We start from the raw sequence: 68,562 nt of genomic DNA, 5'->3' as shown, positions 1-68,562 counted from the left end.
GGGCTGAGGTGGAGGGGTTCAGAGTATGGGAGGGGGCTCCGGTCTGAGCCTGGGGCAGGGGGTTAGGGTGCAGGAGGGGGGACGGGCTGCAAGCTCTGGGAGGGAGTTTGGGTGCTGGAGGGGGCTCAGGGCTGGGGCAGGGAGTTGGGGTGCGGGAGGCGGGGAGAGGTACGGGCTCCGGCCAGATTGTACTTACCTCGGGCGGCTCCCGGTAAGCAGAGCAGCAGGGCTAAGGCTGGCTCCCTGCCTGCCCTGCCCCTGCGCCACTCCCAGAAGTGACCAGTACATCCCTGCAGCCCCTGGGAGGGGGGCCAGGGGTCTCCGTGCACTGCCCCTGCCTGCCGGTGCTGCCTGCGCAGCTCCCATTGGCCGCAGTTTCTGGCCAATTGGACCTGTGGAGTAGGCCCTTGGGGCAGGGACAGTGCGCAGAGTCCCCTGCCTCCTCCCCAAGAGCCGAGGGGACATGCTGGCCCAACCTATTCCCCCCACACTTCCCATCCTGCTCCTCACCACCCAAGACCTCCTCCAGAACCCACCTCACCCCCCAGCCCCACTTCTCCTCTCAAGACCCCTCCTCCTCACCCATGACCATTTCCAACACCCCCTTCCCACTCCCTCTCCTACTCAGCCCTCCCAACATCCCATGGGCACTGGCTGCATCCCTGGTGGGCACCCCGGATCATTCCCACCCCTCCTCCGGCCCGGGAGCCCTGGCAGGCACTACCTTGAGAGCTGAGGGGTTCAGGCCTGGGAAGAGTGGCACCTTCAACCCCTTGGCCGCCAGCGAGGGCCGTGTCCACCGGCTCTGGGGCTCCTCTGCCGCCTCCTCATCTGAGGACACCCAGCGCATTGCTCTGGGCTCTGAGGGGAGACACAGGGTCAGTGTCAGGCCACTCAGGGCCACACGTCAGCACCGCCACTGCGTGGGGACACACGCCAATGCCACTGCCATGGCAGCACATGTGTATTGGTGCCGGTGCCATGTGGGCTCACACGCCAACACACACGCTCCACCCGGGAGTGGGGCACCAACACCATGCCCTATAACACCCCCAATACACCCCCCACCCACAATGATGTGCCACCCAGAAACACACGTAACCATCATGCCACATGGCAACATCCACCACGGCCATACCAACACCCCTCCGACACAGGACCACACGCTAACAGCACGCCAAGAGCATGCAAGACAAACACCATGCCAACATCACGGCACACCACTGAACAGAAAGCCAGATCAACACCAGGCTGGCCAGCGAGCCACAGCATGCCCCACCCCATGTCCCACCTGTAGAGTCCTGGAACATCCAGTCGGCCACCTCCACCTCAGACAGTGCCAGGGTGCCTGCAGTGCGCGTGGCCGGCGCCCGGTGACCTCGCTTGCGGCCCAGGTTGGCTCTGCTCCGGTAGATGGTGCTGTCAAGAACTTCCATGCCCTGTACATGTCCCATACATGCCCCGGGGGGGGGAAGATACTGATCAGTGCCCAGATGCGAGGGGAGAGCCCACAGGAGCACCACGCTGCCCACCAACCCCGCAGCTGCTATGGCTACTGATCCAGGAGAGCCGCGGACCCATGCCGAGCCATAAGGGGAAAGCCCATGGGGGTGCCAGGCTGCCCCATCTGCCTTGGGACTCCAGCAGGGGCAATCCCAGTCAACCCCTCAGAGGGACCCAATCCCAGAGGCAACCCACAAGGAAGTGGGTATGGATGGGTGTACTCCCTCGGGGGCCCTGGTACATGATCAAGAGCCTATGTGACTAACTAAAGCCAATGAAGGGTTAGTCATCCAGCCCTGGACATTTCCAGTCAGGCTCCCCCGCAGCATGGCAGTGGGGGATTCTCAACCCAGACATGGGGTCCCCCAGCTGGAGGGTCACCAGGGAGGGCATGGGGAGAGTTCCCTTCTGAAGGCAGCCCACGATGCCCCCATGCCAGTCACCACCTGGTGTCCCCATCGGGCAGGGAAAAGTGGGGGCTCGAGGTCACCTGCCCCCTACAGCCCCGGCTCCCAGTGTGGACATGAGTGGTGGGGGAAGGAGGCCCATGTACCCAACCACAACCAGCACCAGGCCCAGGAGGGAGCAGAGGCTGCTGGGAAATCCCCCAGGGTCACCTCCAGGAAGGCGAAGTCCTCGCCTGGCGGGGAGGGCTGGCTCCCACAGCGCCCTGGCTGGCTCAGCTTCCTCGCTTCTATTGGCAGCCAGTCCCTGTCCGTGGCATCCGACGGGCTGGGTGCGCCATCCCCTTCGGGCCGGGGCCCGCCATCCTCCTCTTGTGGTAAGGGGGAGGGGTGGGCGTCAGGGCTAGGAGGCAGCCCCCTCTCCTCTCTGGGGCTCTTGCGCTGGGCGACTGCCTTGGCCAACATCTCTTCCAGAAGGGGGCTCGGGCCAGAGAGCTGGGGGCTGCCGGGGCCACTGCTGGGGGAGAGAACAGTGAGACCCTGCTGTCCCTGGAGCCCCCCATGCCCCAGTCCTCTGCTCCAGACCCTTCCCCCACTCCCCTCCCAGCCTCCTCTGCTTCCCCTCCCCCATACTCCCCTCCCAGCTTCCTCTGCTCCCCCCTCGCTGCGCGCGAAGCCCACATCTACAGTCCCCTCACCTGGCCTTATGGGGCATACAACAGATTGGGCTCCTCGCAGCTTGGCCTGGGCACCTGCCCAGGAAATGAGCGCAGCTCACCCCAATGTAGCACTAACTCTAGGGCCCAAACACTCCCTCCAAGAAGATCAAAATCATTATCCCCATGAGGGAACTGAGGCAAGGGACAGGGAGGCGACTTGCCCGGGTGTTCAATAGCAGAGCTGGGGATAGACCCAGACACATTCTGATTCCTTTAACCTAATTCACTGGGTAGGGCGGGAAGGTGTCCTGCCTGGGAGCAGCTGGCAGAGGCCTTCAGAGAGCCACAGGAGGGACAACAGAGCCAGGCCCCAGCACCCAGAAGATCCCTGGCGTCAGGGAAGGAACATGCCAGCCAGAGAGGAGAAGCCCAGTGCTGCCACTCTCAGTCAGCAGGGTCTGGGGCTTGGGAAGAAGAGAATGGGAACCTGACAGGCTATCAGAGGCCGGTCAGCGGATGCAGATTCTGGGGCTGATCAGCCCACTCCAGAGGTTAGGCAGAGGCAGTTTTTAAACACTGGATACTCCCAGCATCTGGCTCCGAATGCTGGGAAGCTCAACTGGGGCTTTGAGGGTAGTGGCTCTCTTTGTGTTTTGGAAGATCTTCCTCCAGGTCCTCTCCCTGTTCCAAGGAGGACAAATGGAGCATGTTAGTAGAGCGCGTGGACAGCACACTGATGGGCAGCCTGAGAGGAGGGCCGGCAGAGTGACGGATGCACAGACACAGGATAAAGGACACACGTGGTGCATCTCCAGCCTCAGCTACCCCAAAAGTGGGGGGCAGAAACACACTGCTCTTGGTGGTGCCTAGATGCCATGGCTCGGCTGTTAGCTCTGCAGGGCCCTGATCCTGGGCAGCGCCCCGCTACAACCCTGGAAGCGGTGCAAACCCAGCTTAGCCAGCAGCCAGGACATTGAGTTCCAAGCCCCATGCAACAACTGACTGCTGGCTGGTTCCCATGATCTCCGACAACTGGACAGCTACTCCAGAACCAATTACATCATCCACCACCAACTGCAGCCTGAGTTCTTATGTGCCAGAGCCTTCCTGCAGAGCATGCAGACCAGAGCGCTGCTGTGAGTTCGGGGGGAAGGGTCCCCTTCTGTGGATGCCTCTCCCCCAGAAGCTAATGGGGAACCAGGACTGCTCCAGGGACTCCAGAGGGGGAAGCCATGTGCCAGAAGCCCATAGGCTCCCAGGCTGTGAAGGGGGTACTTAGCTGTTGTGGGACGTCAGCACATTTCCATCCAGCATGGACAGCCACCTGGAAACCCCAACCAGTGTTCCCTCTAATTTTTCCCATCCGTGTGCAGAATGTATTTTGTTATCTGCACTGATATGGAGGTGATATGTGACACATCACCTTCATATTGGTGCACGTAACAAAATTCATGTGGTGGGGGTGGGGCTGAGGGGTTCAGAGTTTGGGAGGAGGCTCAGGGCTGGGGCAGAGGGTTGGGGTACAGGGGTGTGAGGACTCCGGCTGGGGATGTGGGCTCTGGGGTGGGACCGGGAATGAACGGCTTGGGGCTGGGCGGGGGGGGGGAGTAGGCTCCGGGTGGGGATGAGGGATTAGGGGTGCAGGAGGGTGCTCCAGGGCTATGGCGGGGAGACAGGACTTGCCCCAGCTCTCTCTCTCTCCCTGCAGCAGCACCTGGGCTGGGGGAGAGAGGCATCTCCCCCCGCCATGGCAGCTCCAGGGCTGGGACACAGGATAGGCACCTCTCCACAGGTCCGGGCCGGGGTTGGGTTCAGGGAGGGGCACCCCGGCTATGACAGGTCCAGGTCAGGTTGGGGGCTGGACTAGGTTGGGGCCAGGGTAGGGCTGCCTCTCCCCCAGACTGCAGAAGGTCCCTGAGCAGGTCCCTTGAGCGCCTGCGTGGTGCTAAATTGGCCGTTGTGCAGCTGTGCAGCATACAGGGAATGTGGATCCCAACCCCGGGATACTCCATATGGGCCAAGTGAAGCTGTCGGACCCCGTGGAGGAACATGAAAGGGACACATTGCCTGAGAGCTGGGAAGGAATCTGAAGAACTAAGCCAGTGAACTAAAGGAGGCCGGTTGGGAACAGCTACTACACGGGAGGGAAGGGGGTGCTGATGATGCTTTAAGGGGAGCGCCACGGCACACGAGATGTCTCCAAAGCAGCACAGCTCCCATACAGTGAGAGCTCCCCACTCTGCTCCAACGCCTTGGCAAAGCTCTCCTCCCTCTACCTGCTGGTGTTCTCCTCTGGGACTAGAGGCTGCTGCTGGCGATCAGCCCTCAGACAGCACCCAGTGGGGAAAAGCACAAAGTACACACAACAGCTGTCGGGGGAAGGGTTCTTGGCAAGGGACCCCCCCCCCACAATTCTGGAACTTTCCCCTTCCATAGGTGTTAAGGCCAGAAGAGACCAATTGATCATCTAGCCCGACCTTCTGCATAACACAGCCAGTTACCCCCATCCTGAGCTCAGTAATTTGTGTTTGGTTCAATGTGTCTTCCAGGAGGGCAGCCAGGCTTCATCTGAAGACACCAAGGGATGGAAAAATCCACTACCTCCCTTGGCCATCTGTTCAAAGTGTGGCCTTCCCTCCTAATCTGAATGTGTCATTTGATGAGGCTCAGGTGACTAGGATCCGGGAGATGACACAGGCCAGAGAACTGCCCCAACCACAGTGGCTTCCAATTTCCACAGTGGTTAATGATTTTTGGGGGGGGTTCCTTTTTTGGGGGGGGTAGCAATCTGAGACAGCTGAAAGGGGCTCAAGTTCTCAGAAAGCACAGAGCACCTCGGAAGAAGGTCCATTGAAGGCACTTCCAGTTGGGCTAATGAGTTTGCTCAGTGGCTCTAATGGCTTAGACAAAAGACCCTGCACTGGAGGCTACTGAGAGTACGGGAGCCGAGGCAGGAGGGGAAGCGCTATCTCTGATTCGAAAACAGGAAGCGCTGCAAGAATGGACGGCCTGTTCTCCTAGCACAACGAAGCTAGTGGCAGAAAGTCCCGTGGGCCTGATGCACCATAGACTACACGCTGGACAAGGGAGGAGAAAATAGATGGATAGCAACATTCACCAATGAGACAAAGCTACTGGACGGCCAAGGCCACCCACCGAGGCCAGGAAACCCAGGGAGGGATGGAATTCAACAGACACAATCTAAGGTGTGTTGTAAGGAACAGCCTGCCCGCCTGGGCCAGGGGGCCTGCGTCTGGCCACCCCTGGTCGACTCTCAGGAAGAGCTAGAAAGGGGTTTTCTAGACTGGGCTGGGGGAGCTCAGAGGGAAGGAAGCTGGGCTTTGATTCAGGGGGCTGAACAGAGGTGGGCATCCTCCTTTCAGCACACAGAGATGGGAGGGAAACGTCTGGGCGCTGGAGCCCAGGGCAGGCAGAGGAGTGGTTCTCTGGGCGGACATCCTGCCTACGCTGAAGCATAAAACTGCCCTGAGACATAAGGATGGGCTAGCGCCTTCTGCCTGGGCAGCTGCCTCCAGGTCTGAATTAAACAGGCTGTGGGTGAACAACAGAACTCCTGGCAGGGCCACGGGCAGCTCAAAGCCAAGGCCAGCTGAGCCAGCGAGAACGGGGACGAAGATGCAAACGGGAATGTTCAAGTGGTCACGGCAGCTCTTTGACTCAAAGCCAAGGCGCCGAAGCAAGGAGGGTTACAGGAGAGGAAGGAGGAGGTCCACAGGTGGTGGGCGGAAAGCAACTCAGCTGCCCGGATCAAGCCAGCACGAGGAAGCACATGACCATGCTGGGTGGCAGTCCACGGGAGGCGTCCCCAAGGAGAGGAGGTGTTAAGCAGTGGAACTCACTGCTGCAGAATGTTTGAGAGCAATGAGCTCAGCAGCAGGCATCTGCCATTTAGGCAAGCGCAGCAGTGCTGATCTCCACAATGGGAGTACTCTGTCTGAACAGCCCCACACTGGGATTGGGACGAGATCTCCCCCCTTCCCCTCTGAAAACAGTTGCTTTTTGAGACCAGAACCCAGCCTAGGTGGGGCACCACCTGCTCTGATGAGCAGTGAAGGCTGGGATGGATCACCCTACACTTCTGCCCAACCTTCATGCACTCAGTGCAGCCCTCACCTGTCTCCATGCAGCTCCAAGCCAGTCATGGCTGTGGCATTGGTTTGTTTCCCACGTCCAATCCTGACCTCGCTGGCCCAGTCCATCTGCCCTGCTCCAGCCTCCCTGGTCTCAGCGGACCCCTCGTCCCCACAGCCGAACTCATGGCTCCAGTCAGTCTGTCTCGCACTGGCCTCTGCTGGGCCCACGCTCTCGAAGCCACGGGCTGTGGCCGGGCCTCCCGTACCGAGGTCGCTGGCCCCGTCTGGCTGCCCCACGCCAGGCTCTCTGGGTGTATCGAAGCCCTCCATCCCCAGACTGCTAGACGGATCCATGCTGCTCACGCTCAGTTCATTTGTCCAGTCCATCCATCCCCTGCTGGGCTCCTCAGGACTGATTGCCCCCAGGCCAACAGAGGGACCTATGCCATGGAGTCCTAGATCTTGGGCCCAGTCAGAGTGTCCCACACCAGCCTCTCTGGGCTCATCCAGGTCCACAGTCCTGGTATGGCCAGCCCGGTCAGTCTGGCTCTCTCCAAGCTCTGCTGGGCCCAGGGTCCCGATGGCACCAGATGGATCCAAAGCACTCAAGCCAAAGCCACCTGCCCGCTCAGTCCCAATGACACCATACTGGCTTTCGTGCTCAGCTCCTCCGATCCTGAAATCACTGACACAATCCCTCCTAGCAAAGAGAAACTTGCTCTCCTGCCAGTTGGTGCCGCTCCACCCTGGCTTCCTGGCACCAGGCTCTTCGGCTGAGCTGTCGGGGTCTCCAACACCAGAACCAAAGGCACTCTCCTGATCTGTATGGTGAATGTCATATTCACCAAGCCAAGCTGGCTTGTCAGGGCTGAACGCTCTGTCCTGCTGGGCATCATCACTGAACTTGCGGGTCCAATCTGGCTTGTCCTCCTGGGCAGTATTGCCAACTTCATATTCACGGGTCCACTCTGTACCCTGCCCACTGGTCTTGACACTGCACTCATGGGTCCAGTCTGGCTTCCCAGCACCAAACTCCTTATCCTGGTGGTCCGTATCACTGAGACCGTGCTCATGGGTCCAGTCTGGCTTGCTGGTGCCAAACCCTCTATCCTGCTGGTCTGTATCACCGACACCGTGCTCACGGGTCCAGTCTGGCTTGCGAATACCAAACTCTCTATCCTGTTGGTCAATATCACCGACACCAGGCTCATGGGTAGAGTCTGGCCTGCTGGTACCAAACTCTCTATCCTGCCGGGCTGAATCACCCACACTGTACTCAGGAGTCCAGTCTGGTTTGCTGGTACTGAACCTCTTGTCCTGCTGGGTGTTGTCCCCAATTACGTAGGTGCTGGTCCAGTCCAGTTTCCTGGTACTGAACTCCCCATCCGAGCTGTCGGCACCACCAATGTCGTATTGGCTGCTCCAGTCTGGCTTGCCGGGGCTGAACTCCCCTTCCTGCCGGCAGCTGTCCCCGATGCCGTAGGCGTCAGGCCAGTTTCCGTGTCCCACGTTGGAATCACCCAGCAGCTCTGTCTCTTTGTACACGCCACTCCAGTCCCGTGTGCCGGTGCCAAACTCCCCATCCTGCTCTGTCTCACCAGCTCTGTAACTGCCGGGCCATTCTGTCTTCCCCATGCCAGTCTCGCCAGCCCAGCCAAACTCACCGGCCCGGTGGGCCCCTCTGATGCCAAACTCGCTGCACAGATCCTTCCGCGACCAACCAAGGAGATCCTGAGGGGTGGGGGGGGGGGAAGGAGAATAGGGTTAAAAGAGGAAAGAGTTTGTGGGGAAGGGGATATGAGAGGATCAGCTTCTCCCTCCCAAACTGGCCAGGTTGTATGAGAGGCAGGCAAGATTCCAGGGGAATCTGTCTCTTGGGGGCACTTCCCCCATAGCTGCAGCATTGGGGTCCTGGGTTACCCTCCACCCAGCAAGACAGGCAGGAGATTCATTCACCCTTCCTGAGGTCTCCGGTTCACTAGCCCCTCTGATCCTGCCCCAATGCCCTTTGCTTTCAGGGACAGCCCTTCTGCCACAGCACTTGGGAGGAGCAAGATCTCATTGGGCAGCCCCAGCCAATCTTAACTCCCCACCCAACCCAGCCCAGCGGAGCAGCCACAGGAACAAGGTCTCCTGGGTCCCCCCACCCAGATGCTGCCAGAAGCACCATCTGTACTCACAGCCAGACAGGGAGTGCTCCATTCACTCCCTTGCTGAGCACGCCCAGCCTCATCCCGCAGCTCCAAGTTAGCCAAGAGTCGCCCCAGGACAGACATCCTGCCAGCCTCCCTGGCCATGGCTGTGGCAGGCCACCCCATGCACCCCAAGAGGGATAGCCCAGGAGAGGCCAGCTCTATGGCTGCCTTCAACGGCTCTCCCTGTCCCAGCTCGCCCCAGCATGCTTCACTCTGCCTCTGCCCAACCTGTCCGACTGCTCTGCACACTCCGCCAGCGGCCAATGCCCAGCCCTGCAGAACTGAGCCCAGCTTGCTCAGCGTAGAACACCCACCCCTCGCCCCAGCAGGGATGGGCTGAGAAGGGGGCTTTCGCCTCCCCCACATTTACCTGGGGAGAGTGCCCCCTGCTGGGCCTGGGGAGATACCCCCACCCACCCACATACCCTTGGGAGATGCCCCCCCACAGTCCCCAGATCCAGCAGGAGGTGCTCTACCCACAGTGAGACACCCCCCACACTCACCGTGGGGAGATACCCCTCCCCCACACTCACCCTGGGGAGAGCACCTCCAGCTGGGCCTGGGGAGAGAGAGACACACACTGAGGAGACGAAGTCCTCCTCCCACCCCCCATCCCACCCCCCCTGGTGCCAAGAGATCCCCCCTTCCCTCCCGCAGACGGTCACCCCTCCTTTACCTCTGGCCCTGCAGGGTCCCTGGGCTCGGGCGTGCCCTTTCTCTTGGTCTCATCTGCGCTGGGCGGGGGCGATGCCAGCAGCTCATCCAGCCAGCGTGCATTGGGATGTGGCTCAGAACCCGCCCTGCCTGGCCTCAGGCCCTCCTGGCAGCTCCCCACTGACGCCAAGTCGTCCTCCTGGCATTGGTCAGCACCAACTGGCCGGGGAGTGTCAGACAACAGGACTGGGGCGGCTTGCTCCTGGTCTGGCTCTGGCTCGGTCAGCCGCAGGGGGGCGCCTAGCAGTGGCCTGCCTTGCTCCTCCCAGATAGTGCCCACCTCATCCACCACTGCAGGGCCCTTCAGCTCGGCCACGGCTGCCTCCGTTTGTGCGACGGGGCCCCCAGGACATGTGGCCTCCAGGCCCCCCACCTCAGTCGCTCCCTGATCACATGGGGCCCCCATGGCACCATCCAGGCGGGCAGAACTCCCTGCAGCCTCGGCGTCCTGCCAATCCAGGGCAGTGCTGAGTTGCCTTGCCCTCTGCCCCTCAGAGCTGCTGCTTTCCTCAGACCCTTTGGGGCTGGGGGCCAGGCCCTCCCCTTCCGAGTCCCCCTGCTCAGAGAGGCCAGAGTCATCTGCCTCTCTAAGGGGGGACCTGGGGGGCTCCCACTCCACAGCCCGGGATGGGAACGCCCACAAAAATGACTGAGACAGGTTCCAGTTGGACTCACCCTCCAGGGGTGGCCCAGGGTGGGGGGGCCCTCCCCTGGGCAGGGCAGCCAGGGAGCCCCGCAGCACTCCCATTCCTAGCTCCTTGTCTGGCAGCTGCACCACCCCATCTGAGGAGCGCTGTAGCCCCAGCTGTGGGCACTGGAAGTCCTCATCTGCTGGCGCAGGCCCTGTGAATGGCTCCGCATCACTGGAGAGTGAAGGGGAGCCCCGCTCAGGAGATTGGGAGCTGTATGGGGACACTGGGGACTCAGTGCGTCCATCGGGGGACCCCGGAGACCAAGAGACTCTGGTGGGGAGCTTAGGACACAGATTGGGGGTGTCTGGGGATGGAACAGGAGCTTTGGGGGCCCCTGGGGATTGAGTGATTCTGTGGGGCAGCTCAGCAGGGATGCCTGGGGCCAGGGCCCGCCCTGCAGGGGGGCTACGGGGGAGCTCTGCGGGGGCATCTGGAGTGCCTGGTGCCATGCCTGCAGGGAGGCCAGAGGGGGGTTGGGACCCCTCACCAGGAGCCTCCAGAGACCCCAGGGAGCAGGAGATTCTGTGGCAGAGCTCAGCTGGAGCATCAGGGGCCGGGACTAGGCCTATGGGGAACTTAGCCAGAGACTCAGGGGTGCCTGGGAAGCCGGGCCCAACACTGGTGGGGAGTTCAGTGTGGGCAGGGGGCGAGCCCAGGGCAGGGAGCTCGGCAGGCACAGCAGGGGACCCCAGGGCTGAGGCAGGATGCTCGGCAGGGAGGTAGAGGGCCCCTGGGGCCAGGGCAAGGCCAGCAGAGTTGCCAGGGGCCACCCTGAACGGGAGCTCAGCAGGAGCCACAGGGATGGGACAGGTCCGGGCCAAGGAGAACTGTGAGAAGAACGGGAGATCATTATCCATGCACCCCCCCAGATTGATGGGGCTCCCCCCCAAGACGGCTCCCAACTACCACTGCCCAGAGCTTCCATCACCATCCCCCGGTGCATCCCGATCCCCAGCGCCTGGAGCTTCCCCCCTCATCTGCCAGATGGCCCCTGACCCCCAGTGCTTCCCCCCACCCCAGCGCCCGGGGCTCCCACACATCCCCTGGATGGTCCACGACCCCCATCACCAAGAGCTTCCCCCCACCAGTGTCCAGGGCTGTGCCCCATCCCCTAGACAGCTCCCAACCTCCAGCTCCCAGGGCTTCCTCCCCCCCCCCCCCAACCCCCAGCATCTGGGGCTCCCCCTGCCGGATGGCCCCCCAACCCCCAGGACTACACCCCCACACACACATTGCTTTCCCCCCAACCCACACCGCCTGAGGCTTCCCCCCATCCCTCAGACAGCCCCTGACCTCCACCACCCAGGAATCACCCTTGGATGCCCCCTGACTTCCGCTGCCCGGGTCCCCACTAGAGTGTCCCTTCCCCATGTGAAGGGACTGGAGGCATTAAGGCATCACTGGAGGCATTAAGGATGTTTCCCATGTGACTCAGCCCAGCTGGATCCCAATCTCCTTTGGGGGTGCTGCTGCCTAGCCCTGTCCCACCCTTTGGGCTCAGGCGACCCCTCCAGCCTGGCTCCTGTCCCACGCCCAGCTCCCTAGCTTAGCCTCAGCTGCAGCTTCCCATGATCTAGGGTGCCCGCCCCTTCCCCACTGCGAGGAGCCCCATGGCAGGGAGATGAAGGCAGAGAGGAGGAGGAGGAGGAGGAAGGAGGAAGCAGGAGGAATCAAGCCATATGGCTGCAGAGTGGCATTCAGGGCTTTGGAGACCCCCAGCCCCAGGGCAGGAGGGAGAAGGGAAGGGGGCCCCAGTGTCAGTTCCCCACTCCGCCCCCACCAGGAAAAGGGAGTTAATGGTTAACCTCTTCCTGGCTATCTCCCAGGAATCCTGAGAGGAGTGGCTTGGGGGGGGGGGGGGGCGGGCCCTCTCCACCCTCCCTGCCTAGAGGTTTGGCCAAGGGCCCAGTCGGGTTGGGAACCGCCCGCCTGCTGCATACCTGCCAGGTCAGCGAGCCCAACACGGTGAGTCAGGGCTGCTCCCTCCTGGGTGCAGGCATACAGACTGAGAGTGAGCGCTGGGTTCCCAGTCCCCTGGGCCAACCACACAGGGCTGCTGCCACGGGGGGAAGCACCCCCCTCAGGAGATCCTGATTATATTGGCTGGCGTGGTCTCATGTGTCCAACCCGCTCCCCAGGGCTGGGCGAGATAAAACAACATTGGCCTAGGAGCCTATGGGTGGAGGACCCATGGTGCCATGCAGTACACCTGGGTTCTTGATCACTCCCTTTCCATGCCTGGGTGAGGTTCAATAGGCTCAGGGACCCATGGTGTCATGCAGGATGCCTGGGTTCTTGATTACTCCCTTTCCATGCCTGGGGGAGGTTCAATAGGCCCAGAGACCCATGGAACACCTGGGTTCTTGATCACTCCCTTCCCATGCATGGGGGAGGTTCAATGTGCCAAGGACTCAACAAGTGGGGGACCCATGGTGCCATGCAGGACACTTGAGTTCCTATGGCCTCACCTCCCGGGAGAGCTGCAGGAGCTGGTGCCCTAGGGCTGGCAGAGAAGGGAGAGGAGACACGCACCCCAGAGAGAGGGAGCCCAGGAGGAGACAGGAGAGCCCGGAAGGAGAGCACTGAGCAGAGCAGCTGCCACGCTGGAGGGGGCGAGCCGAGAACTCACACCAGGGGGGGACGGCGGCTTTCTGCGTCCGGACTGGTCCCCGTTGCAGCTGGCGCTGGCTGGGGAGGAGCCACTGAGAGAGAGAAAACATGGAGAAATGGGGGGTTAGTCTCCAGAACAAGGAATATTTTAGTCAGCAGGATGGAGGCAGCATGGCTTAGCGGGTAGGGCACTGGACTCCGGAGGTCTATTTGCAGCTCTGCTGCTGAGTGCCTTGGATATCCCTTCCCTGTGCCTCAGTTTTCCCATGTGTAAAATGGGGATAATGATATTGACCTCCTTGGGAAAGTGCTTTGAGATCTATGGATTTAAAGCTCTCCAGAAGAGCTCGATACTATTATCTTCACCAGGATCCACCCTGTCCTCTCTAACTCCACAGTTGCATCCCATTCAACTCCCACCTCCATTGATGGCCCCTTCTCCTCTCTACTAAGAGCCCTTCACCCTCACATCCAAAGCCAGTCAGAACCTCACCACCTGCCCACAGCTGATCTTCTCCCATCCTCTCCCACACCAGCCACCCAGTGTCCCCTGCACCAGGATCATGCTCCAGGTCCACTCTCCTCTTCCAAACATTTCTCCAGGGTTCCTTCCTACCTGGCACTCTCGCCACGTACCTCCATGTTGTGTGTCTCAGACTGCCAGCTTTCAGGGAATGGGAACATCTCCCAGGCCTCATCTACTGTCAACTCACCTTGGTTTAATTAAACCAAGCACACAGTCCTGACATGTGGACCCTTACTGAACAGCTTATTTTGGTTTAGCTTAACCGCATTCCTAACCAACTCAAAATAAACCAAGGCCTTGTGGACATGTTACAATTATCTAATATCCACTCCCTTTGGGAATCATGCCAAATTTGTGACCTCAGCCACATCCTGTGGCAAGGAGTTCCACAGGCTAACTCTGTATTAAGTGTTAAGGTCTTGTCCATATGCAGAGCTGCACTCATCTAACTACCGGGTTGATTTTATACAGGTGTCAAAGAGCTGTTTGGATGCCTCTAGGATTCTCCTCTACATCCAGGAAGCACCATGTAACAATCCCCTTTCTGGCTTCCTCTCCGCTTCCCTGGGGGGGGAAGATCTGGCACCAGATCCTAGCGCCTTTGCCAGATTCTTACCCATAATGTAGTGCAGCACACCTTGCCCACTCCTCCTCCACACACACCCCTTCCAGCACAGAACAGACAAGGCCTTTACCCACAATGTCCTGCATGCCCCACCTCTGCACATCAGCCCCTCACCTTTCCCTGGAGGCTGAGCCAGGGTGTCTCTCTGCTTCTCCATCTGAGGGCTCTGGCGGGCGTTCTCCAATGGGACTCGGGCTTCCTTCCCTCTTCATCCTGCCAGCGACCGGCTTGTCCCCACAGGACGCTCTGCTCTCCTGTGCTTCGGGGGGCCCAGATACCCAGGAGGCCTCAAAGCGGGGGGCGATGGCGTCACCTTCCCCTCCCTCAGCACTAGGCTGTCTCCGAAAGGCGGCATAGCCTTTGGGCCCGAAGCGGGAGCTGCCATCAGGGCTGAAGATTGAGCGCGGGCCCCAGGCCGGGTCAGGACTGCCCGACCCCTCTTTGCAGGGGCACTCCATCTTGGCCAAGATCTCTTCCACTGTGGTGCCGGGGAAGCGCTCCCGCTTGGCCGCCACTGGCACCGGCTTCACTTTGAACGGGGCAGTGCCCTTGAGGACTCCTAGGGGCCCCTGATCAGGGAGCGTCACAGGAGCAAGCGATCTCTCTTCCGTGGTACAGAGTGGGGCTCCCACTGCAGGTGGCGGTGCCCCCTTCCCATTGGAGGTCTCCCCTGGGGGGCTCTTGAGGCCGAAGGACAGGCGTTTAAGGGCTGTGCTGCTGCCACCGTATGGCTTGGGACCCGCCAGCAGGTTGATCTTCTCGGCAGAGGGGAACTCGAGGCGGGGAGGCCGCGACCCAGGGGACAGTGCCGGGGTGCAGGGCTTGGCAGGTACAGCCGGTTTGGGCAGCATGCGGGGTTTGGGCCCAACTGGCGGCTTCAGGCAAGTGTCACCTGGGGCAGGGGGAGAGAAAGAGCTTCTCTCAGAGCCCAGCCACAGAGCAGTCACTGCCCTGGCCAGCCCCCCAGCAGGGGCAACCCAGACAGCCCAAGCAACCCCACCCCCGCAGACTAGCCATTCCGGGGTGGACATGGCTCTCCAGGGTCTGCGCTGACAGATGCTCAGTGCTGGGGGGTTGTGATGGTTGCACCACTCTGAGAACTCAAATTTGTCTCACAGATGGACCCCTGAAAAGCATGGCCCTGTGTCCCACCTCCCACCCCCAGAGTCAGCCTGGGGCAGGATCAGAGCGGATGGCCCCAGAGGGGAAAGGTTCTGTGTCCCACTCCACACACCCAGGCATTTTCTGAACTCTGTGATGCCCCTCATTCCCCTGTGCCCATCACTCAAGCGAGCTGCTCCCCAGCTCTGTTATTCTCCATCCCAGCCCCCCTCTACTCTTCCCTTACCCACCAGCACGTACCTGTCTCGGGGCTGCCTGCCGGCTGCCCACCTCTGGCCCCCATGCTGCCATTGGAGGTAGGGCAGGGAGGTGGGGGGCGCAGGGGGTGTGTCTGGGAGGCCATGGTGGCACCTGGGCTGAGGCTCGATGAACTCAGTGCACGCGTCAGCCCCTAGGTGAGAGATGGTAGATCAGGGCTGTCTTAGAAAGGAGCAGTCAGATTTGGTCCTCCCCACCCCCACCCCAGCTCCCAGCCATGGCCTGATTTTCCAGCATGCCCCTCAGCTCCAGCTGCAGCCCCCTCCTTGCTGCTCCTGTGAAAGCCCCACATGCCCCCCATCAGCCCCCGCCTCCCTCTGGTCACATCATGCTGTCACCTCCCAAGAATGCCCCCTAGCCACGCAGGGCATTGTACCACCCCTCCACCACAGGCCCCACACTCACTGCACAGCCCCAGCCGCACCTCGACCTCCATTGCTCTGCACCCCATGTACAGCTGCCAAACAAAGTCCCCTACCCCAACTTCCACCCTGCCCCCCACACACACAGTGCCGACCCCTGCACTCCTCCCACAGTGCTAGACCCTTGCCTCCCCTCAGTGCCCCCATGCACAGTATCAACTCCCCACCCCGCCCCCACACATGGTGCCAAACACCCACCCTGCCTTATTCAGTGCCAACCCCCACCCCCACACACAGTGACAGACCCCTGCCTCCCCTCAGCCCCCTATGCACATCACCAACTTCTCACCCCTACCCCCCCACACAGTGCCAACCCCCTGCTCCTCCCTACACAGTTCCAAACTCTCATGTCCCTACAGTGCCAGACCCTTGCCTCCCCTCAGCACCCCCATACACAGCACCAACTCCCCACCCCTAACACCACATATGGAGCCAACACCCTCCACAGTGCCAGTCCCCCGGCCCACACCCCCAGCCCTCCCCACACATGCCAAGCCCCTGTACATAGTGCCAGTCCCCCTGCCCCACCCAGCCCTCTGCACACAGTTCCAACCCCTCACTCCCCCACAAACACCCCAAGCCCTGTCCCATTCACAGCGCTGACTCCCCACCCACACAGTGCCAACTCCCGGTGCCAACCTGGCCCCCAACTCTCTACCCGCCCCCGCACGCACGCACGGTGCCCACACCCCTCTGGGTCAAGCGTGGTTCAGCACCAGCTGGACTCTCCTGGGCCGGCCGCTGGGAGCCTGGCTCACCTTCCCGGCAGCTGCCTCATCGTAGGCCGGGCTGGGGTGCACAAGCTCCCGTGACTCAGGCTGCAGGGACGAGAAAAACCAGCTAACTCCGAGGGCCTGACTCCGAGCCCTCCCCTTCCAGCCCCAACCCCAGCCCCGCCTCCCTCCCCCGCCCCACTCCCCCAGCCCCTCCCCTTCACCCCTCCTCCTGCCCCACTCCCCCTCTCCTCACCCTCCCCAGCCCCGCCTCCCTTCCCTCAGCCCCTCCCCTTCACCCCTCCTCCTGACTCATTCCGCATCTCCTCTCCCCCCAGCCCTGCCCCACTTCCCCCAGCCCCTCCCCTTCACCCCTCCTCCTGACTCATTCCGCATCTCCTCTCCCCCCAGCCCTGCCCCACTTCCCCCAGCCCCTCCCCTTCACCACTCCTCTTGCCTCACTCCCCCTCTTCTCTCCCCCAGCCCCACCCCCTAACCCGTCCCACTCCCCCCAGCCCCGCCTCCCTTACCCCGCCCACTCCTGCTCCGCTCCACTCCCCTTTTCTTCTGCCTCCCCTCCACCACTCCTGCTGCCCTATCCCCCCTCTTCTCCAGCCCCACCCGCTTCCCCCATTCCGTCTCCTAATCCGCCCCCCACCCCCAGTCACAGTCTCCCCATCCCGGCGCAGTGGGAACCGATCTCCGCCCCGCCCCGGGGAGCTGGCGTCACAGCTGCCCCAGCCAAGCCGGGCGGGGCGGGCACATCTGGAAGCCATCGGGTTTCTCTCCCCAGTTCCCGCTCACCCAATTTCCCAGCCTCCTGGCGCGGCGCTGGGATCCGAGGCGGCCCAGCTGCGCCGCGGCGGCCGGCTCCTGCCTGAATCTGCGCAGCGAGCCAGAGCCGGAGCAGGGAGAGGAAGGGGTGGCGGTCCCGTGCCAATCCCACACGGGCTTCTAAGAGACAGGGCGGCGCACGAATCGCGGGGTGCTGGGAGGGCGGGGCAGGAGGGAATTGATGGGGGCTGCGGGGCAGAACAAGCATCAGGGAAGACTAGGCATGCGGAAGTTGCTTTCCCCCCTGCCAATACCCCCCCATCACACCATGCCCCCTCCCGAAACCCTGCCTTCTCCTACTGTGCCAACCCACTCCACATAGCATCCACACTCTGCCTCCTCCCTATGCCAATACTCCCCACATCCTACCTCCCCCTGGGCCAATACCCCTTATATCCCATCCACACCACACCCCCTCCCAACACCCTGCCTTCCCTCCACTGTGCCAGTACCCCCCACACACATTTCCCCACTGCCTCCCCCACACTCTGCCTCCCCATGCTAATACCCCCCCATGTCCCATCCACACATAGCCCCCTTCTCCACACCCTGCCTCCCCCCATATCAATACCCCCTTCCCACTCCTCCCTCTTCCTCATGCCCACTCCTCTTGTGCCCCCTGACCCTCTCCTGCTTCTTCCCAACACTGCTGCAGCCTCCTGCCCATGCCCCTTGCCTTCCTCCCGCACCAGGCCCTGGCATCACCAGACCTTCCAGCTGAGTGAGGATTCCTAGCGCTATCACCATTTGCCAGCAGTCAGCGCCCCTCCCTTACCTCCTGAGCTCTGCTCTGAGACCCTGCACAGTGCTCTCCCTTCAGTGGATAACAGATCCCAGCTTGTGCCAATCCCTGGGCAAGCCAGACTGCACAGAGGCAGGATCTGAATATCTCTGGCTCTCCTGCCTGCTGCGGGGCGAGTGGTTCAGTGGGCAGGTGCTGGGGGAGGCAAGGATGGTCACGGAGGGACACTCCTCTAGTGATCTGCGCCCCCAGCCTGCCTCCCCCACTCCTGGGGAATCCTCCTGCACCCCAAAAGTGACATACCCCCAACACCATTGCAGACAACCACACAGCTCAGGCCAGGCCCCCATGGGCTCTGCAGATAACTGAACCATTTACACAGCGATTCAATTACAGCACGGGTGGTACACCGGCGAGGAATCAAGTGGAAGAGGATTTAAAAGTGGTTCAGGCCCCAGGGAGAATTAAGCTGCTTACAGATGAGTCCTGGGAGGAAGGCAAGTCTCAGGGGCCACCACAGGAGAAGGCTCATGGAGGAGGACAAGTAGGGATACAAGAGCCGGCTATAGGGTTCATGGGATAGAGTCATAGAACTTAGAAGGGTCTACAGTGATCATCTGTATGTAACACGGGCCATAGGACTTCCCTGACCAACTAGAGCAGAGCTTTTAGGAAAACATCCTCTCTTGTTTGAAATCTTGCCAGTACTAGAGAATCCATCACAAGCCTTAGTAAGTTGGTCCAGTGGTTAATTCCCCTTACTGTTAAAAATGTCTACCTTATTTCCAGTCTGAATTTGTCTAGCTTCAGCCTTGGCTCATTAGACCTTTGTCTGCTAGACTGAAGAGCCAGTCATCAAATACTTACTAAAAGACCAGGTTGCTCCACAGAAGGGGTTGAGAACAGGACCAACCACGTAGACCGTGTCTACAGCCAATCATGGACCCAAAGAAGATGTCCAAGGACACGGGAGTCATGGTTTGGGTTCTGCATAGGTGCAAGAAAGTGGATGGCAGCTTCTGGCCACACTGGGACATGGAGAAGGGAAACAAATCATCAAGGTGAGAGGAGATCCCTGCGGGACGAGCCTCAATAAAGATAGAGTCCACGGGCAGAGTAGCAAGCAAAGGAGACTTCGGCCATGTCTACACTATGGGCATTCCAGCAGCCCAGCTAAGGTGCTGTAGCGATGCTGCTGTAATGCTGTAGTGTAGACACACGCTACAGCGGCGGACGGAGGTTTTCCATCCATGTATCAACACCACCTCCCTGAGTGACAGTAGCTAGGGTGATAGAAGCATTCGTCTATCCACCTAGCCGCAACTACACATGGATTATTCAGACCTTGGAGTGCAGAAAAAGTATCTAGCTAAAGCTAGATCTACATACACTACACACTTACTTCGTTATAACTATGTCATTCAGGGGTGTGGAAAATCTAACCCTGAGTTTAGGGAGCACTGTGTTGGCGGGAAATCTTCTCTTGCCAGCGTAGCTATTGACCTCTCTCCCGTCAGCTTAGAGCATCTTCACTGCAAGCACTACAGCGGTGCTGATGCAAGTTTCTAGTGTAGATTTTAAGTGGAGACCAGGCCTGGGGACAGAGGACAGTTCAGACAGAAGGAGGCCAAGGTTACTGGCAGAGGGTAAGCTGAAGCAGGGGAGGGAATACCCAAGGGTGCCAGGCCTCTGACGTGGGTCTTCCCATGGGACACCTCTATGTTCATATTGGAAACATTCAAACCAGGCCAGGAACTATCTTAGGACAGGCAGAGGGAATGAGCAGGAAGGAGTCCAAAGCTACATGCAGCTAGTCATGGTCACAGCTAACAGTGGTGCACAGGAGACCAAGGGTTTGTCTGCACTACAAAATTAGGTCAACTTCAGTTAGGTTGACCTACAGCCACCACAGCAATTAAATCAGCTGTTGGTGTCCATACTGCTCTCCTTCTGCCAGTGGTGCACATTCTCACCAGGAGCGCTTGCACCAACTGAAGTGGGTCATTGTGGGGCAATGACAGCCACACAGGGCTCACAAAATGTGAAATAATAGCAGCTGTGAAACTGACAAAAATGTCAGTTTCACTGCTGGTTGGCACCCTGCTGTGAAATTGAGCCCCCTGGCTCAGACCTGGGCCCCAGGTCAGGGGGCAGTTCCAGCTGTGTGCCCTATGCCCGACTGACAGCTCAGGCTGTCAGCACTGGGAAGAGGGGGGAGGGAGACTCCAGCTGTCAGCTGACATCTGGGGCTGACAGCCAACAGGCAACCTAAGTAACGCAGCATCTATACAGACACTGCATCACCCTAAGCACTCCTCCTCCACCACAGGTGGAGTTATTAAGTCAGTGTAGTGGGGAACTTATATCGGCAGGAGCCCCACTGTAGTGTAGACACTGACAGAGTTAGGTTGACCTAACTGTGGTGCAGACCAGGCCCACGCCTGGGGAGGCAAAGTGAAAAGAGCAAGAGGGCCAAGCCCTGTGTGGCTCCAGGGATCAGCACAGTGCAATGGACAGGACCAAGCCCTTGCTCGCAGGGACTCTGGCACCTGCAGAGCTAGGGGCCAGCCCAGCTGACCAGGCACTCGGATCCAGGAGGGTGAAAGGCAAAACTGAGCCTTCACCTTCCCCTTCCAGCAGGAAGGAGAAGCCTATTAGCTACTTTACGGAGAGTGGCTGTGAGCTGTTGTAGCCAGAGGGAAACCAGCCCAGGGTGCTGCGGGAGGGAGAGGAAGGGTGGCAGGGAGCCGTGCAGATGGAGAGTGCTGGTGAGGAGAAGGTGTTCAGCAGCTGGGGTGGGGAGGCTGGGATCAAGATGCTGGACAAACACGGCCAGGCAGGGGTGGAGGCAGCAGGGCGTGTCCAGCTGTAGGCAGGCAGGAGGTGGATGAAGGGAGGGGTGGTCAGGAAAGAGTGCGTTGCTGATGAGGGCACAGGTTGGACTTCAAATGGGAGGGTTGGGGGGGTGCCCTCCTGACAGAAACCTGGGGCCAAGTGGCTGAGGGTGGCACTGTGAGCCCTGTCTGACCAGACCGGGTCCTCCCAGAGACACAGACACACAACCCTTTGCAGGCAACTCTATGAGCTAGTCCAGGGCCTGGCTCTGGCAAGGGCCCAGAGGGCTTGGCCAACCTATGGGAGGAGCTGTGGAGGAGATACAGGTTGAATCCTCCAGGGCAGGCCGAGGCCAGAGGTCAAAGAGTGGGAGCTGGGAACAGCCCCAGGGTGTGGCTGAGGCCAGGGCCAGCTCTAGGCACCAGCAAAACAAGCAGGTGCTTGGGGTGGCACATTTCTAGGGGTGGCTTTCTGGAGCTGGCTATGCTGCCCCAGGAACGTGCCCCCACCGCCCCAGCTCGCCTCCGCTCCACCTCCACCTCCTCCCCTGAGCGCGCTGCCGCCGCTCCGCTTCTCCCCGTCCCTCCCAGGCTTGCCGCACGCGAAACAGCTGTTTGGCGCAGCAAGTCTGGGAGAGAGGGTGGAGAAGCCGAGTGGCGGCGTGCTCGGGGGAGGTGGCGGTGGTGGAGCGGAGGTGAGCTGGGACAGGGAGAGGGTCCTCTACCCCCCCCCCCCCGTTACTTCCTGCACTTCCGCATTTCCCCCCCACCCTCACTCACCTCCGCTCCGCCTGCTCCCCTGAACGTGCTGCCTCTCCCTCGCCTGAGAGGGAGGGGAGAGAAGCGAAGCGGTGGCGTGTTCAGGGGAGCAGGCGGGCGGAGTGGAGGTGAGCTAGGGCGGGGGGGAGCTGCAGGAGGCAATGGCGGGGGGTGGAAATGTGGCACGCTCAGAGGAGGAGGCAGGGCCGGGGATTTGGGGAAAGGGTTGGGAAGGGGCAGAGTTGGGGCAGAGCCTGGGACGGGGAGGGAGGCATAAAAAAAATAGCAGGGGAGGCCAAAAAATTTTTTGCTTGGGGCAGCAAAAATCCTAGAGCTGGCCCTGGCTGAGGACCAGTGATGCTAGCGATAGGCACCCTGGGACACTGTACTGAGACCCTCAGTGACACATGGGGCTGAGTGACACACTGTGTCTGGCCACCCTGGCATTCATAGCCTGCCCTTCCCCTCCATCACCCCCTCCCTGCTGCCATGCCCCCCACCGCCCAAATTGTTATACTCGGGAAAGTTTGTTGACTTTCCTGCTCCTACCCATGCCTTGTCCCTTCCAAAGCCTCAAAACCCCATACCCCCTTTCCCACCACCTGCAGCCAACAAACACCCACCCCTCAACCTGGGACCCCAATCACCCATACACACCCCACTCCTGTTCTCACCCTCAACCCCACGCACACCCCATTCTGGGGACCCCCAGTCACACCACACACTCCTCCTTCCAGAAACTCTCAACACAGACACCGACGTCCCCTACCTACCCGGATCCCAGCAGCTCCTCACCGGCCTCCGCGCCGCGCTCGGAGTCAGCACCGCCCCGACCCCTCTGCGGCATATTCATGAGAAGCAAAACAAGCGCAGGGCGGCTCCGCCCTCTGTTGCATATTCATGAGCTATGCAAATAACTACACCCTGGGTACTCTCACGTGTGATCTTGCTGAAGCCATCATCCAACAGGCAGGGTTAGCCATAGAGGGTGGAGCTAGAGGGGCCCCTCTCCTGTCCCACAGGTGGACTGCGTCCTCCCCAGCTGTTACTGGAGTACCTGTCTCTCCACTCCTAGTTATCATTAGGGCATGACCCCTTCATCCCTACCACCACAGCCTGGAATGTCCCTGGGGCTTCTGTCAGCTGGAGAGCCAGGACCCCACCGGCACTAATCCCTAAGTGCGGGAGGGATCTCTTCCCCAGCTCATGTGTGTGGAGTGTGTGTGTATTCACCCTAGCTGGTATCTAGGGTGATCACAACAGGCAACTCCATGCCTGCCAGCTGCAGAGGGCTGGCTACTAGCCCCCACAGGTTGGTACCAGATGTCCTGCACCCAGAGAGCCAGTGCCCCCTAATAAATAGAATCACTGCAATCCTTGATGCCCAGCTCCAGAGACATCTTAACTATTCACCCATCCTTGTCCCCTTGCTCCCCTAAAGCCTGCTCCTCTGTCCTCCCCCCTAATAAAGGCTCCTTGGTGTAAGAGTGACATGAACTTTAATGCTGGAGGGGCAAGGCCAGAGGCCGGAGTCCCCACTCCGGATACACTCATGCCCACCTTGCTCAGTTTGTGAAAGCCTGTTCGTTAATTAGCATCTCTTGGGAAACCACCAGCAAGGAGGACAGGTCGGGGCAATAGCTCAGGGAGAGGACATTTGTCCGCATTGTGCTAGACTTAAAACCCTCAATTTGTTTCACCCCCATTCAGACACGTCAAGTGTCGCTCACTGGGTGTGAGACTCACTCTTTAGCATGCTGTTTCACTCTCACATTCCTAAGCTTCTCTCATTTTGAGTAAATAGACAAAGATTTAAAATATTTTTACTTGGGCCCAGCAAGAGACAATACATCCAGGGCTTGGAAAGCCTCTTTCTAAGCTTGTGTACTGTGGTGACCATGGAGACTACAGGCTTGATCTGTAGGAGAGGCGGGGGGGGGGGGGGGGGGAGGGAGCTACCTGATGATCAAGAAATTATGGGTTTGCCAAAAAACAAGCAGGACTTGATTGAAAGTTTGCAGGTTCTGCAAAATAACAGTTCAAAATTTAAACCACACTGGCCAAATTCATGTCCTCCAGGCTCTCCAACCATCTAGGGTTTTATTTCAACCAGCTAATAATTATTAAAATCCACTGCTTTACATTGCATAGAGACTTCTGAAGTGCCCTAGACTTTAGTATGAATTAGGACATTTAAGTGTTTCATATGCAATATTAATCAGGGTACACTTTAAAACAAACTATTAAGTGCTGGTTACATTAAAATCCTGGACTGCTGGGTGGCACCAAGGACGAAAGATGAGGGCCCCTGTCTTAAGCAATGACCTAATCACCTGAAAAATCTCTTTGGGCCTGTAAATCTCACTCTTAAGAACAGCCAACCCTTGGACTCTCTGCACCACATTGCCCCTGCCAGGCAGCCACCCCTCATAAGACCAACCAGTCTCATCATGGCAGCTGCTTACATTGCCCAGCACCCAGGGAAAAACAGCCCCCTAATTACAGCTGTGATAGGATTGCAGGATGAACACAGGAAGGGCAGAGGCTGTTGTACCCATTCCATGCTATAGCCTTGTGTGATGGGAGAGGTGAAAAGGGGAAGCCGCCGGGGAACAGAGGTAAGGCTGTGGTCTGATTTTGATTGTTGGGTTTAGGGTGCAGGTGTTGGGTGGCTGCAACATCCAGGTGGGCAGACGTCCCTGCTGGTTTTAAACTCCACAACATTACTGGACCCGTGTTCTAGCATAGTACATGGTGCTTGAAGAGAGGAGTTGCCATGGCTGCCTGCAGCCCTTCCTTCCCATTTACTCCTGGCAGCTGCGGAGTTCTGGTAAATAACCCACAGAAATTAGGCCAAAGGAAATGGGACCCTGGAGAATTTCCCATGGGAGCCAGCTTCCATCTGCACAATTAACCTGCTGCAGCCTTGGTTATAAAAGCCACTGCCTCTGGGGCACATTCCTCTCCCTCCCACAGCACACACAGCTCTCTTCCCTCTCTGAGAGCTGCAGCCTGGCAGAAGTGCTGATTCAATTAGAGTGAGGCAGAGTGTGCCCTCTGACACACAGGTGATTGGAAGTGGAGCCAAAGACACTTTAATGGGGCACTGAGGTCCGATAATAGGCTCTAATCAGATCAGGCATCCTTCCTCCAGCTCAGATTAGTTGTCCTGGCAGCAAGGCACACTGAAGAAAGGCTTGTGATGGCTGTAATGGAGATGGATGCTGCATCCACCTGCTGGTCAGCGCCTCACACTCCTCATCATCCACTCTCGGAGCTGGTCAGAGCTCCAGGCCCAGAAGGGATAGCGATGAGGCTCTCAGCCCTCCATGCAGCCCTAAGGCTAGCAGAACCAGGTGGACGGGAAGTTTTGGATGCCAACCAATTGCCCACAGCTCCAAGACACTGCATCCCTCAGCAACACGCAGCTGGGAGGTACTGGGTATGTCAAGGAGGGAAGGGCTTCCCCAGCCTGGGTCACAGCAGCCCCTGCTGTCCTAGAGTTCCCTACATTAAGCCATCTTGGGAACCCTCCCAGCTTCGCTGAGGCTGGTGATGGCCCCAGCAGCCAGAGAGGGGAGGGAAGGGAGCCCCTAACACTTGACTAAACCTCATTGCTATCGACTGCCTCCTTCATTAGGTGGCTGCCCAAGGCGCCAGATGGCCTTTAATACAATCAGGGCCACAGCTTACTGGAACACAGTGAGATAAGGCTCTGGCCCATATTCAGCCCCATGCTGCAGGCAGAGCCGCTCCTGCTGCGATGTACGGGAAATGCGGCCGTCGGGAGGGGAGACCGTAGCTGCAGAGTGGCCTCTTTCCCCCTCTGGCAAGAGGGGGCTTTGCCTGCTCTAGAGGGGAAGCTCTGTCGGCACTGGGAGATCCGTCCATCTGTCCCCTGGCCACGCTCCAACAGACAGGAGCGCCGTCCGAAGTCGCTTGGTTTTTATTCCGTCCAATTGCCGTGTGAACAGACCAGAAATACAAAAATAAACAGAACATAAAAAACACAGATGGAGCCCGACTACAGGCCAGGGGATGGACCCCTCCCAGCCAGCCAGCTCCCCCCTGCAGGGCCTGTGGGCCATGCCCCCCACCGTTTGCTGGGAGGGCCTCCTGATAGGACACAGGGGGGCTCCCACAGCATGGAGAGAAAGGAGGGATGAGCCCTCTCCCCTGCTCTCTAGCACCCTGTGCTTTTATCCAGAGTTTAGCAAAGGTCCTGCAGTTCCATGGGGGAGGAGGGTCAGGGAAGGTCCGGAAGTAGGGCTGGTTCGAGCCAATGGAGCAGCCACGTCACCCCTTCAGCCCATGCCCCTGGCAGAAGGGAATTGGGAGCACTGGGGAGAGAGGGTATGTCTAGGCCTCAACTCAGTGACCTGTGCAGTCAGGAAAGGGGCAGGGCTAAAGGGAAGGGTTGCTCTAATCCGAGCCAGATGCTGAGTCCTCCATGCTGGGGGGCGTGCTAGCGATTTCCTCCTCTTCTGAGTCCTGTGGGGGGAGGGGAAGTGTGTTAACAGGAGACCACATACAGCCACAGCTGCCAATTGGGGAGGAAGCCCCTCCTGCCCCACCCGCACCTACCTCCTTCTTGTTGTCACCAGAGCTCTCCTCACTGGAGACGAACTCCTTGCTCTTGAAGCTCTCACCCAGCTGCTTAGCGGGGGACTTGGCTGGGGCCTTGGATGGTGCTGCCTTCCTCTCTGCTTTCCCCTTCCCCTGCTGCTTCTTCTTCTTGGATTTCTCTCTGTGCAGGGTGGGAGACAGCGAGCAATCAGCAGTCACCCCGAGCCCCTACTGCACTGGTGGAGGTGCCACAGGACTGGGAGGAAATAGACAGTCCTCCACTCCTTGCGCTCCACATGGGCCACACCTTTCCCCGTCATCTCGCGCCTACCCTCCAGTGAGATGGGGCCAAGGCCCTTCGTCACCCACCGCAGTGTTTCCAGCAGCTCAGCCAACTCACTTTTTGGAGTTCTCAAATTTGCCCCCCTCGCTGTACTCCTTCATCGCCTTCTCATAGTCTCTTTTGGCATCTTCCGCCTTGCGATCCCACTCCTGCTACCAGAACACAGAGTTGGTAATGACCCTCCTTGCTCACCTGCCCACAGTTTAACTTCTGATCCCCATCAGATACAAAGCTACCCCAAGCCTGCTTTGCCAGCCCCCCAAAACCAGAAGCCCATCCCCATCCCCTCCCTAAACAAGACACAGCCTCTGCCCCATGTTGGGGTGGCCTCCAAGACCTCTTCCATTTGGTTCCCCAAGATTTCCCAAGCCAGAATACTACCCCTACCATCCCCAGACACAGCCCTGCCAGCCCACACCCACACAGCCCCCTTCCTCCTCCCCCAAACAACCACACCACCAAAAGAGAGTTAGAACATGCCCCTGACCCCCAACCAAGGCCACCTCTTTCTTCTCCTTGGACATGCCCTTCCAGAGCTCCCCAGCCTTCTTGGACAGGTCAGTGATGCTGATGCCAGGGTGGTCTGATTTGATCTTCTCACGGCTGGCATTCAGCCACAGCATGTAGGCAGACATGGGCCTCTTTGGGGCGTTGGGGTCTTTCCCTTTCTTACTCTGGCAAGAGGAGGTGGAGGTACAGAGATAGAACAAGAAAGGGATCCATCAAGAAGTGGCTCTAGAGTTCCTTGGACCAGAAGCTCTGGCCCCCATGGCAAAGGCCCCTTGTGCCTCCCATTAACACTGGGGCAGGGCATTTGACATCCCAGCCCTTCCCCCCAGCAGCCAGACACACTCATGGGGCCCAGGCAGCACAAGACTAAGACAAGGCAGCGAAGGCCAAGGAGCCTGACTGAGCCAGCGGGCCCAGCTGGGGCAGGCTGTCAGGTGAGGTTGGGGGAGCGGCACAGGGCTGAAGAGCTCCGTGGCATGGCGGGGACGGAGTCACTCACCCACAGCTGGAGGCTGTCCAATGTCCTAAGCTGGGGAGTAGCGGGACCTTCAGGACAGCTCCCCATCACAGAGGACACTCACTCATGGCCTCATCAGCCCCTAAGTAGTGCTCCCAAAGGCTCAATCTCCCCACAGGGTTGGCCTGTGCGCTGGAGGCAGAGGATCCCACCCCTCAGAGCCAGCGGTTGGGAACCACGCAGCCGCCTCTGCCAGGGCGGAGCTCTCACCTCCGATGACTTCTTGCGGGGCTTGCGCTCCTTCACAATCTTGGCTTTCTTGGCTGGCTTCCTCTTTTCCTCACGGTCACTGCCACCGTCACTACTGGCAGAGACTTCGCTGTCGAACCTGCAGGAGGGAATGGTAGCCTGGCGTCAGCCCCATCCCCAAACACCCCTGGTCCCAGGGCCGGCAGCCCCCAGCTCAGCGAGGTTAGTAGAGATCAGGCCTAGCATGGGCAGATTGCTCGAGGGGTGCTGACTGGAAGAGATAGGGCATCCCCAGTATGGCTTGGGCATGGCAACAGCTGCCTCACCTGTCCCTGGAAACAGGGTGGCAAGGGGCTCTGCCAAGCACTCTGGACAGGGTACAAGGGGCACAGACAGCTCTTCCCCACACCAACTGTTCCCATCCCTGGGTGTCACCCCAGACCTGCTGGCAGCAGAACCCGAGTGGCAATGCCAAGAACAGACATCCCCGCTGGAGAGACGTGGGCCCCTTTGAGCAGAGCATGGGGCTGCTCCCTCCAGGCCACTTCCCAGCCTTCCAGGCGACGGGTTCCCTGTTCCTGACACGGGACCTGACCTGGGACCGAGAGGGAATATTCTGTAACATTGTTATGAACCTCATTTCATGCCTCAGTTTCCCTCTATACTTTGCACGGCTATGCAGGGGTGCAAAAAGGTTGAATCTGCTCGAACAGTAAAAGCCACAAAGTGTGTGTCCCGTGGCTGGTTGGGGTGGTATGAAGGGTTGGTGAACACCAATCCACGTCAATGGAGAATCTATCAAGAGAGCAGGAACCCCAATGACCGGGCTGTTCACCCCTAGCAGCCACCAGCCAGGAGGAGGGAGATATTCTCCTGGCCCTCAGCTGGGAAGCAGTGCAAAGGCCCCAGTGGGAGAACAAAGGGGAATCATAGAATCATAGAATATCAGGGTTGGAAGGGACCCCAGAAGGTCATCTAGTCCAACCCCCTGCTCGAAGCAGGACCAATTCCCAGTTAAATCATCCCAGCCAGGGCTTTGTCAAGCCTGACCTTAAAAACCTCTAAGGAAGGAGATTCTACCACCTCCCTAGGTAACGCATTCCAGTGTTTCACCACCCTCTTAGTGAAAAAGTTTCTCCTAATATCCAATCTAAACCTCCCCCACTGCAACTTGAGACCATTACTCCTCGTTCTGTCATCTGCTACCATTGAGAACAGTCTAGAGCCATCCTCTTTGGAACCCCCTTTCAGGTAGTTGAAAGCAGCTATCAAATCCCCCCTCATTCTTCTCTTCTGCAGGCTAAACAATCCCAGCTCCCTCAGCCTCTCCTCATAACTCATGTGTTCCAGACCCCTAATCATTTTTGTTGCCCTTCGCTGGACTCTCTCCAATTTATCCACATCCTTCTTGAAGTGTGGGAAAGGAGGCTGGTGGCCAGGCCTCGGGGCTGACAAGGAGCCAGATGGAGATAGAGGCCATAACAGCTTGGCTGGCTAATTGCACCAGCGCTGGCCAGGCTGGACTATGGCTCAACCTTTGACTCTCTGTGCTAACCCAAGGCCTTTCTGATCCCATGGACCAGGCGGCTAATACGCTGTTCCCCCGTGCCTGGGAAGACTGCTGATGTTGTTGCAGATATCACTGACAGCACGGCGCCCCGAAGGGGGATGGTACAAACCTCCCGCAGGGGTCTGGCTTGGCTGGATTTGCTGCAGGGAGCCACGGAGAGAGGCAGGGATCGCTGGGGCCTCAAGGCCCAGTTTGGGAGTCCTGGAGGCCATGGGCCTGCCCCTGTGTGGGTCCTTGGGGCCTAGCACACTGAAGGGGTCACTCCCAAGGAACTGGTTATAGGCTGGGCATGGACTGGACACTGTATCTGTGACACCATCCCACAGCCCAGTGGATCTCGGTGGTGGGAAATCTTCGCCAGAGTTCTCCCTGTTGCCATTTGCTCCCATCATGCCCTGAGTAGCACCCCCAGATTCCTGGTCCTCCAAGGTCGAGGATTCACAGAGCTGTACAACGTCTACCCACAGTTATTGCTGTTCCATGCTACAGAGGCATCTTCCCCATTAGGCAGTCCCCTCAGCCCCGATCGTTTCTGTGACTGCCAGCAGTGTTCCCTCTGGCAGGCGTGCCAACTGCACTGCTCCAGCTCATTCCAGAGCACAGATCTCTGCAAGCAGCAGAGGCAAAAACCTAGTGCATATCCTCTGCTCTGAAACCACTCTGCCTCATTCAGGGAGCCTATTATTTGTATTGTGGTCGCACCAGTCAGAGATCAGGGCGCCACTGTGCAAGACGCTGTACAGGCACATAGCAAGAAAGACAGTCCCTGCCCCAGACAATCTAAGCAGCCCATTGATTTCAGACAGTTGTACAACCCAACACTGAGATGCAGCCACCTCAGAGGAGAAAGGCAGAAGCTGTTTAACAGCTCAGGACAGGAAGAGAAGAACCCCACGTTCAACTGGGGCTACAGGGCAATTTAGGCCAACAGAAGGGTTGATGGCTGGCCACTGAGCCTAATGGCCTTAACCCTGTGAAAAGGGCCAGGGAGAAAAAAACCTCAGACAGGACCACCAGGCCACCAAGCACACTGGAGCACTAGCAGAGGTGACAGTGCCTCCTGCTGAGCCATCTGCTCTGGAGACCCCACAAAGGCAGAGCACCCCGTACTGAGCCACTCGCTGTGCATGGCTCCCCATAGCACCAGAGGGAGGCCAGCACTGATGGCACTACATGTTCAATGTCCTGCCCCTGTGGCCCCTGTGCGGAGAGTTCCCATCTGAGAATGGGCCAATCAAAGGGCGAGGTCACAGCCCGAAAGCCCCATGCCAGGCAGCCCCTGTCCCCTACTCACTCTTCTGCTACATCCTCGTCCTCCTCCCCCGGGTTAAATGACTCATCTGGAAGGAAAAGGAATGCACTGGTCATTCTCCCCCTCTGGGTGGGGGGCGGGGCAGGAGAGGGGGATGGGGATGGTAACAGCCATGGGGAAAGGGCTGAGTAAAGAGCATGGGAATGTTTCTCGGACCCCAGCTGGGGGCAGATCTCTCAGCCATGGGGAGGAGCCCCAGTCGCTGGACAGCCTTGGGCAGATCTCACAGCCAGGGGGAGGAGCCCCAGGCACAGGAGCATGTCTCACCAGTCTCCTCCCCAGACTCATCACTGCTGTCATCAGCATTCTCCTCCCGGATCTTTCCCTCCTCCTTCATCCTCTCCAGGTAGGCATCATGCTGGTCCTCGTCAGAGTCAGCGTATTCATCATAGCTCTGTGGCATGGACTGCAGGGGGAGCAGGGGGAGGTCATGTGAGTGCCACTCTCCACCCCTCCCACCTCAGCAGAGGGGAAGGGCAGACGCCACTCCCCACCCCAAGTGTGCAGAAAAATGAGAACTACAACTCCCAACATGCTCCTGGGTGCACCCCCCACTCCAGGAAAGGATCCCCAGCACTTCCAGCACAGGCTGCATGCACGGACCAGAGGAGTGGTGTTAACCGGGTTAGGTGGGGCCCACATGGCTCCCCCCTTCCCTCCCATGGCTCATGCGGGGTTACTGTGATTAGTAGAGAGCACCACAGCCATGCAGAGGAGACCTGCACCAGGAGGAGGGGAAATCGCACGGACCTTTTTCTTCTACAAGGGCAAGGAGAGAAGAGAAAGTGAGGAGGCAGAATCTGCAGGGAAAGAGAGAGAGAAAGAACCCCTGCCCTCACCCAGCACCCCCCGGACGCTATGGGGCTCCTGGTTGGGATGGGACAGGGGACCCAGCAAGTGCCCCGCCCCACCCCACCCCACTGCAGGTACCTCCTTGTGGCCTCGGTTCTTGATGTTCAGCTTCTTGGCGTTGACAAAGTCAAACAGCTTCCCGTACTCCTCCCTGCAGGTGGGTAACAGTAGGGAGACGGGGTCACGGAGCGGCGAAGTCTAACGCTCCCCCAACCATGAGCAAGCGAGAGGGCAGTGCACAGTGATGGCATGGAGAATGGCACTCCCCTGCACTGCCAGGCTGTGGTATGAATGGCTTCCCAGGGCTGAGTGAGGAGCAGGATACCAGTGCAGGCCGTGAGAGGGTGGCGGCGGCCCAGGAGAACAGACGGGGCAATAGGCAGTACAGCCATGGGTACAGAGGGGAGAGAGCAGACAGCAGCTGCTTGGGCAGGGGTTCACCCTCACCTCTCTATACTGCTGAAGGTGTACTGTGTGCCCTGCTTGGTCTCGATCTCGAAGTCGAAGGAGCGGGTGGTGGTGGTGCCGCGGGCGAAGTTGACGAAGGAGATCTCATCAAAGCGAATGTGCACCGGGGGCTTGTGCACATAGATGAAGCCACGCTCCAGTGGGTAGAGCAGCCCCGAGCTGGCCTTGTAGGAGCAGGTGATGCATTGGGCTCCCGAGTGCCTTGGGGGAGGGGGAGAGGAGGGAGACAAAGTGGGGGTTACACCAGCAAGGCTTCCTTGCACAGATGCTCCCCCATGGGACAGCAGCCAATGGGGGGCAGAATAAAGGTATGAGAATCTGTCACACGCACCTCTGAGGCACAACTCTTCTCCCACCCACCACTGGGAACTCCCAGCCACAGGGTGGGGAAAAAGTCCACCAGAGCCAGGTGTGTAGGGACGGGACCTCAGATCAGAGTCATTTCTAAACATTTAATTAGCAACAGACTCTGTATCCCATTCCCTGCCACCCGAGCTAGCCAGACCAGAATCGCAGCTGGTGCCCCCTAGAGATGAAAGGGCCCATATTCGATTCCCCACCCCAAGACAATCTCCCGCCTGGGACCAGATTGGAGCCAGAGCCTGTTAGAAGGAAAAGGCCCCGTGTCCCATTCACCACCCCCTGAGTTAGACATTACCCATGCCCTGGGACAGGAGCCCCCTAGAGGGGAAGGCTCCATGTCCCACTCCCCTGCGCGCTGTGTGCTCACCCCTGGAAGTTGCCGGGCACAGTGATCTTGCGGTTCACCAGCGCTTTCATGACCCGACTGACCATCTCATAGAGTGAGCCGGACATGTTCTTGGTGAGTCGGCCCTCAAAGCGCTTCTCCACCTCATCCCTACAGCATGGGGAGAATGGCAGCATGAGGACAGAAGGCAGGAGAGAGCCCAACACCAGCAGGAACAACACGCAGGAGCTCCCATGCCAACTGAGAGACAGCATGCCCTCAGCACCCAGAAATGAAAGGGCCACCAAGGAGGACAATGCATAGTCCTCGGGCAACCTCTTCTCTTGGGAGTAGATGCTAACCCCCGTCCAAGGCTTGGAAGTGAGTCAGTCCGGACGGGGATGGCCAGACACTTATGCCAGACAATGGTTGGGAGTCCACATGAGATTGGAGGGATCCTGCCAGGAGCATGGCAAGGCTAGTAGAAGATGGGGGGTCTTGCCAGGGGGCAGAGCCAGGATGGCAGGAGTGGGCAGAAGAGAGGGGGTCAGGCCAGGGCACAGGGCAGGGCCAGGCTGGCAGGGGCAGAGGGATCCTGCGAGCGTACGGGGCTGGGGGCAGGGCCAGACTGGCGGAGGAGGGAAGAAAGGCCACTCACTCATTCATGTTAAGGGTCAGGGAGATGTCCTCGTCTTTGGAGAAGAGCAGGATCAGGAAGTGATAGCGTGTCTGGCCCTGCTTGATCGGAGGGTCTAGGCTGATCTGGAAAGGAAGCCAAGGATATGGACAGGTGAGGGATCCCAGAACCCCCAAGGGCTCTCCTCCATTCCAGCCTGCTCCCACCTTCATGCAACATCCCTCCCAAGTACTGCAGGGCACTCCCCGCCCCCCAGAGTTCTCAGCCCCCAACACAAGTAGCTGGTCTGGGCCTTCTGATCCGCTGGCTACCCCACCCCCCAGGCACACTGGAGTGGGATCTACCAGCCCCCCCATTCCCCTCAAATGCAGTGGGGGATCTGCCAGCTCCCTGCCCCCCTCCTCACCACAAAGAACATCTGGCGCTGGTCCTTATGGGGCAGCAAGAAGAGGCGCAGCACAGTGGTGTAGGGGATCTTGTAGTCAAAAGTCTTGCCGTGCAGGTGCAGGAAGGTGGGGTAGATGCGGATATCATAGCGGCCACGTGGTGTCAGGCACTGCAGCTCCCGGAAGATGCAGATGGCATCCCCAGTTGCCTGGATCACATCCGCCTTGGACAGCACATTCTGGGCAAAGGCCTAAGGGTGGGGGAGGATGGGGGGCTTTATTCCGGACAGCTGTATGCAGCCCCCCATAACCCCTCCAAGCACCTTCACACAGGCCACAACCCCATCCCACATGAACTCCCACCTCCACATGGGCCACGCCACCCCCACCCCGGCCCACACGCACTTCCACAGGATCCAAGCCATCCTCCTGAGTGGGCGGCACGTAGAAGCGGACCTCCATGAGTGACACCTCGGCGTCGTCATTCTGGTGGAACTCCAGCGTCACCTCATTCTTGCCCGTGGTGCACTGGGACACATTGCTGAGCGGGATCTCGAACACGGGCTGCTCCCCAATGTCAAATGACAGGAGCTGGCCTGTGGGGAGGGGGAACCCAGTGAGTCAGCAGGAGGCAATGGAGCACCTCCCACAGCCAGCTGCTCCTCCTGTCAGACAACCTCCGCAGTCAGCAGCCCAGATGGCAAGGACAGGGCTGAGCACCTTATAGCTGCTTATAGCTGGTACTGGGCAGACAGGAGCAACTCAGAGCTCCCCACAACACAGCGCCCCCTGCAGGAGAAGGTGGAGCTACAAACTACTTCCTCTCTGCAGCACACTGAGCCATCCACTCCCAACGCTAGCCCCCAAATCCAAGTCACTGCAGGAGCTGTGCTCCTCTCCCTGCTATACACCCCTCTTTTCCCAGAGCTGGTCTTCACCGGAGAGGCTTAACTCCAGCTCAGTCACAGGTTCTTCCCCAAAGTGCTCTGTGTTCACACAGCCACATGCCGCAGGCGGCTGTCAACGTGTACTGCTGCCCTGAGGTAGATGCAGTCAAGAAACAAAGCCATAGGCGCTCACACCCACTGAGACATGAGATCCTCCAATCCCTTCCCATCAGCCCCCTGACCGGAAATGGACTGTCTTCCTCTGCTCAGCTCTCCATTTGCAGCCTCTCCACTAGCCTCCATCTGGTAGAGGAGGAGGCGGGCTAACCTGCCCAGGGATGAGCATCCAGGGCAGGCAGACAAGTCGTCCCCAATGCCCCATGAATACGAGCAGAGTGACACAAGGAGTTGTGGTGCTATGAACCTGGAGCTAGCTCTATGGCTTGCAAGGACCAGATACAGTGCCAGCACAGGTATGGGGTGTGAACGCAGGGTAAATGCACTGTCATGGGTTAGGCTACCACAGGTAAATGTGTCCCAAGCTTCACAAGCAGCGAAGACATAGCCCCAGAGTCACCTCCAAACTTCACAGTCCCCCAGTTCCAGCCCTTCACACACAGATCCTTCTCCGCCAGCTCCAGATGATAATGGGACTTGAAGAATTCTGACAGCTTGTCAAACTCCTGAGTGGGAAGTAGAGAACAGCCATCAGAAGCCACCATAACCTAGCAGCCTGAGACGTGGTTCCTGGGCTCCTTCCCTCCCAGAGAGGTCCGGCCACTGCTACTACCCCACAGCTCCCCCTTGGTAACAAACAGCAGCAGCGGGGAGCTCCAGCGCTCTTCCATCTAGGATGGCTCGCTGCAACACACAGCATGTGCCAGGAAGCAAGTGAGCTGGGGAAAGAATCAGTCACTAGGAGAACTACGACCACAGAGCTAAGGGAGAGCAAACAGGAGTTACCAGCCCTGCATCTTTGCTGGATGCTCATGTGGAGCTGAAACCTCTCGGAGGGATACACCCACTACATGACTGGCACCTGCAGAGGAGTCAGCCAGAGTCCCCAGCTGATTGGAGCAGCTGCAGCCAAAGCAGGGACACTTACATGTTCAAAGAACTCCCTGCAGTTTGACTGGACTTTTTCTACCTGGTGCTGATGGGCTGTTTGTTCCAGCCCTCCCACTCGCCTAAGTTCCCTTTAAGCTGTGTAGCAGCCTATTAAGCACTGCGCAGGCACTCAGGGCTGTGGTGGGGAGAGATTCCTCTCCCACAGCCCCGGACGCAACCCAGCCCGGCTACAGACCTGCCACGGTCAGGGAAGAAGTGCCCCTCCCCTGGCCCAAATCCAGTCCCGGCCTGGACCTGCCACAGCCATGAGAGGCACCCCACCCCCCCAGCCCAGGTGCTGCTGCGGGGAGAGAGAGCTGGGGGGAGTCCTTTCTCTCCGCCATAACCCCAGGGCAGCCTGCACCCCAAGCCCCTCATCCCCAGCCTCACCCCAGAGCCATCCCTTTAGTATGGTGAACCAGGACAACTGCTCCAGGCCCCACACTTCAGTGTGTGTGGGTCGTGCGGGGGGTGATAGGCTGGCCCAGGAGGGGTGGGGTTAGGGGGCCCAGGCCAGCCCAGGAGGTTAGCAGGGGGGCCTGGCGCCGGCAGCAGGGGTCGGGCCCGCACTAGCCGGCAGGAAGCGCGCGTTGTATTTCTTTTTCTTGCTCGCCTGCTGCCACCATCCTAGTGCTGCCGGAACAAGCCAGGGCCAGGCTGACCCTATCCATTGCCCTTCCACCCTGGACTCCTCCCTTTTGCAGGATCCCCCAGCACAGGGGGCCCACTGGCCCCTAGCACAGGTGCCACCCTGTGACTCTGCATTATCCCTCGCCCCGCAGCACTGGTGTCCCCTCCCCACACCAGATTTCACCTTATAAAAAATGTTAAGGGGGGGGCCATACAGGCTGATTTGTCCCAGGCCCCACACCCCACTAGGGATGGCCCTGTCAGAGACCACACCCACAGCTGGAACCCTCACCTCCCCCCACAACCCTTTGCCCCAGCCCTGAGCCCCCTCCCATACTCCAAACTCCTTGGCCCCACACCCACCACATGAATTTTGTTACATTCACCAGTATGAAGATGATGTGTCACATATCACCTCCATATTGGTGCACATAACAAAATTCATTCCACACATAGGTGGGAAAAATTAGAGGGAATACTGCCCCTCGCTCACAGTCTCTTCACCTAAATTTCCCTCGATACCTGTTCCATTCTCTCCCCCCATTCCCTTTGGCTGATCCCCTCCTAACTACACCCACCAGGAAAGAACACCAGGGCACTAACAAGACACTTGCTGCCATCACACAGTTCACTGGGCTTGTGCTTTCCACTCCCACCCCAGTGTCTGTCTGGTCTATTTAGACTAAATTCTTCAGGGCAGGGACTATCTACTACTCTGTACAGAGCCTAGGGCAATGGGACCCATTCTCAGCTGACCCTTAGGCATTACCATAATAAACACAATTAATTGAAAAAGACTCCTAGGAGAGAGCGTGGAAGCTTAAACTCATGGCAAACGGTTTGGGCCAAGAACAGGATCCTTACGGCAGGGCGAGAGAGGTGTTTACACAGAGCCACATGGGATCCAGGGCTCGTGAGCATGTGGGCTGCACTGAGGCACTAATGCCATGGGCAAATCCGGGAGGTTGCCAAGCAATTGTCACCTTGTAGCTGGTTGGGGATGCCCACCCACATAAATTCCCCCTGGGAGTCCTGACACACGGGGGGGTGGGAGCTTCTAGGAGGGGGAGCTGGCCAGGCCAAAGGTCTCACCGATTCCCTGAAGCCGTCATACTTGTAGACGTGTCCATTCTTGGTGAGCAGCTTGAGGCCGTGGCCTAGTGCCACACGGCGCCAGATGCCCTCTGCTAGCTCTGAGGCCTGGATGTTGTCCACCTTGCCTGTCTTGCTGTTCTTGAAGATGACACCCTGGCGGCTCAGCCGCAGCCGCCCATCATTCTGACAGAGAGAGATGGGTTGGTAGGGGGCACAGGGACAACACGCTAGTGAGAACAACAGTGGTGACACTCTGGAATGGTGTCAAAGAATACACCCGGAACCCCACATCAGCCAGTCACACCCTTCTTCTTCCAGGGAAAAGGCTACTTAACACCCACCCCCATGCATTTAAAACAGAAACCCCACCATCTCTCCTCTCCCACACGGGGTGCACTCACCCCATATCCAACTAACACCACCCCAAACACACTCCCTCACCCACATGCAAGCTTCACTCCAAGATTCCCCCCTCCTCCCCCTCCAACTACCCCCACATGCATCACAGGGCCATAGCACCAGCTCTGCAGTTTAAGTCAGCCAGAGCGGCACCATAAAGCCTGTAATTCGCTTTAGCTTGAGGACTGACTGGCCACTTAGGAACAATAGCCCAATCAAGGGCATTTCTCAGATGTAGGGACAACATTCCCCAGTGTAACCCTCACTACTAACAGCCAAAGATTTGGATTTCTTGGCATGGAAACCGACTCATTTATGAAGCTCAGGCCACCATGCACCTTCGCTGTAAATTGGCAATGATTAGGGGTTTGAAACGGGTCCCATATGAGGGGAGATTAAAGAGGCTAGGACTTTTCAGCTTGAAAAAGAGGAGACTAAGGGGGGATATGATAGAGCTATATAAAATCATGAGTGGTGTGGAAAAAGTGAATAAGGAAAAATTATTTACTTGTTCCCATAATATAAGAACTAGGGGCCACCAAATGAAATTAATGGGTAGCAGGTTTAAAACAAATAAAAGGAAGTTCTTCACACAGTGCACAGCCAACCTGTGGAACTCCTTGCCTGAGGAGGTTGTGAAGGCTAGGAATATAACAGGGTTTAAAAGAGAACTGGATAAATTCACGGAGGTTAGGTCCATTAATGGCTATTAGCCAGGATGGGTAAGGAATGGTGTCCCTAGCCTCTGTTTGTTAGAGGGTGGAGATGGATGGCAGGAGAGAGATCACTTAAACACTCATGTCTGGGAATAAACAGGATCGTGCATTGCATTTTCTGAAAGACTCCCAAGTTTCAGCCATTCAGGCTAGGCCAAACGTCAGTTCCCACAGCACTTGGTGACATCATGCAAGAGTTTAGAATGAAATGCAAGGAGTCTGCTCCCTGAAGTCCAACGGGCTGTGAACTTCGGTCAGCTGAGTGTTACCTACCAGAGCGGGAATGCAGCCAGGAACTGGCGCTAACTCCCCAACACCCAGGAAAGTGTCACTGGATCTTTAATACTTACAGGGGTCTGGCCATGTTTTGTCTCATCCCAGGTCCCCTAGCATGCTGCTTGATCTGTGGGCTCAGTAATGACTCAGGGGAAAAGCACACACCCCTCCCCCAAGTCACTTACAGCTTCTAGGTTTTACTTTGGGGTGGCACTCCAGCTGTGACCCCACTTAGCTTGAGAGCTGTAATGAAATCGGAACCATGGTTCAGCACCTTCTCTCAGCCCTAGACACACCACTCAACCAGCCACAATAACGACACCTTCCCAGACTCTGGGCTTCCCACCCCCAGGAAGGCATGGCTTTCCAGGCTTCCTGTGTCTCTCACCATGGACCCCTTCACCTCCTGGTATATTTCGTTGAACTCCAGCGTGTCCGCCATGATGGCCCCTCCCCACCTCGCCCACTCTGGTGGGGTCTGTCTCCCAGCAACCGGTTTGGGAGAGCTTTGGAGACTAGGTTCAGTCAGGGAGCTCTCCAGAGATGATGAAATTCTTCAGTCCCCTCCCAAGTCCCACATACCCAGAGTAGCACAGAGGGGAGGAAGCCGCGAAGCACCTGGGGAGAAAGGAGAGAGATGACTCCACCAGCAGATGAGGCCCAGCAGGGACCCAGCTCAGGAACCCCCAGAGACTGAACCCATGGGGTAGCCACAGAGTAGATACAGGGGCTGGCTCCCATCCAACCAGCGAGCCTCACCCAGCCAGGCCTGGGCAGCTGGAGAGCATTACAGAGCTCTCCAGGGGCTGGAGGCTGAGCACCAGCAGAAGGATCACACAGAACCCTCCCCATCCCTGGCTTCACCCTGCCACCAGACCCTCCTAGAGACCAATCCCCTCCCTGCCCCCCCCAACCCGAACACACACCCCACCCTGCGCCAACCCCACCCCCAGACACCGACCCTCCCCACATTCCCTCCCTGCCCCAGAACCCCCTGCCTCCCCCCTGACCCCAACACCACACCCCACCCTGCGCCAACCCCATCCCCAGACACCGACCCCCCCCCCCACTTCCCCTCCCTGCCCCAGAACCCCAACACACACCCCACCCTGCGCCAACCCCATCCCCAGACATGGACCCTCCCCACTTCCCCTCCGTGCCCCGGAACCCCCTGCCCCGGGCACTGACCCACCTCTGCCCCAGGTACACACACACACCCCCACCCCTTGGGGCGATTTCCCGCCTGCGCAGCACGAACCTCATGCGGAGCCTCCCTCCCCACCGGAAACCTCCCTCCATCCACCTTCCGCCCCGCGCTACCATAGAGACGCCGGCCATGAAGGGCGCCTCGCGCGTGCGCACTGCTCCTACCATAGAGTCCGAGCGCGGCTTCGGTCGATGGGGCCCTCTGGGGCGGTTCCAGGTCCGTCCTCGAGCTGTCCTGCGTTAGCTTGTCTGGTAGCGCCGGGATGGGAGGCGGAGCTGGGGCCGCGAGCACACCGAGCCTCCCCCCAGCCCCCTCCCTTCGCCAGCCTCCTAGACACCGCCCGCAACCCCCCCTCCCCGGCCTGTATCGCCAGACCACACCCCTAGGCCCCTCTCCCATCTCCACCTTGACCCTCCGGACTCTCAGCCGCCCCTTCGCCCGGCTTTGACCTCGCTGGATGGTCCCGCACAGCCGGCGTGACCCTCAACCGCGAACCGCTCCACTGGGACGCTGTAATGGAGGCTGCGATCCCTGTGCTAGTGTGACCGAGGAGGCCGCCGTGACTAACAAACTGGGGGCCTCGCAAGCTGCTACAGCTTGACTGAAAGAACCACGGGGCTGCTCCCCCTCTGCGTAGGCCTGGCTCGCTCTGCTGCCGTGCTCTTTCCAAGGGAAACTGTCTGGCAAGGGGAGATTACACCAGACATCTGCCCCCATTGCAGTATACTTGTGCAGCCTAGCCATCGCTTACATTGCAGTTACTGCTCACACAGCACCCTGTGCCTTGGAGGAGCAAACCTTACTGGATAGTCCATGGGAGGCTTGCGAGCTGCTGCTCGGAGGGGGCCTGGTGGGATTTGCATGTCTCCGCAACACCCTTCCCCAGCTGACCTGGAAAATCCACCCCTAGGGCTGTGGGAAACGACCAGGGGTCATTTCTTTTCTCTAGCAGAATGGGGGTGTCAAACACTGCAGAAGCCACCAGTCCCACTGGCGCGAGTTACTCAGGTGACTCCCTTCTTGGCAGCCTAAGCAGAGGGGTCAGGGCCATGGATAGCCTGGGCCCTGGGGGATGGGGATCTGTCTCACAGGGGAAGCCAAGCAAGAGCCCTGCATCAGCCCATACTGTGCATGCTCTGAGGATAATTACAGAACCTCAGGCTCAGGGACTGCCACTGCCCAGCATATTCCATCAGCTGCTAATTTGTCTCCAGAGAAAAATCAGTGTGGTATTTGTTTAGCTGGCTCTCCTTTCTGGCTATTCTTCCACAGCTGCCTGTGTGTTGGGCCAGGGATGGGATAGCCAGGGGCTGCAGGTTGAGATTGAGGGACACCAGCAGAGCTGGGGTGCGGTGGGGTGGGGGGAGCCCATGGCTGGAACAGGGGTTCGGGTTGGAAGTGAGGGGCACCAGCAGAGCTGTTGCAGGAAGGATGAGAGCTGAGATGAAATGTGCAGAGAGCAGATTCCTTTCTGGACTCATGGAATGCATTAAAGACCTCCCCCCCCCCCCCCCCCCCCACACACACACACACACACACACACCCCAGAGACTCCAACTGGTAATGGATGGGCTAGGAAGCCCCACCTTTCCCTGATGGCATCACCACAGGGGTGGGGGGGGAGGTATATTAAAGGGGTCCCTTGGCTCCAGGCAGCCCAGAGTAGCCGCAGAGCACAGGAAGACTCCACTTCTGTTCCCTATCTTAAAGGGATAGCCCTCCCAATTAGCCCTGGGCATCCATCACCCCCTGGGGTACCCCTTGCCTCCTTGTCTCTAGTCCAGGCATCCCGTCTGCCCTGGGCTGGTGGGCCACGCCCTGTTCCTGATGCCCATGCTCTCCTCCAGCATGAACTGCGTAGCTGAGTTCTTCACCTATGAGACCACCAAGTCGGTGGTGGTGAAGAGCTGGACCGTTGGCGTGATCAACCGGGTTGTGCAGCTGCTCGTCATCTCATACTTCATCGGGTGAGTGCCCCCCAGGCCAGGGGAGTCTCCCTGGCACTCGGGCTTTATGGCCAAACCCCTTTCCCCTTGGGCCTCGTCCCAGAGGACCAGGAGAATTATTCTTCAGGGTGGGTACAATCATACACTGATCTCCAAAGAGCCCCACTCCCGGAGGAAGGAGGCTGGGGGATGAGTCAACCTCAGCTTGGCACAGAATCACTCCCCAGGCTAAAGAGTCCCGCCTGCCCACCGACCCGGCCCTGCATGTGGGTTGCACAGGGGTCGGGGTGGGGAGGAGATGCTCTCTGGGAGGAATGTAATCAACTCGTCCAACAGCAAGGGTCTCTCTCCTCCCCGCTCCTTGCTGCTGATGGGCGTTGCCAGGTGGGGCTGTGCTGGGGGACACAAGAGGTCTGAGCCCTGCTGGCCCTAACCACTGGGGCCAGACAGCATCACCTAGAGAGGCAGCTATCCCCTTTTTGCCACCAATGTGCTGAATCGAAGGGTGGGAGGCTGGTTTTGGAGAAGCCCTTGGTGCATGGTTGTACACACTGTCCCACCTGACAGTGCCCATCCCCGCCCATCAGCTTCCCCGCAGGAGAGTGTAAAGATAGTCTTTGGGTTGGGTGTCCGAGCAGGGCTGGTGTGTATGTGTGACTCTGTGTGAACAGGAGAGGTAGGGCTCTGTGTGGATCTGAGAAGTGAGGGTGGGGAAGGTTGTGCAAGCTGAGGGTGAGCTGGGGGGCTGTGTGAGCTGGGGGTGGGGCTGGGAGGAAGGGGTGCAGCAGAGGTTGTGTGAGTGGGGAGGAGGGGCTGGGAGGACAGAGCAGAGGGTTGATGGGCGGGATGCATCGGGGGGGGGGGTTTCAAAAACCTTTCACTCCCTTTCATGCCCCAAAACAAAAGCCCAGATTTCCAAAATATCTTAGCGATTGGCCCTGAGTTCTTGTAAACAATTAGGCTGCACCAGAAGCCATCATGTGCTTGGCGAATTTGGCCCCCATCGTGTGCCAGGTGTCTGCAAAAAAAAAAATCTGACTTTGTGCTCTTTTGAAAATCTCTTTTTCGAGCTCCTAAGTCCTGGGACGTTAGATCCTCCATTACCTGGGCACTTTTGGAAAATCTACCACGGAGCTATAAGAAAAAGCAGTGAAGGTGGTGGGGATACAACTGCAGAGAAGAATCTGCAGGGGGCCACTAGGTGGCACGAGATGTGTAGGAAGAAGAGCTCTGTGTGTCTTTTACAGCCAGGCTGGCTCTGAGCCTGTTCCTCTCACTTGTTATTTTAAAGGGACATTTTAACATTGGCTGCCGCTTTTTAGAAGGAAGTGTCATTTCAGTAACTGGGGTTACTGAATCAACCCGCCCCCAAAATCAGGCAACAATCTTATAAAATTCCTTTGCCTTCTGGTTCCTGAGCTGGTAGGCGACATGGGGGTCCTGTTATCATGTTCTTCTTGGTAATCAGCAGGGCTAGACACTTGCATTTGGTTTCTGTTGATGAAAGCAAAGTGTGTGACCTCAGCTCGCCAAGGGGCACTGCTGGCTGTGTGACAGCGTTTAAACAGGGAGGTGATCCCACAGCAAGGAACGCAGGTAAACAGATGAGCTGCTCCAGGTGGGCAGCAGTATAGTGTGCGAGGGCAGCAGGAGGGAGGTCAGGAGCAAAATGATCGTTTTGAAAGGGGAATTCCAGGAACTCAGTCTGAAAGAGCTCACCCGCTTCCAAAACGGATTGATGAATGCGGCACAAGACGCTGGATCGTTTGAAAACAGGACATGTGTGTGGACCCAATGCAGTTTAGGCTGAAGAAAACTAAAGTTAACCCGAAAACAAAACCATTTGCATTTAGACAAGACCTAAGGTTGTCACTAAATCCCATGACTCCAGGAGGTGGGGCTTTAGCAAGGCCAGCAAAGACTCCCAATAAAATCCCAAGAGTTGGGGACAATGCAAAGGGATCTTCACAGCTCTCTACCGAGCCTGTCCCAGGTTGGCGAATTGTGGGGGAGTTTCCCCAGCCTGCCCCTCCGGTGAGAGGCTAATGTGGGTCTCTGTCCCTCTCCCCCCCCTCCGCAGCTGGGTGTTTCTCCATGAGAAGGCGTACCAGGTGCGGGACACCTCCATTGAGTCCTCTGTGGTGACTAAGGTCAAGGGCTTCGGCAAATACACCAACAGGGTCATGGATACGGCAGACTACGTTACACCCCCACAGGTAATCCTCATGCTGGAGGGCCAGTACCAGAGGAGTGGTTAAAAATAGTCAGGACTGGGGTATTGTGCGATGGGAGCTAAGGATGCCCAAAAGGTCTGGAGGGACTTGATTATTATTGCTATTATTCATGTTATGGTAGTGTCTAGAGGCTCCAGCTGAGATCAGGGTCTGGTCATGCTGGGCTCTGCTCAGCCCGGACACACACCCAGAAACAGGCCCTGCCCCAGCTGAGACCCAGGCCCTGTGGGGCCAGGCGCTACACAGACACACGGCGAGAGACAGGTCCTGCCCTGACTGAGAAAATGAGGAGGTTAATAATACTTTGTCTAATCTTATCTAGCTAACTCTTTGGGGCAGGGACTCTCTCTTACTAATGTGTGCAGCACCTGGCACAGTGGGGACCCTGATCTTGGCTGATACTACATTGATACAATGAATACTGGTCCTTACTGTCTGCTGCTTCAGTCTCTAAGCTTGAATTCAAAGAACTATATCCCTGATATGTGCCTTATTCAATTAAACAACCAGCTGTCGGCCTGTGTACTCCTGAGTTCAGGAAATGCCCCCTGCGTGCCCCCTCACAGAACCGTGGCACCCCAGCAATCCCTTCTCTGAGAGGATGAGGACCCTAGATCAGAACAGGGAGAGATCTGTGGGCGTCATGGCAGAGGAGGGGGTTGAAAGAGGAGAAGGCAGCAGCTTTATGAAGATGGAGGGCGAGACACCCATACACACACGCGTGGGGGATCTGTGAAGGGACCCATGAGCTAGGGGAATTCTGTTCCTTTACTTTGGCCTCATCAGAATCATAAAGCAAAATATCTGATCCCTCCTAAGAACAGCTTAGGACATAGGAGGTTAAATATAGCATTTTTCTGAGCCATCAGCAGCTTTCCTGTGTCCCCTTTACAAGCTGTGTGCACAAGCACACAGTGTTCAGGATAAACAGACGGGCCTTGACATTGAATTGTAGCTGCTGCTCCTTCCCCTAGCTCAAACAGGGACTACAAACACAGTGCTCTCCTGCTTGGAAATTCCCAGAGCAGGTGCAGAGTAAATTAGGAAGATGGAGGATACAGAACTAGAACTGAGCAAAAATTGTAGTTGAACTGGAAGGGAGAGGGGAGCAAAAATTGGTCTAACCCCTAGGTCATGCTCTTCCTGGAGAAACCACAAGAACTCAGTATGGGGCGCTTTCTCCCTCTAGTGGCTGCATCATTTAAAGCCTGCTGCTGGCTGTGAGCTGACAGCTGAATGAGATAATATCTTTTAATGGACCAGCTTCTGCTGGTGAAGAGCCAAGCTTTCAAGCCGCACAGAGCTTCTGTTCAGGTCTGTGAGCTGAGATAGGAGGGGCTCATGCTTTTTAGTCTACAGATCCTGGGTGAGTCAAATGAAATTCTGTTTACGTTGTTCATTTCTAATCACCTGTTTTTTGGGTGGATTTTTTCCTTTTTTGCATGTTTTGAAAAAAATGGGGCAAATTTGAATTCAAAAAAGCAAAGTGAAAAATGACACAAACATCTTGAAATGAAATGTTTTGATTTTTCGGGGGGGAATGCTGAAAAATGCATTTTTCAATGAAGGATCTGTTTGTCAATACAAATAAATAATTCTCCCAGCTCTGTGCACAGGGATCAAATCAAGGTGCTTTGATCTAAGAGACTTGCTGGTTGAAAAATTTCCATTAAAACTGTTTTTTAGTGGAAATGGGGTTTTCAGCTAAACACATTTTTTGAGCGAGGTGCCCTCTTTCCTCAGAAAATTTGGATTTTTTTCATTAAAAAGACCAAACACCCCAAACTCAAAAAAATATTTCAGTCAGGAATTACTGCGTTCATTCCTCATGGGAGTTGTAGTTCATTTGCCCCTTGTTCCTGTTCTGTGTAGGTTGGGCTCCTGGGCCAGACTACATTTCCCATGAATGGTCAGGGGCTTTCATGACACACCCACTTCCCTTCACCATGAGGGGAGACTGCAGTGCATCATGGGAGGTGTAGTCTGGCCAAGAAACCGGGCCTAGAGAGGAGAACCAGGGGATGAATGAGGCACCAGAACTACAGCTCCCATAAGGCACCACAGTGATGTTTCCAAATGGAAATATTTTGATTTCTGGTTGTTTTTGCCAACAATTCAAAATTTCCTGTGGAAATAAAAGGCATTTTCAGACCCACTGTTTCTGGGAGAAGGAGCCACTAGTGCTGGGGCTGCAGATCTGGCCCATTTACTTCAATGGAGCCATGGCCCATTGACATGAGCTGGGGATCTGGCCCAGTGTCCAATACACACGCACACTGAAAAGCTGTAGCTGCAGCTATGCTGAGGCTGACCTTATCCTGAGGCTTGGCTGCTCAGCTGCAATAAGCAATTTGCTCATTTCCCACCAGCCCCGTGATCTGCTCTGGTCATTAAAGGGACCAGGATCATTAACCCTTCCCAAAAGGACTTGGGGGTGTGTCCTGACAGGCTGGTGAGGCTGCCTGTCACAGAGGAGGTCAGTGCCATTCAGTCATCTTCACTCATGCGAGCCCCAGGGAGTGCTAGTCATGGGGCTGCTTGCCTCATGCTGAGAGGCAGGGGGCAGAGTGGGCTGGCCAAGCCCTCCTCAATGGCCCCTGTGTCTCAGCCTCGCCTACTGTCCTGCTGCAGCTCCCTATGGAGGGCAGGCCAAGGGAGTGCTCAGTGGGCACGTGAGACATGCTTGGTTTTCTGGACTTCACATCTGAACGTGATGGGTGACCGCTGCTCAATGCATAGTGAGACAGGCTTGGGATGGCTGGCTGCTGGGCTTATTCTGAAGGCTAACTGTCCTCCGCATGTCACTGCCCCACTCTGTGCCTCAGTTTCCCCTCCCACCCTTTGTCTTTCAGATTGTAGCACTTTAAGGCAGGGACACAACAGGGCTCCGATCTGAGCTGGGACAGGGCCCGTCTCTCACTGTGTGTCTGTGCAGCGCCCCGCCCCATGGGGCCCTGATCTCAGCTGGGGCAGGGCCTGTCTCTCACTGTGTGTCTGTGCAGCACCTGGCACAACAGGGCCCCGGTCTCAGTTACTAATCTCATACTGCTACTAAAAATTTCACATTCTGGCTTGTACATCAGAGGGAAGTTCTCACACACACACTCTCTGGTACAACCACTGACACAGTTGTCACTCACGTTGTCTGGGATCGCTTTGCTTCTCTGATATCACAGGATGGATGAGCCCTAGCTTCAATCTGGCGAAGACTAAACCCTTGGGTTTGCGAAAGCTGTCTGCATCTAGCCTCAATTTCCAGCGTGCTGAGAGTAATCCTTGTGCTATTGACCCAGCAGTCTGGGGAACAAATTGGGGTTCCCTTTTGGATCATCTTTGCACAATCAAAACATATGAGGGCTTACAGCTCCCCTGGCAGGGACTCCCTTGTAATGTGCGCTGGGCTCTGTGGTTGAGAATGCTGTAGAACAGCAGTTGTTATTGCTTATGTGCCCTCTGGCTCGGACTGGATCCCTGTCCACAGGTTGTGCTATAGAGACCACAGTGAACGTTTAGCCAGCTGGGGTTGGTAGGAAAACCTACATGGAAACTCCAGCTCATACAGCACCCAGCTGCCCACTGGCCTGGTAAGTAGAGACCGCAACAAACCCAGGGCGTGCGCTCCACCAGCTTGCTGGATCGAATGCAAAGCCCTGCTCAGAATCTACAAGGTTTAGGATTTGAGCCCACCACCCACACACGGTGCCTCATACAGATCCCAGAGTTCCTGGGGTGGGGGGGTGAGGCTTTAGGTAGGGGGTTGCCAGCTATGCAAGACATGATCAGGGCTGATCAGATGCAACACGTGCATGGTCAGGAGCAAGCTGTGAGGCCTGTCTCCAGGGAGGAACACACCCTCCCATGCAAGTTACCTTCAGGAACCAACAACATTTTGGGTTCATTGGCAAATAGGAAAAGTAGGGGCTGGGGGAGAAAATGTTTCAGGTCCACCCAAAAATGAAGTGTTTTGAAATTTTCAGTGAACTGGGGGAAAAAATCATTTTGGATAGAATAAAACAGTTTGTTTTGATTGCAAGTGGATTTTAAATAATTTTTAGAAAAAAAAATTGATGGAAGTTTTGAAAGGAAAATCTGCTCTGCACTAAAAAGGTGGAAAGGTTTCACTGAGCAAATGTCTAAACAAAATGTTCTGACTTTGTAAAAATACACCCACTGATATGAACAACTCGGCAAAACCACCCTGAATTTACAAAACGTTTTGGAGGCACGGCATCTGCATTTTTCACCCAAAAAAAGTTTTGGGTGATTTTTCCCCCAGTGCTGATCTTCAGTGCAGAGTTAGCTCCAATGTTGCCTCAACTGGAGCCCTGTCCACGCACACATAGAATCATAGAATATCAGGGTTGGAAGGGACCTCAGGAGGTCATCTAGTCCAACCCCCTGCTCAAAGCAGGACCAATCCCCAACTAAATCATCCCAGCCAGGGCTTTGTCAAGCCTGATCTTAAAAACCTCAAAGGAAGGAGATTCCACCACCTCCCTAGGTAATGCATTCCAGTGCTTCACCACCCTCCTGGTGAAAAAGTTTTTCCTAATATCCAACCTAAACCTCCCCCACTGCAACTTGAGACCACTACTCCTTGTTCTGTCATCTGATACCACTGAGAACAGTCTAGATCCATCCTCTTTGGAACCCCCTTTCAGGTAGTTGAAAGCAGCTTTCAAATGCCCCCTCATTCTTCTCTTCTGCAGACTAAACAATCCCAGTTCCCTCAGCATCTCCTTATAAGTCATGTGTTCCAGTCCCCTAATCATTTTTGTTACCCTCTACTGGACTCTTCCCAATTTTTCCACATTCTCCTTGTAGTGTGGGGCCCAAAACTGGACACAGTACTCCAGATGAGGCCTCACCAATGTTGAATAGAGGGGAAAAATCACATCCATCGATCTGCTGGCAATGCCCCTACATATACATCCCAAAATGCCATTGGCCTTCTTGGCAACAAGGGCACACTGTTGACTCATATTCAGCTTCTCGTCCACTGTAACCCCTAGGTCCTTTTCTGCAGTACTGCTGCCGAGCCATTCAGTCCCTAGTCTGTAGCGGTGCATGGGATTCTTCTGTCCTAAGTGCAGGACTCTGCTCTTGTCCTTGTTGAACCTCATCAGATTTCTTTTGGCCCAATCCTCTAATGTGTCTAGGTCCCTCTGTATCCTATCCCTACTCTCCAGCGTATCTACCTCTCCTCCCAGTTTAGTGTCATCTGCAAACTTGCTGAGGGTTCAATCCACACCATCCTCACAGATCCTTTCCTCGGTCGCGGTGGTGCTCCTAAGCTGAGCTAGCCAGCCCAAGAAGGGGAGAGGCCAAGGACACTGGAATCTTTGTAGAAGTGGGGGGCCAAGGCCAAAGTGCCACTTCCCTCTCTGCAGCTATCTGCTCCGGTGGTGAGCCAGCTGCCTTCTCTTCTGGCGCCACAGCAGCCCCTGGTGGGCGAAAGGTGTAATTGCAGTGCCTCCCTGGCAGAATCTATTATTCTACATGGAAAAAAGAAATCTACAGGGGACATGAATTCTGCACTTGTGCAGTGGCGCAGAATTCCCCCAGGAGTACACAGTGTGTCTTGCCCTTTAGCAGTACAATTGTTTTTCCCATAATGCATATGTTTCTTTTGTTAAAAAGTGGGGAGGGGAATGGTCCCCTATACCTTTGCCCATGGCTCCAGTGCTGGTGGGAGAGGCGACAGCTCAAGTGAGCTCACGTTTGCAGGCCAGTGTCATTTTGCAGTGTGGAGCTCTCACTGGAGCTGAGCTGACTCAAGAGGAGCTAACACCAGCATCACTCAAGTTATCTCTGCAGTGAGAGCAGACCTTTAGGAAAGACCCAGATGCTGTATTGCTGATTTACCCTCATCTGGGAAACTGATCTGCAAGACCCTGGATGTCTGCCACTGCTCAGCAGAGGGGGGACACAGGAGTCAGAATGAAAGGGAATGCGCTCTTGAGATCTCTCATTCAATCCTCACTCATGTCTAGCATGTCATTAATCACATCGATCCTGTTGTGTTCATGGCATACAGGCTGAGCAGTTAGATAAAAATTAGGGCTGTCAGTTAATCACAGTTATCTCACGTGATTAACTCAAAAAAATTAATCGTGATTAAAAAATTAATCACAATTAATCGCAGTTTTAATCGCACTGTAATACAATAGAATACCAATTGAAATTTATTAAATATTTTGGATGTTTTTCTACACTTTCACAAATATTGTATTCTGTGTTGTAATTGAAATTGAAGTGTGTATTATTTTTATTACAAATATTTGCACTGTAAAAATAATAAAGAAATAGTATTTTTCAGTTCACCTCATGCAAGTACTGTAGTGCAATCTCTTTGTCGTGAAAGTGCAATTTACAAATGTAGATTTTTTTGTTACATAACTGCACTCAAAAACAAAACCATGTAAGTCCACTCAGTCCTACTTCTTGTTCAGCCAATTGCTAAGACAAACAAGTTTGTTTACATTTACAGGAAATAATGCTGCCCTCTTCTTATTTACAGTGTCACCAGAAAGTGAGAACAGGATTTGCATGGCACTTTTGTAGCTGGCATTGCAAGGTACTTACGTGCCAGATACGCCAAACATTCGTATGCCCCTTCATGCTTCAGCCACCATTCCAGAGGACATGCTTCCATGCTGATAACGCATGTTAAAAAAATAACGCGTTAATTCAATTTGTGAATGAACTCTTTGGGGGAGAATTGTATGTCCCCTACTCTGTTTTACCCACATTCTGCCATATATTTGATGTTATAGCAGTCTTGGATGATGACCCAGCACATGTGGTTCATTTTAAGAACACTTTGACTGCAGATTTCACAAAGCGCAAAGAAGGTACCTGTGATGGGTTCGGTCACAGAAACCCTCTTGGGACTGTCACCTGATGTGCTGAAACTACCTCTGAGCCCACTTTCTTTGATGGCTTGTGTCATAAATATAAAGGGAAGGGTAAACCCCTTTAAAATCCCTCCTGGCCAGAGGAAAAATCCTCTCACCTGTAAAGGGTTAAGAAGCTAAAGGTAACCTCGCTGGCACCTGACCAAAATGACCAATGAGGAGACAAGATACTTTCAAAAGCTGGGAGGAGGGAGAAAAACAAAGGGTCTGTCTGTCTGTGTGATGCTTTGGCCGGGGTCAGAACAGGAATGGAGTCTTAGAACTTAGTAAGTAATCTAGCTAGGTATGTGTTAGATTACGATTTCTTTAAATGGCTGAGAAAAGAACTGTGCTGAATAGAATGACTATTCCTGTCTGTGTGTCTTTTTTGTAACTTAAGGTTTTGCCTAGAGGGATTCTCTATGTTTTGAATCTAATTACCCTGTAAGGTATCTACCATCCTGATTTTACAGAGATGATTCCTTTACTTCTATTAAAAGTCTTCTTGTAAGAAAACTGAATGCTTTTTCATTGTTCTCAGATCCAAGGGTTTGGGTCTGTGGTCACCTGTGCAAATTGGTGAGGATTTTTACCAAACCTTCCCCAGGAAGTGGGGTGCAAGGGTTGGGAGGATTTTGGGGGGAAAGACATGTCCAAACCACGTTTCCCAGTAAACCCAGATAAAATTTGGTGGTGGCAATGGAAATCCAAGGGTAAAAAAATTTTGTACCTTGGGGAAGTTTTAACCTAAGCTGGTAAAAGTAAGCTTAGGAGGTTTTCATGCAGGTCCCCACATCTGTACCCTAGAGTTCAGAGTGGGGAAGGAACCTTGACAGCTTGGGACTCCAGAACTCTGTCTTGTTGAGCCAGACACACAAGCCTGGTGCAACACAGACCCAGGGTCTGAACCACGCCCCCAAAGCTGCAGACTTAACAGAAAACAGCTCAGAAAGTGTTCCTGTCTTCAGCACCCAAACACCCAGCTCCCAATGGGCTCCAAACCCCAAATAAATCCGCTTTACTCTGTATAAAGCTTATACAGGGTAAATTCATAAATTGTCCGGCCTCTATAACACTGATAGAGAGATATGCACAGCTGTGTGCTCCCCCAGGTATCACTTACTCTGGGTTTAATAATAAACAAAAGTGATTTTATTAAGTATAAAAAGTAGGATTTAAGTGGTTCCAAGTAATAACAGACAGAACAAAGTAAGTCACCAAGTAAAATAAAGCAAAAACACGCAAGTCTAAGCCTAATACATTGAGAATCTGCATACAGGTAAATCTCACCCTCAGAGATGTTCCAATAAGCTTCTTTCACAGACTAGACTCCTTCTTAGTCTGGGCCCAATCCTTTCCCCTGGTACAGTTCTTGTTAGTTCCAGCTCAGGTGGTAACTAGGAGATTTCTCATGACTGCAGCCCACTTTGTTCTGTTCCACCCCCTTTAATAGCTTTAGCACAAGGCGGGAATCTTTGTCTCTCTCTGAGTCCCCACCTCTCCTTCTAAATGGAAAAGCACCAGGTTAAAGATGTATTCCAGTTCAGGTGACATGATCACATGTCCTGTGAGGCTTCATTACCCACGTGCTGGCACACATGTATACAGGAAGTCTTACAAGTAAACAGAGCCATTTACAACCAATTGTCCTGGTTGATGGGAGCCATCAAGATTCCAAACTACCATTAATGGCCCACACTTTGCATAATTACAGTAGGACCTCAGAGTTATATTTAATATTCCTAGTTTCAGATACAAGAATGATACATTCATACAAAAAGGATGACCACAGTCAGTAGATTATAAGCTTTGTAATGATACCTTACAAGATACCTCTTTCATAAAGCATATTCCAGTTACATCATATCCACACTTATAAACATATTTTTATAAAAATATGGAGTGCAACGTCACAGTACCAATGTGAGATTTCTAAAGATAGCTACAGCACTTGACCCAAGGTTTAAGAATCTGACGTGCCTTCCAAAATCTGAGAGGGATGAAGTGTGGAGCATGCTTTCAGAAGCCTTAAAAGAACAACACTCCAATGCAGAAACTACAGAACCTGAACCACCACCACCAAAAAAAAAAAATCAACCTTCTGCTGGTGGCATCTGACTCAGATAATGAAAATGAACATGCATCAGTCTGCACTGCTTTAGATTGTTATCAAACAGAACCCATCAGCATGTCCTCTGGAATGGTGGTTGAAGCATGATGGGACATATGAATCTTTAGCGCATCTGGCACATAAATATCTTGTGATGCCAGCTAGATTCCATGCTCTCAAGTTGCAGTGAGGGACATTTAGGTTGGATATTAGGAAAAACTTTTTCACTAGGAGAGTGGTGAAGCACTGGAATGGGTTACCTAGGGAGGTGGTGGAATCTCCTTCCTTAGAGGCTTTTAAGGTCAGGTTTGACAAAGTCCTGGCTGGGATGATTTAGTTGGGGATTGGTCCTGCTTTGAGCAGGGCGTTGGACTAGATGACCTCCTGAGGTCTCTTCCAACCCTGATATTCTATGATTCTGTGATTCTAACAGTGCCATGCGAACGCCTGTTCTCACTTTCAGGTGACATTGTAAACAAGCGGGCAGCATTATCTTCCGCAAATGTAAACAAACTTGTTTGTCTGATGGTATGTCTACACTATGAAATTAGGTCAATATTATAGAAGTCAAAAAGAAAAGGAGTACTTGTGGCACCTTAGAGACTAACCAATTTATCTGTAGCTCACGAAAGCTCATGCTCAAATAAATTGGTTAGTCTCTAAGGTGCCACAAGTACTCCTTTTCTTTTTGCGAATACAGACTAACACGGCTGTTACTCTGAAACCTGTCATTATAGAAGTCGATTTTTAGAAATCGATTTTATACAGTCAATTGTGTATGTCCACACTAAACGCATTAAGTTGATGGAGTGCGTCCTCACTACCATGGCTAGCATCGGCTTACGGAGCGGTGCACTGTGGGTAGCTATCCCACAGTTCCCACAGTCTTTGCCACCCATTGGAATTCTGGGTTAAGCTCCCAATGCCTGATGAGGCAAAAACATTGTCGCGGGTGGTTTTGAGTACATGTCAGTCGCCCCTCATCCGTGAAAGCAACGGCAGACAGTTGTTTCACTTCTTTTTTCTGTGCGGACGCCATACTGCTTTCAGCAGACGGTGCAGTAGGACTGCTAACCGTTGTCATCCACCACTTCCGCTGCAACTCTGCTCTGCTGCTATTGTCTCAATAGCGAATTTCTCCATGTTGTCTGTCATGGGCTCCTGGGTATGTGTGTTCTTCCTCGGGAAATGTGCACGGTGCTAACTGTCGTAATCCACCGCTTCCGCTGCAACTCTGCTCTCCTGCAGACGACATACCACGGCAAGCATGGAGCCCGCTCAGATCACCGCAGCAGTTATGAGCATTGTAAACACCTCATGCATTATCCTGCAGTATGTGCAGAACCAGAACCTGCAAAAGCAGGCGAGGAGGCGATGGCAGTGCAGTGACAAGAATGATGAGGACATGGACACAGACTTCTCTCAAAGTACGGGCCCCGGCAATTTGGACATCCTGGTGGCAATGGGGCAGGCTCATGCCCTGGAATGCCAATTCTGGACCCAGGAAACAAGCACAGACTGGGTAGGACTGCATAGTGTTGCAGGTCTGGGATGATTCCCAGTGGCTGCAAAACTTTTGCGTCCGTAAGGGCACTTTCATGGAACTTAGTGACTAGTATCAGGGAAGATCGCTCCCAGCCAAACGCAGACAGCTCAGCATTAACCCCCCCTACCCCCACCACCGTATGGCTAAAGGCAGGGATGATTTATTTTCGGCCACAGGCAAACAGCCCAGCAGGAATGGCCACCTCTGAATGTCCCCTTAATAATGTCCCTGGAGGCTTTCTGCTCCATCCCCAGACACGTTAACAGACTTTTGCAGTAGTTGTACTGGCTGCGAATGCATCCCAAGTCTTCAGGGCAAATTAATCATTAAACACGCTTGCTTTTAAACCATGTATTATATTTACAAAGGTACACTCACCAGAGGTGCCTTCTCCGGCTTCATGGTCCGGGAGCCCACCTTGGGAGGGTGTTGGCTCCAGGGTAATAAACAGTTCCTGGCTGTTGGAGAGAACAGTTTCTCCACTTGCCTGTTGGGTGCTGTCCTCCTCCTCCTCATCATTTTCCTCATCCCCAAAATCCTCATCCCTGTTGCTTGAGACTCCCCCCTTGCAGGTGTCCACGGACAGGGGTGGGGTAGTGGTAGGGGCACCCCTTAAAATTGCATGCAGCTCATCATAGAAGCGGCATGTCTGGGGCTCTGACCCGGAGTGGCTGTTTGCCTCTTTGGTTTTTTGGTAGGCTTGCCTGAGCGCCTTAATTTTCACGCGGCACTGCTGCAGGTCCCAGTTATAGCCTCTGTCCATCATGCCCTTGGAGATTTTTTCAAATATATTGGCATTTCGTCTTTTGGAGCAGAGTTCTGATAGCATGGCTTTGTCTCCCCATACAGCAATCAGATCCAGTACCTCCCATTCGGTCCATGCTGGAGCTCTTTTGCAATTTTGGGACTGCATGGTCACCTCTGCTGATGAGCTCGCCACGCTGGCCAAACAGGAAATGAAATTCAAAAGTTCCTAGTGCTTTTCCTGTGTACCTGGCTAGTGCATCTGAGTTGAAAGTGCAGTCGAGAGTGGTCACAATGGAGCTCCTGGAGGCCAATACCATCGAATTGCGTCCACACTACCCCAAATTCGACCTGGCGATGTCGAGTTCAGCACTAATACCCTCGTCAGGGAGGAGTACAGAAATCGATTTTAAGAGCCTTTTAAGTCGACAAAAATGGCTTTGTCGTGTCGACGGGTGCAGGGTTAAATCGATCTAACGCTGCTAAATTCAACCTAAACTCATAGTGTAGACTGGAGCTGAGTGATTGGCAGAACAAGAAGTAGGACTGAGTGGACTTGCAGGCTCTAAAATTTTACATTGTTTTATTTTTGAATGCAGGTTTTTTGTACATAATTCTACATTTGTAAATTCAACTTTCACGATAAAGAGATTGCACTACAGTATTTGTATTAAGTGAATTGAAAAATACTATTTCTTTTATTTTTTTACAGTGTAAATACTTGTAATCAAAAATAAATATAATGTGAGCACTGTACACTTTGTATTCTATGTTGTAATTGAAATTAAGGTATTTGAAAATGTAGAAAACATCCGAAAATATTTAAATGGTATTCTATTATTGTTTAACAGTGTGATTAATCATGATTAATTTTTTTAATTGCTTGACAGCCCTAATAAAATTATCAAATGCTCTTGCTGGAAGGCTGCCACATAACAGGGTTTTATTTCTTAGAACTCAGAACCTTAACATACTAAAACCAAAAGCAGAGCGAAACAAAGCAGGCTGCTATCTAGCACAACTCACCCCCCCACCTTACTCTAGGCGGGCTCTCTGCAGATTGATGCTGATTGCATGCGGGCCTGGAAAAATCCCAGAGAATTTAAAGTGATCAATCACAATTTTAACAGTTTTCAACACGCCCTAGCTCCTGGCTGTTTCACTTGCTCTGTTTCTTCTCTGTGCCCTTCCCTATCCTGTCTCTCTGACCCCATCCCATCTCTGCAGGGGACGTCCGTCTTCGTGATCATCACTAAGCAGATTGTCACGGAGAACCAGGTGCAAGGCTTCTGCCCTGAGGTAAGCAGGTGAGGAGTGAGGGAGAATGGTGGGAGGGCTTGGGAAGGGGAAGAAGGGTTGATCTTCCCCAGCAGAAAGTGAAGCTATTCTCTGGAGAGGTTGCCTTGAGGTACCCGCTGTTGGGGCATTTAGGGTCCCCACCACCATCAGAGCGGTGGCAGGAGGGGGGGCAATCTATATGCCTGCCTGTCTGTCCCTGGGGCTCATTCCCTCTGCCTGCCTCCCCCTTGCTCTCCTTTTCCAGAGCGAAGTGAAGTACAGCTGTGTGTCTGACAGTGATTGCCAGAGGCCTGTCCCTACTACAGGAGGCGGTAAGAACCCAGAACCACACAGCAGCTCCAGCAGGAGGCTAGGGCCTAGCATGTGGGAATGGTGGGTGGATGCCCTAGTATGGGGCGATGGCCAGGAGGGAGCAGCATCAGCCTGTGGGGTGAGGGAGAGGGATCGGTGAGGGAGGAGAGAGTGAAGAATAGATGAGTGGAAGAAGAAGGGGTGGATGGATGGATTGATGTCTGGCAGTGTCTGAACCTGCTGCATCTGGATGTAAAATCAGGAGTTGCCATGGCGTGATCGAAAGGCCAGGCCGGCCAGCTGGGAGGTGGTAGCCAACTCAAACCTCTCTGCAGGATCTGGGCTCTGTGGGGGTGGCAGCAGGGACCAATGTGGGCACAGGAGGCAGGGTGGAGGGGCTGGGAGTGAGGTTTGTGATGCTAATAAATGGGGGGCGGTTCCACAGGGATCCTGACTGGCCGGTGTGTGAACTACAACAGGAGCCTGTGGACCTGTGAGATCCAGGGCTGGTGCCCGGCTGAGGTGGACACCGTCCAGGCGTAAGCTGGGCCCTTCGGGGCAGTCCCCCTTTCCCCGCTTCATCACCCTGTTCTGTCAGCGTAGGGGTCCCCATTCTGAGAGCCCTCCTGGAAGTCACTGGCACCTAGAGGAGTCTGGGGCGCCGTACCAGGGCCACCTTCTGGTGGCAGTTGTGCTTGGCTGTGTCACCTGTTCCGCATGGTCAGGTGCAGAGAGCCTCCCACATCCTCAGCTCTCGACATGAAGGGGGGACCCCACTGTGCACTATTCTCTGACCCATAGGGGGTGAAGCAGGGATGTGGTATATCAGGTGGCACTGCACTGTGGTTATTCTCTGCTGTCCAGGGCCAAGAGAGGACAGATCGGGGTCGTGGCCAGGGTGCACTGTGCTGTGTCTCTGCTCTGCCCCCCAGGGCCTATAGGGGCCGTGGCCTGGTGGCACTGTGCTGTGACTATGCTGTACCCCACAGAGTCCATAGGGGGTGGACTGGGGCCATGGTCGGGTGGCACTGTGCTGTGGCTATTCTCTGCCTCACAGGGCCTAAAGGGGGTGGATTGGTGCCATGGCCGGGTATAACTGTGCTGTGTCTGTGCTCTGCCCCACAGCGTCCATAGAGGGTGGATTGGGGCCATGGCCTGGTGGCACTGTGCTGTGACTATGCTCTGCCCCACAGGCCCAAAGGGATCTTTACTGTTTAGTCACCTTGAGCTCAAGCTACTGCCATCCACACTGTACCTGGCCTCAGAGCCCATCCAGCCCGACAGGATTATTCTCAATCACATCAGCGCCCCTCAGCCCAGGCCATGTACAGCTTTCCCTGATTGTGCAAGGAGCTGCACAGACTCCACAGACACAAAGAGCTCTAAGCTGCGGTGGGTAAATAACAGGAGCAGGGGGGCAGATGGGAATGGGACATTGCCACCCAGGCAGGCCCCAGGCCACAGCCCCCTGCCTATATCCAATGTGGGTGATTTCTCGGGGCACTCTCCCTGCAGGCCCATCATGCTGGAGGCAGAGAATTTCACCCTCTTCATTAAGAACAGCATCCGCTTCCCGCTCTTTGACTTCGAGAAGTGAGTACTCGGGGCGTTTGCATGGGGTGTGTACAGGACCCATCCGCCTCAGCTCACCTTGGGGTCAGGGGCTGACACTCAGGGACATGGAATTTGCTTTGCCCTGCATTGGCAGTGTAGAGGGGCCTTGAGGTGGGTGGAAATGACCCCTGAGGACCCATGGTGGAGGAGTCTCCCCAGCTGGCATGGGACTGGGGCAAGGGCCCTGCATGCACCCTGCTCCCAGACACTAGATCAGAAATATGGCCCAGGTGGCACTGCATTGTGGTTATTCTGTGCTCCCCAGGGCCCATAGGGGGTGGATTGGGGGCTTGGCCAGATGGAACTGCATTGTGGCTATTCTCTGCCCCCCAGGGCCTATAGTGGGTGGAACGGGGGCATGGCCAGGTGTCTCTGTGCTGTGGCTATTCTCTGCCCCCCCATTTCCCCCAAGTCCGTAGAAGATGAAGCAGGGTCATGACTGGGGGTGATGGCACTGTGGCTGTTATCTGCCCCCCATGGGCCATAGAAAGTAAGGTCCATGCAGCCCTGAGGCTGCTCTAATTGATACTAAGGACCAGGCAGGCCCCCAGAGTATGGCGAGTGCAAAGCAGGTCTGAAGCCCCTTTACCTCCCCATCTGAGCCTGCCCCAAGCACAGGATCTGGCAAGCTGAGGATTGGACCTTCTGCCTCACAGAGAGCCATGCCCCCAGGCTGTGTGTGTCTGAGCGGCTGCATTGCAGATAAACAGGACTTCCCAGCTCCTGGAGCCACCCTCCTCCTGGTGATGGTCAAGATTTCCCTCCAGCTGGGAATAACAGCAGGGGAGCCTGTGGCTGAGCCAGCCAGGGGTTGGGGTTGGGGTTAGGGTTAGAGACTATGGAAGGGGGTTAGGATTGGGAGTAGGCTTTGGGTTTATGGATGGGGTGGGGTTAGGGATGGGCTTTCCCCATGGGACCCTGTTCTCACAGTCCCCTCTCTGTGTCTCCCTCCCTCCAAGGGGTAACCTGCTGCCCAACCTCACGGCCCAGGACATCCGGACGTGCCGCTTCCATCCCGTCACCCAGCCCTTCTGCCCCATCCTGCGCCTGGGCGACATCGTCCGCTTTGCCGGCCAGGATTTTGCCAAGCTGGCCTCCACGGTGAGATTCGCGGCTTCCCCCATGGGCTGTGGCCTGACAGCCTCATGCCAGGAGAGAGCACATGTGTGTTGGCGCATGTGAGCTAGGACCATCTCCATGGAGTGTCCTTCAACACGCAGCGGAAGCGGGGAGCTGCAGGGGACTCTGGGGCCTTGGTCAGTCCCTTAGCATGGGGGAAGGGGTCCGTCCAGTGACCCGGCGTAGTGGCCCCTCTATGATGCTGCCTGGGGTAGTTTGGCTTAACACCCCATCTCTGTGCACAGGGAGGAATTCTGGGGATCAAGATCGGGTGGGTGTGTGACCTGGATCGCTCATGGGAGCACTGCGTGCCCAGCTACACCTTCACCCGCCTTGATAGTGTCTCCGAGAAGAACAACGTCTCTCCCGGCTACAACTTCAGGCAAGCACAGAGGGTGTACATGCACACATGCAAACACAAGGAAAAAGCTGTGTGAGACCCTGGGGTTAACTCACTCGCTTGGACACTCTCTGGGCACATGTACCTCTTCTCACACGGGCATACTGTACCTTCCAGCTACACACAGACACATCACATACCCCTGACTATGTACACTGCCCTCTACATACACACTGACACACCAGATACACCCAAGTACACACACTGCTTTCCAGATACACACTAAAACACCAGATACACCCAACTACACACACAACACACACTGCCCTCCACATACACACTAGATACACCCGACTCACTGTTACACACACTCTCCTAGTTACACACCCACACCTACATACTGACTCACCGAGTTACATACACCCTCCCTGCTACACACACGCAACCACTACCTTCATACCAGACCCTTTCTTCCACACACTGTGTGTCACACCCCCCTCATACACAGCCGCCCATCGGTGTGCACACCTTGGTGCAGCGGGGACCAGGGGATGGCAAGTCACAGTCCCTCTCCCTGTCCCCCAGGTATGCCAAGTACTACAGGCGAGAGAATGGCACCGAGTACCGGACCCTGATGAAGGCTTTCGGCATCCGTTTCGATGTGCTGGTCTACGGGAACGTATGTACGGCCAGGCAGCCAGCAGGGTCACTGCGAGGAACCAGCACTGAAGCCCTAGGACAGGGGAAGGGAGCTGATGGGGAATCACCAATGTGTCTGAGGGGTCTATACAAGGCTTGTAGAGACCACCCTGTGAGCATGTGTAGCTCTTGGCCAATCAAAACATTGGAGCTCCTCCTCACCTCCATGTGGTCCAGGCTTGGGACTGCCCCCATGTGCCTGACTCTCCACGCCACCCCACCTCTTGTTGGTGAGGAGGGTTCCAGGTTGGCCCCTCACTATCCCTCCTCCCTATGCAATGAGAATGGAGGACTCCCCCGCATGGACTCAAGCCCCTGCCGAAGCGCCATGGGGTGTAGGAGGAGTTGGCTGGGTGTGGTCATGCATCTGGAGATGCAGTGCCACCTGGTGGCCATGTTTAATGAAGGAGGACAAGAGTCCTAAGACTCACGTGCCCAACAGAAGCCACAAGGCAGGAGGGGAGGGGACACAGATCCTGAGGCTGGCTGTGGAGAGGGGGTTACACCACCCTGTACAGGAGAAGGAGGGGGCCCCCCCTCATGTGGCGTCCTAGGGGCAAACCTTCCCTCCCCTAACCACTAACTCCACTCTCTGTCCTCTCAGGCTGGGAAATTCAACATCATCCCAACCCTGATAAACACCGTGGCAGCCTTCACCTCTGTCGGGGTGGTGAGTGCAACAGTCTCTCTGCCTCCTTCTTCTTCCCCTCCGCCTGCTCCACAGGAGCCAGGGTGAGCAAGCCCCGGGCTGCAGGGAAAAGGGAGGCCCTGGGCCGAGCAAAGAGCTGCTCATCTGGGCAGGCCTCCTCGCTGCTTAGTGAAGCCCTGAGTCAAAGGTCAAATCCAGGCTTGCCAGGGACAGCAGAACCACAGAGAGAATCCAAGATGGGACCATGGTGATGCCACGGGAGGTGCTCTGGCGCTGTGGTGTTGGCACAGGGGAATCCAAGTTGGCACTGTGGTGATGGCACGGGGGCATCCAAGATGGTGCCATAGAAACAGGGTGGGAATCCAAGACAGTGGAATCCAAGACAGTGCTGTGGAACGGTGCAGGGGGAATCCAAGATGGCACCATGGCAGTGGCCCGGGAGAATCCAAAATGGCACCATGGCGATGCCACGGGAGGTGCTCTAACCTCCATTCAGCAGTTTGTCACCCACCACACGCAGTGTAGGGCTCTGTCCCTGCTAATGGTGGCCGGACCCCAGAGAGAAGTTACTGATGCTCCAGCAGTGTAGGCTCTGAACACACGAGTCCGGGCACCTGCGCTCAGCCCAGCTCTGAAGGGGAAGGGCTAAGCCAGCTCATCAGCCTCTCTTGGCTAAGGATCCATGTCCAGCCTCCTGCTCCCAGAGTCCCCCTGGCCTGTGGGTCCTGCCCTGCTACCTTTGGGCCCCTGTCATCCCCAGGTGATTGGGGACGGCCCCACACCCAGAAAGGAAGGCCCCGCTGTAACGAGGCTGGTTCTGGCGGGACCCAACTGAGAGTGCCAATTCAGGACAAATTGCTTAAAGAAGGGCAGTTTCAGCCCAAGGCTGGGGTTTGAAGCACACCAAGGCAAACCAAACCAGCCAAACAGAGAAGACTTTGGTTTTACCCCACTGGCTAACCACAAGTCACACAAGCAATTCCCTTCGACATTCCACTTTCCCAGTATCACCACCAGTGCCACTCGTCATGGGGACAAATGGTTATGAAAACCAGTACCCCCGTAAAAGAAAAAAGGTTCTCTCGATCCCAAAGGACCAAGGCTCAGACCCAGGTCAATATACAAATCAGATCTTACCACAAATCACGCTGCTGCCAATCCTTTAAAATCTAAAATCTAAAGGTTTCTTCATAAAAGGAAAAAGATATAGATGAGAGCTAGAAGTGCTGAAATGGAATCAATTACATACAGTAATGGCAAAGTTCTTGGTTCAGGCTTGCAGCAGTGATAGAATAAACTGCAGGTTCAAATCAAGTCTCTGGAGCACATCCACAGCTGGGATGGGTCATTCAGACTTTTGTTCAAAGCTTCAGCGTAGTAAGGTTCCTCCAGAGGTAAGAAGCAGGATTGAAGACCAGATGGAGGAGCTGCAGCAGCTTTCTATAGTCTCTTGCCATGCGGTCTCTCTTTCTTTGTTCCAAAGACAAGCTGTCCATCACATGGCCTGGAAACACCTCAGAGTTCTGTCCATAGGCAGGTCCCTGCATACCTTGCTGAGTCGCAAGGCGTATCTGCCTTCTCTCAATGGGTCAGTTGTATAGTTGATGGTCCTTAATGGGCCATCAAGCAGGCTAGGCAGAGCTGACACCAACTTGTCTAGGGTGTTCCCCAGAACCATAGCACAAGTTTGTAAATACAGACAGTATAGAGCCAATATCATAACTTTAAGTACAAAATGATACACACATATAGACAGCATAATCCTAACCAGCAAACCATAACCTTGTCTTAGACACCTCATTTGACCGTCTTCATACAAGATTTGGTGCCACTACAGGACCTTGGTTGCAACAATGATCTATATGGTCCCAGATTATGTCAATAACTCACACACCCCCTCTGCTGAGCCTGGCTGGGCCCCCCTTCAGCTTGTCTCCCCTCCCCTGCAGGGCACTGTGCTGTGCGACATCATCCTCCTCAACTTCCTGAAGGGCGCAGAGCAGTACAAGGCAAAGAAGTTCGAAGAGGTGAGTCCAAGGGAGGTGGAGCCTGGCATACCCAGCAGAGAGCGGAGTGCAGGCTCCTGGGGGTGCTCCTGGCTACTCCAGTCCTGATGTCTCCCAGCAGGGGGTGCTGCAGGGAGCAGGGTGGGCGCTGGCTGTGGGGGGAGCTTCCGGCTGCTCCAGTCCCAGCCTCTCCAAGAAGGGGGCACTGGGGGGAGTGGGGTTGGGAGCGCTGGCTGTCGGGCAAGGAGAGATCACTCCATGCCCTTGTGGTGGGCACTGACCCGGCTCTGTGCCCCCTGCAGGTGACGGATGTGACCCTGTGCCACAGCCCCGTGTACAGGAGCAGCCAGATGCTGGGAGGCCGGAACGATGAGAAGCAATCCACCGACTCGGGGGCCTACTCCATCGGCCTCTAGTGCCCCTGCCCCTGGCAACTAGACAGTTTCCTGCCCGCCCTCTGTTGCCGCAGGCACCTTGCCCCTGCTCATTGGCAAGGGCATCTTTTGTACACTCCCCTCCTCTGATCCTCTGCTTCTTCCATCTTCCTCATCACCGACCAGAGTCTTCCTCATAGGTTCCTTCGCCAAGGGGGTGGAAATCTCTCCTCCGGAATGTCCTCAAGAAAGCATTGCCATCTCCCTCAGGAAGCGTGCACCATTCCCTCCCCATCGAACCTGGACAGTGCCAAGGAGCAGGCATGGCAGGCAGAGGCCAATGTGGTGGCTGCTGGTACTGGCACCACTCAGTTACCAGCATGCCTGGCACTGTACAAGAAATGGGCAGCACTCTTCACCCTGGGGAGCACGTGCTCCTCAGCAGGGCACACTCTCTCCGGGTTTGGCTGGGTGCTGAGAGCTCAGGAGGGCACCCTTTCAACGGAGGGGTGGATGGGATTGGTTCCCTTGTCCCATCAGGGGGCTGTCCTTCCAGCTCAGGCACTCTCTCCAGCACTGAGAGGGGCACCCCAAGGGTGGGAGTGTGGGGTCTCTTTTCGCCAGCGGGGGGTTCTCTCCCCATCTTCGCTCCTATTTCCATCCTGGCAGATTTCCAGATTCCGGAGGGGGGAGGAGGAGGAAGCAGGCCTTGGCGGGACAGGGCATCCGGACCCAGGGACATGCTATTACCCCCCTCCAGTGCTGACTCCATTCTCCCACGCCAGGGCTTTTTAATCAATAAAACTCACTTTCTTGTCGGTGTCCCTCTGGACTGTGCTGGGGCAGGCGTGTAGGTTGCGGCTCTCTCCAGGGCTTGCTGGGGGACATGGAGGTGGCAGGCACATGTAACAGGAGCTTTCTGTTCTGTATGGCCGGTGTTACCATCACCACTGATCAGCGCTGGATTGGCCAGAGCCAGGGCTCGTCTGTTCAAGCCCAACTAGGGAGATTGCTGAGATTTCAGCACCATGACCCCACTGCTTGGGGAAGCGGTCGTACTGCTGCTTACCAGAAACATCTTAGCCTGTTTCAGGCTGGGGCTCTCCTTGGGGTGTAGCCTCAGCTTCTGAGCCCTCAGCTACAGCAGAAGTTTTACCAGTCCTGGCACGACCCCCACCAGTGTGGACCTGGTTAGTGTCACTAGTTGGGGCGACTGCACCTGTATTTCCCTTCCTTAGTCCAGCCAGGCCACCATCCGAAGGCTTCTAGCTCCAGGGCGGTCCCTACCCATACACAAAGTATGCACCTGCGTAGGGCACCAGGAAATTTGGTGCTCCAAATTTCCTGGTGCCCTGCGCAGCTGTGTGCTGTCCAGCCCCTGCCACGCCTCTTCCCCATGGCCCCCGCCCCTGCTCTGCCCTAGCCCTGCCTCTTCCCACCCCTGCTCCACTCCAGCCCTGCCCCCACTCAACCCCTTCCCCAAAGCCCCTGCCCCGCTCCTTCCCACCCCCACTCTGCCCCACTCCCCTGAGGACTGAAGCAGGGCCAGGCTTGCCCTCACCAGCAGCAGGAAGTGCAGCAACCCGGCCCCAGCTGTGCTGCCAGTGAGTGCTGGGGGGTGGTTCTGCCCTGCCTCGCAAGCCAAGCCCCGCCCACCCTGTGGAGGCCTGCCCCCCTTGCGGGGGGGCTGCATAGGGCCCCAGAATAGCTAGGGACAACCCTGTCTAGCTCCCCAGCCACTGCCTTTCACAGGGAGAGACCCATGTTTGTCTTTCTCTTGCTAGGCAGCACAGTGTTATTCCCTCACAGTGCACAGAGAGGGGAGTCATCCCCCAGCAGGGAGTGCTTTCCCCACCTTTCCCCTTCACATGTGTCCTGGCCCATCCTTTCAGGATCAGACTGCCTATGTAGGCCTGCTTGCTTTCTCGCCGTCGGTTAACAACAGCGTAACTGCCCACAGTTAGAAGGTACCACTCAGCTCTTCTAAGCAAGCGCATTTTATTCTTGTGGTAAAGGCACTACAGAGAAAACATTCAAACCGTAAAAGAACCTACGTGCCTGCTACTCAGCTCATCCGAGCTCAACCCCTCTAGCATGGGGCTGGCAGGAGCCACCCTGGCATTACACATTTGTCATACTTTGCTCAGAAAGAGAACAACCTGTGACTGAGTCAATCATTGCTCCCATTTGGGCCTGTGAAGAGATCCTGAACAGGCCATCAGACAGACACTGGGTCACTGCTCACTGTGCCGCTGCAAAAGGAGGGATTTGAGGTGGGTTGTTTGCATTTTCCTGCCCCTCCGTGGATTTCCCAGCAAATCCACTTCAGATGTATTGCCCCCAAAAGTCCTTTGACGTCCCTAATGTCTTCCTACAATTGCATTAATCGTGGCTTTCCCCCTTTGCCATCTCCCAATAAGAGCAGAAACATTTGCATTTTCAATACACTGGCCTCCCAAAATACTGACACTTAATTCAATGAGGTTCAACTTTGTTCTGTAAGGTTTGTGTGGGCTATTGTTGTACTTGTCAAAGTCAGACCAGCGTAATGGTGCTTTATTCTGAGACAGTGACCCCTGTTTGGGAAGGGGAGTGAGCTCCCCTGGTGTAAGACACCTGTGCCAGGGTACCTGCCCCTTTAAGGCCAGGAGGCCTGGTCTAACCAGCCCTAGTTCAATCAGCCCAGGCTGTGCCATAATCAGTGGCCTCCCAGCCTATGAAAGCAGGACTAATTGGGGTCATGTGACAGCAGGGGTCAGGCCCTTAAATAGCCAGGCCACCCCCTCACAGCACTTTTATAACTTCTGCCCTAGGGGTGGTGCCAGTATAAGTGTGCCAGTAAATTACCCACAGTTGTAGCCATGGTAATTATTGGGGCTGCTCAGCACTGGCGACCCCAACCCTTAGAGATGCTTTGACCATGCCAGGACTTGGAGGCAAGCACTGTCAATGCATCAGCAGCTAGGGTTTGTAGGCACTAGCCCCCCATGGGTGCCAAGAGGCATAAGCTGTGACAGTCCACAATGAGCAATAGAGGTTCTTGTTTCGGGACAGGCAGGGCTCTTCAGGGCTGGTGCCTACAGTGCCCTCACCACTCCAGTCTCCAGTCAAGCAAACAAGCTTGCAGGTTTCCCTGCCAGGCTCAGTTGGCATCTCTCACTGGGGCCCCTCTGCTGCTGCCGCGCACAGACCTGCACTCAGCTGTGCTGTCTGGCACTCGCAGCCAGTTCCGCACGCGGCCCTGGGTACAGTTCCTGGGTGTGCCTCTCTGCATCCAGCTTCTCTGCAGCTCCCTGCTGCCAGGCAGTCACTGCTTCACAGGGTTGTGATCTGCAGGATTGTCCTGGAGTCTCCAGGAATTAAAGATTAATCTTTAATTAAAGATTATGTCATGTGAGGAAACCTCCAAGAATACAGCCAACCAAAACTGGCCACCCAACTTCCCAACAGAACACGCCCATTTCCTGCGGCAGAATCTTTTCATTGATTTTTTGCCCTCTCCTCCTACCTGGCCAGTGGAGAGGGGGTTGATGGGAATCATAAGTGTCTGCTTGGCATGTTCATCCCAGAGATACCTCAGTACAAGCTGCGCATTGAGCAGGCCTCAGTCCATGAGGCTATTTCACTCTTTGTTTAATATCTTGGCCCTGACCCACCCCAAGGGAAAAAATACATGCTCCCGGTGGCACAGTCAGTCAACCAGTGGTATTTCTACAACAATATGTGAACTGAGCAATCCCAAGTTTATTCCAAAGGCTGGAAACAGTCGCTGGACAAATTCACACTGGAAATAAGGTGTACATTTTTGACAGTGAGGGGCGTTAGCAATTGGAACAATTGACCAAGGGTCCTGGTGGCTTCTTTATCACTGGCAATTTTTCAGTCAAGATGGGCTGGTTTTCTAAAATTCTGCTCTGGGAATGATTTCAGGGCAGGTCTCTGGCTTGTGTTATAAAGGAGGTCAGACTAGATGATCACAGTGGTCCCTTCTGGCATTCAAATCTATGAAATAGTGTCACCCCCAAGCATTCAAAAATGGTCTCAGCTCCTCCAAAATTCCTAAGATTGGTTTAACGATCATGAGATTTTTAAGGTTGGAGTCTCGGTTCTCCTCTACATTTGGAGTCTTTGCAGTCATGTTTGCAAGCCTTTCTGGGCAGCCACGAGGGTGAGACTTCTCTTCCCTGTTAAATGGATGCTGGGAGCCCCACAGAATCACCTGACTCCAGGAACTGGGGCTGTAACAGAAACCCCACATATGAAAAGATGCATCCTCATGTCTGGAGAGATGGCAGCACTGACAAAGCTCCCAGGGACCAAGCTCAATCCCCTTAGGGCCAAGCTAGGTCAGACCCGAGATCTGTCTCTCAGTACCCCATCACTGGCCAGTGCCAGATGCTTCAAGGGAAGGTGCAAGAGCAGATCACCAGCAAGGAGAAGGTGTGTGTATGCGGGAAAGGGGATTAATGCTAATTGCCAAGAGCTATTTTGTGCTGTATACACTCATCTGCTGTGGCCTGACGCAAGACAGCAAACTCATGTAAACCTTCTGCCTGTCAGAGTTGGCAGCAACAAGGGCCAGGTTCAGTATCTAGGGGTTCCATTCCAATAACACAATGCAAAACTGGCTCCAG

General features: G+C 55.8%; 3 protein-coding genes across 24 annotated transcripts in view; 1 reads left to right on the top strand and 2 right to left on the bottom strand.

Moving 5' to 3' along the window:
• Positions 1 to 22,599, bottom strand: part of TNKS1BP1 (tankyrase 1 binding protein 1) — a 24,812-nt gene extending 2,213 nt beyond the window's left edge. For 3 of the 14 annotated variants that reach the window (XR_012668814.1, XM_075129220.1, XM_048852134.2), the window contains exons 1-9: positions 16,583 to 16,688; positions 15,385 to 15,535; positions 14,137 to 14,914; positions 12,891 to 12,963; positions 9,532 to 11,088; positions 6,701 to 8,391; positions 2,121 to 2,424; positions 1,292 to 1,439; positions 725 to 861 (exon numbers count right to left, since the gene is read on the bottom strand). Coding sequence is in view for 13 of the 14 variants with exons in the window: in XM_075129220.1 (XP_074985321.1) it covers positions 725 to 861; positions 1,292 to 1,439; positions 2,121 to 2,424; positions 6,701 to 8,391; positions 9,532 to 11,088; positions 12,891 to 12,963; positions 14,137 to 14,914; positions 15,385 to 15,487 (4,791 nt within the window). In the remaining variant the exon portion in view is untranslated. Of the gene's footprint in view, positions 1 to 724; positions 862 to 1,291; positions 1,440 to 2,120; positions 2,425 to 6,700; positions 8,392 to 9,388; positions 9,415 to 9,531; positions 11,089 to 12,890; positions 12,964 to 14,136; positions 14,915 to 15,384; positions 15,536 to 16,540; positions 16,560 to 16,582; positions 16,689 to 17,341; positions 17,434 to 18,980; positions 19,142 to 19,515; positions 19,708 to 22,479 lie in introns of those variants that run through there. The other 11 variants (XM_075129222.1, XM_075129221.1, XM_075129224.1 and 8 more) reach the window with 11 other exon arrangements.
• A 3,037-nt stretch (positions 22,600 to 25,636) lies between these two features.
• SSRP1 (structure specific recognition protein 1) lies at positions 25,637 to 40,196 on the bottom strand. 2 transcript variants are annotated; one of them, XM_048852137.2, is made up of 17 exons: positions 40,113 to 40,196; positions 39,243 to 39,472; positions 37,461 to 37,646; positions 35,209 to 35,314; positions 34,150 to 34,340; positions 33,765 to 33,995; positions 33,380 to 33,483; positions 32,764 to 32,892; positions 32,013 to 32,234; positions 31,644 to 31,716; positions 30,981 to 31,119; positions 30,696 to 30,741; positions 27,853 to 27,970; positions 27,119 to 27,289; positions 26,673 to 26,764; positions 26,291 to 26,453; positions 25,637 to 26,197 (listed from the first exon to the last, which is right to left on the bottom strand). In XM_048852137.2, the coding sequence occupies exons 2-17, from the start codon at positions 39,294 to 39,296 to the stop codon at positions 26,129 to 26,131; spliced, it is 2,094 nt and encodes a 697-aa protein (XP_048708094.1). In that variant the 5' UTR covers positions 39,297 to 39,472; positions 40,113 to 40,196; the 3' UTR covers positions 25,637 to 26,128. The 2 variants fall into 2 exon arrangements, with proteins under 2 accessions (XP_048708094.1, XP_048708092.1); XM_048852135.2 differs by having other exon boundaries at positions 40,047 to 40,129.
• P2RX3 (purinergic receptor P2X 3) lies at positions 40,168 to 64,746 on the top strand. 8 transcript variants are annotated; one of them, XM_048852143.2, is made up of 14 exons: positions 40,168 to 40,277; positions 41,909 to 42,028; positions 44,088 to 44,223; positions 56,765 to 56,836; positions 57,081 to 57,147; positions 57,573 to 57,666; positions 58,253 to 58,519; positions 58,643 to 58,720; positions 59,701 to 59,842; positions 60,106 to 60,242; positions 60,786 to 60,879; positions 61,504 to 61,569; positions 63,498 to 63,575; positions 63,857 to 64,746. In XM_048852143.2, the coding sequence occupies exons 2-14, from the start codon at positions 41,910 to 41,912 to the stop codon at positions 63,968 to 63,970; spliced, it is 1,464 nt and encodes a 487-aa protein (XP_048708100.1). In that variant the 5' UTR covers positions 40,168 to 40,277; position 41,909; the 3' UTR covers positions 63,971 to 64,746. The 8 variants fall into 8 exon arrangements, with proteins under 8 accessions (XP_048708100.1, XP_048708098.1, XP_048708095.1 ...); XM_048852141.2 differs by having other exon boundaries at positions 40,195 to 40,277; positions 41,841 to 42,028; XM_048852138.2 differs by having other exon boundaries at positions 40,230 to 41,069; positions 41,841 to 42,028.
• Positions 64,747 to 68,562: the final 3,816 nt, after the last annotated feature.

This window comes from Caretta caretta, chromosome 6 (genome assembly GCF_965140235.1).
Source record: "Caretta caretta isolate rCarCar2 chromosome 6, rCarCar1.hap1, whole genome shotgun sequence".
NCBI classification, from domain to species: Eukaryota; Metazoa; Chordata; order Testudines; family Cheloniidae; genus Caretta; species Caretta caretta.
This window is presented reverse-complemented; position numbering and strand designations above follow the sequence as displayed.

Coding starts and splice junctions, on each gene's coding strand:
- SSRP1 (XM_048852137.2), bottom strand. CDS start 39,296: ATGGCGGACACGCTGGAGTTCAACGAAATATACCAGGAGGTGAAGGGG. Junction 35,315..37,460: donor ATGACGGCTTCAGGGAATCG/GTGAGACCTTTG, acceptor CTTCCCACTCAG/GAGTTTGACAAGCTGTCAGA. Junction 33,484..33,764: donor AGCGCCAGATGTTCTTTGTG/GTGAGGAGGGGG, acceptor CTTCCTTTCCAG/ATCAGCCTAGACCCTCCGAT.
- P2RX3 (XM_048852138.2), top strand. CDS start 40,875: ATGGGAGGCTTGCGAGCTGCTGCTCGGAGGGGGCCTGGTGGGATTTGC. Junction 44,224..56,764: donor ACTACGTTACACCCCCACAG/GTAATCCTCATG, acceptor CCATCTCTGCAG/GGGACGTCCGTCTTCGTGAT. Junction 56,837..57,080: donor TGCAAGGCTTCTGCCCTGAG/GTAAGCAGGTGA, acceptor CTCCTTTTCCAG/AGCGAAGTGAAGTACAGCTG.